Source organism: Bolinopsis microptera, chromosome 11 (assembly GCF_026151205.1).
Source record: "Bolinopsis microptera isolate Bmic1 chromosome 11, MBARI_Bmic_1.0, whole genome shotgun sequence".
NCBI lineage: Eukaryota > Metazoa > Ctenophora > Tentaculata > Lobata > Bolinopsidae > Bolinopsis > Bolinopsis microptera.
Window position 1 is genome coordinate 7,614,492 of NC_087082.1, and position 60,948 is coordinate 7,675,439.

The following is a 60,948-nucleotide window of genomic DNA, read 5'->3' on the forward strand; positions in this document are numbered from 1 at the left end:
CTCCTTATATGGGCATCACTTGCCAACTTTGTGGTGTATTCCCGCAATCTTCTTGCTTCTATCATCTAGCTCTAACATTCTTAAGCCTTCCAGAGAATTTATCTTTCCGAAATAGCACATTCCTCTCTTGTAGTAGCAAGGTATCCCAACCTTATAATCAACTACTACTACTAGGTACCTACTAGTACTAGCTAGAAGTAGCAGGCACAGAAGGACACTTTTAAAAACTAGTGCTTCACTCGTCCTGACGTCAGGAATGAGATGGTTTAACTTTTTCCGAAGCCAGTGTGTCAGCCCTATTGCTTGATCACCGTGCCATCTCCTTATATGGGCATCACGTGTTCCTTTAAACAGTGGGGTAAAGCTTATCTGTTTTATTATATAATTTGACATGTTGAAAAACTATCTCCCTGCCACTACCAGGCACTAAACTTGTCCGATGTGAACAGTCAGCTACCACTGTCAGGTAGTCAGCCCTATATCCACACCAATGACGAGCAACTAGCCTACCTCCTATAACAAACTAGTAGTACTGCTAAGTACTACTTACTATCAAGACAGTTCCCAAAAAACCATACGGTGCATGATAACTTCATCAAATCTCTGAAATTATACAGCTTCCTTCCTTGATATCGCTGTAAAACATCCCTGCTAGTCTCTGTTAGATCTGCTACACTACTACTACACTGATGAAGAGGAGGTTTCTTCTGTTAGACCCTGGACAGGGAGAAGACTTAGAACAACACTCCTTTCTAGCTGCCATTAAACTTGTTAAACATGGTATTTTTAGCGTCCCTACAAGATTTTCTGACCAATTTAAAACTTCCGGGCTAAAAAACCTTCACCTTGACAGAAAGGACATAAGTTATGATGAAGGATCGAGTTCACATATGCCAGTCTCCAGTGAGGGTTGCTGTGTGAAGTTAGTGAAGCCCTATTCTCACACAGTGACCTCCCCTTATCTTATCAGAGAGAGAGGAGGAGATAGAGGGTAGTATCAGCTAGTTGACATATCTTGTCAGGACACATTACCTCTTATACCACCTAGCTGACGGCCTCTCCTGGCATGTTGTTTATTTGTGAGTTAGCTTTTAGTTGTAGCCTGTAGAATAGTAGGGTTAGTGATCAGTATCAGCTAGTATAGCAGCTAATATAATGTAGTATAGTAGCTATAGAGCTCTAGTAGCTGCTTCAAGATGTAGTATATTAGCTATAGTAGCTGCTTCAAGATGTAGTATATTAGCTATAGTAGCTGCTACAATATGTACTATAGCAGCTGCTAGCTACTATCTACATTCTGATACGTTTGGACCGTGTAACACTGCTTTCCAAGAGCACTCGAAGGAGCCCGGTCTTTTGTGCTGGTCTCCTTCTTAATTCCTTAATCATTCTGTTTACCCATGCTTACCCTCTCTTTACAAACTCCTCTTTCTCTCCTTCTCTCTGTTTACATTGTTCGCTCATACACCAGGCAGCGGAGATATTTCCAATATGTTTAGAACGGTTGGTACCTGCACTTGTGTCGCAGTTCGTTTGGCGCCCAAGTAATTACGGCTAGTTTTCTCTCTTTCTGCGTTGCTCGCTATTCTCATTATCGCACGGTAATTGGATAATTAACCTGTCCGGACAATTTCGCAACTACTTATGTGAGCTCTATCATATAATGTCCTAATGAGTCATTAGTGACACAACACTGAAAACTCTTGTCTCACTATACAACTCCGCATAGAACGTGTTGTTGTTTTGACGCTCTCTTACTCTACTTGTTGTGGAGTGTTTCCAGCACTGTTGTAAGAATCAAATTGTTGTGAGGCTGACAACTATTCCCGCTATGTAGCAGTGTAGATGTGAGGTAATTGTAACAGCTTTTCCGTGTTAACCATTAGCCCACAGTAATGTTCGCTCTGTGGAATGGATTTATTTTTATAGTGTGTGTGTGTGTGTTTTTTTGGTGATAAGCGTTAGTGTACGATGTAAATACAGTGTGTGTACGTTTCAGTGTAATCCGCTGTGTGTGTTTTGATTAAACTATAAGGGTACTGCACCCTCTGTGTTTAGGTTAAACTATGTCCCTCTGTTTAGGTTAAACTAGGGTACTGAGTTCCTCTCTGTTTAGGTTAAACTAGGGTACTGAGTTCCTCTCTGTTTAGGTTAAACTAGGGTACTAAGTCCCTCTCTGTTTAGGTTAAACTAGGTTACTGAGTCCCTCTAGCTCTATGAGTTGGGTGCTGCTACCTCTGTTACTCCCTCTGGCGAGTACCCAACTCAAGTCATTGTCCTCCTTCTTCTTTTGGCGACTTTCCCTAATTTTCGGTCCTCTTGTTTGTTATTATCGCGTTGAAAGCTTCTGTATACGGCTTTGTCAGTGTTGTTGTAAGTTTTGACCAAGTTGATGTTACCTTTTATGGTGTACAGGGTTCTAATTCCTCCGTAATACTCCGCAAACCTCCGGCAGTGGAATTTGTGTTCCCACGAGAGGAGACCTCGGCGTATCCCTCCGTTCTAGTAGCTGGGAACCCACAAATTCCACTGATTCTAACAAGTCATTCAAGAGCTGAGCTGGCCAATAGAATCCATTGTTCAGCTGGAACAGCTCACAGTGTGGGAGGTTTAGTGTGTCTCGCTAATACTAGCATCACAGTTGACAGCCCGGAGACACGTTCAGCTCCATTCCTGGCAGGGCTCAATATAACGAGCAAAACAACAAGGTTACTCCTCATGGTTCCTACTTTCTGAGTCGCTGATTGAATAGAGAAATTGAATGAGAGGTAAACACTAGTGGGTGGATGTAAGACCATGGTTTACAGGTCCCAGTTCCCATACCGGATGTAGGGCCGGTACTGGGCCGGATGTAGGGCCGACAAAGACCTGCCTGTTCCTGGAGAGGACCTGGTAGCGCGTGTCAATTATTAAAATACTCTAAACCTGCTACACAGTGACTTTAACACCTTCATGCTAATTTCACCGGTAACTACACATTACCGGTAACTGGTACGTGTTTTTCAAACCGGCAAACATTTCTACATTTTATAATGGGGAAACCTTTGGAATGTAGAAAAGAACTGTGTTCTCCTCGTCCTGCCTAATCTCTAGTCTATATATTACATAGTCATACTACCTACTATATGTATTAGTCAGGAGTCAGGACAGCATGTAGTCACCACAAACCACTCTCTCACAACTCCCCATCATGTAAATCACTCGGTTTATAAATCCTGTTAACGTTGGCGGGTACAATCAGTTACCATGACAATGCCAGTTTGAACTGCCCGTCTCTGATCTCTCCCCCGGTATTCAAATTCCTGAATAACACAGGGGGTTATGGCTCCATCTAGTTACCGCTCTATTTGTGGAGCTGAGGTAACTCTATACTCCACCAGCACACCAGGGGGTGCCGCTTTACAATGTTTTAGTCACCTTTATAACACCGCGCCCCCCTTCTTCCATTCTCCGGCTTGTTGTTCTCTGTGCATTCCCGTGATGGCGCCTTGCCAACAAATGATCTAAACTCGGAGAACGCAGCATCTGCTGGCTCCGTGAACGTTTCCAATAGGTTTAATGTACTTTGCACCGATTAAAGGTTTAGTTTTCAGTTTTTGTTTTTGATGTTGATTGTTGGCTAACGATGCGTCAGACTAGGGATTGGTATTTTGGAATTCGAACAAAGCGGGAACTGCATATAATGTTAGAATGTTTATTGGTGGTAATGAAATATCAATATCCACGTACCTTGTTCAATATTCCCGGATAGAATGTTCTTTCCCTAACTTCCTTGTTCAGCAGGAAGTAAGGGAAAGTGGGACAATCTAAATTGGTATTAGCCTGGTCGGGTACTCTATAACGGATCCCTGATAACTAATCTGATAACATGGTATTATGTGAAGCAGGGCTGTACCTGTAAGTGGGTACTACAGGTTACATGTACCAGTAGTACCTGGTGAACTCCTCACTACTTTCTGGCACGCTCTCCCGGCTCCACAGCCGCCGTCTCCCGCTATAATTGCTCGGTAATAGGCTAATTGATCGGTAATTGGTTAATTACCTGATCGACGCGAGGTGTAATCGTAGACATTCCGACAAATCAAAACAATGCAAAAACATTCTTTGGATCATGCCGTGCAGCAGAGACAGCCCCTGTAGCAGCCTAATAACTGTGGAGGTTTAGTGAGATTGCATTGCTGCCAGGGATCTGCTGATCTGGGTTAGGGCTATTTTTAGGTTTCAGCCACGGCGAGCAGTGCATTTTTGTTTACGAGTTTTTGGAGGATTTCCATTCCCGGACTAGTTGTTATATTTTTGTAATGACCGTTAGCTCCATCTGAGACTAGTGGATAGTGGCAGAGCACTCTGGACGTAAACGTATCAATATGTTAGTTGTTATGACCATGTTTCCGAGTGGGAACAGGTTAGGTTCCTCAAGTCAGGTACCTCAAGGCAGGTACCTCTAGTTTTACTTTCGTGACCTAACGAGTTTTAGATACCTGGTTTTACTTTCAGGCTGATAACTAGATGCCCAGGTGATGTGGTGACTTAAGGGCTTTGTACGTCACTTATCGAGTTTCATGTTCTAACATGCCCGTCCAGAAATAGGGTCCAAACTGTTTTTAAGTCTACCATATCATTCAGTACCAGCTTACGTAGTTCTTATTTTGCTTCGCATTTCTACTATTGTTAAGTCACGAAATTCCTCTCGCGATTGCTTCAGATCAAGTGATGATGACTAATAACTTATGTATAGTGTGTAGTGATCTTATGCTATGGTGACAGTGATGCTAGTGGATCAGGAGGGGTTCTCTCTTCGTGAATGCTATTATCCCTATTATTCAGTTAGATGTAAACTCATCCGTTCTGGTGATTGTTTACCTTGACTCGTTACTCTTTCCTCATTCTATTGTCCAGTTGTGAAGCTTGTTTAACGTCGCTTTCAACCGTCATACTTTACATTATTGTCTTGTTTAACATTCTTGCTGTCCTTATTCGGAATATTTCTAGATGTGCATTGTGCACGACCCAATTTATTAGGAATTAAACATTACGTGATACACCAAAGATAGTAAAAGCAATGAAAAAAAAGTAAAATGTACAGTTTTTGTTACGACAAATACTGACCCTGGTACATGCGCAGAAGAGCTTGACTCTCTCTCAGCAATTATTAGGCCACCGTATCACGTGACTGCACCACCAACCAGGAGACAAGCTGCCCGTTTCCATAGTAACGATTGGGTGCGCGTGTCATTGGCATGGTAACCGGAAAGGCGTTGTATGTTTACCAGGTCTTGCGTTGTTGTATTTAAGACGGTTGATTGCCGGCCAATCAGCTTGGTTGTCAGCTAATTTCCACCAATCAGTGAGCAGAATAGATGTCACGTGATACTCGATCAGGAGGATGTGAGCGATCTTTCAGCTGATGTTTTGACAGTGCAGTGTTACTGTAGTCGGGCTGGTTGCTCCCTCACCACAGTGCGCTGTGCAGCGTTATAACTCCCCACTCTATAGATGCACTGTTTTACTCGCCTGTAATCTGGATTTGTCTACCTTCCTTCAGCGATCTTATACGATCAGTAGATGGTTTGGTCAACTAGAGTATACTTTAGCGCTGCCATTTCCAAACTTCGACTTGAAATTATTTGCTGATACAGATTTAAACCACCCCACTATAATTGAGCTCACTAGTCTCACCAGTCTCACTAGATCTATATTAAACATGCACCTAACCTGTCCTCACTGCTTTTAACAACCCCAGCCAGCTCCACCCTTCGTGTCAAATCGCACGTGCAATACCTGACTTCCGGGCTTTTGCCATGGTGAGCACGTGAACTATCACGTGAGAAACCGTAGTGTTGTCATGGGATTGACAGGTATAAGTTGTATCGGTTTGATAAGAAACTAGGTGTGATCTCACCGCTGGTAGCACAACAGCTAGGGGTAAGGTTTCAAGCTTTTAATTTTCACTTCACAGATTATAATACAACAACTTTATGGCTATAAGTATGTTATATCACACATATTATGTAGCTGGTAGCTGGCTTCACCTTATATACCCCTCCGTGTGTATTGTCCAATTTACAACTAAAATCCAACACATAGCTACCTGTATTGTGACCCGCAGAAATGTGTATATTATAGCGACTGAAAGGCAATGTATACCGGAGGTGGTCTATAAATAACCGCCGAATAAACCACCACTACTCTGCTAAACACACTACTTAGCTAAACATGTTTGTATTCTCATTAAATCATGTGACCAATGACCTGGTCAGAGTAAATGTGATCAATGACACTTCCCACCTGGTCGCGTGACTATATGTCACACTACCTTCACTATTCAGCTCATTGTTTGTTTTGGAGGAGGCTGAGCGGACATAAATTGACGATGAGAGGCTACGATTACCGTGATGATCATATGTGTGTTTTGTAATACTGTTATAGGCGCCAGTATGTTATTGTTAATGTTGTGATTGATAAGGAATACGGATTACGGTATGTGATTGTTAATGTTGTGATTGATACGGTATGTGATTGTTGGACGTTGGTGTTGTGTTTGATGAGGTATGTGACTATTGGTGTTGTGATTGTTACACACGCCCCCAGTGGGGGGGGGGGGGGGTGGGGATGGTCCGTATGTAATGTTTATAGTAGTGTAATGTTTATTGTGAGTATACTATTCTATTATCGCATATCTTCCCTCTTGGACCTGCATAATAGCCAGAGCTTATAGAAGTTACTTATTCAGTCCCATTATTATGTGTACTGTATATTGTGGCTAATTACCCAAACCTGGGGTTTAGCAGGCCCCAGTAGATACAGGTCCTTCTAGCTCGATATATCTAATTACCTTCCACTTCTCATGGTGATCACCTTATTTGCACTCGTATAATTGTTATTTAGTTCTGAGGAAGGGTTTTGTGAGCTGTATTATCACTATCAGCTAGCTACAGGTAATAACGTGGCTACAGTTAATAAAGTGGCCACTTCTTTGTTTGTTACTTGGCTAACCCGCAACTTATGAAACTTCTCCCTTTCGCGGTTTGAGGAGAACGTGTCAAAACTTGACAGTAGAGCTATTGAGTGAGAGCCAACTGCCAACAAATAAATAATGAAGTAGTGATGAAGACAATACAACTGCTCCCTCTTTTCTCTTCTCCTACTCTGAACGGTAATTACTCTTCTGGGAGGAGGGGGGTACAAGTGCTATTTTCAGGCCTCAAACTCCTGGTTTGTAGATTAATTTGCTTTAGTACGTAGCACCAGCCTTCTTCCCAGTACATTATACACCTCGCACCTTCCACTAGCTTATAACATTTTTATTGTACACATTCTAGCGTGCACTTTAGAGTTCCTTTAGAGTTCCTGCTGCGAGGTTTAGAGTTTCTTTAGAGTTCCTGCTGAGATGCGAGGTTAAGAGTTCCTGCTGAGATGTGAAGTTTAGAGTTCCTGTTGAGATATGAGAAGTGAGAGTTTTATACCCAGTTATAGTCATTCGATAATAGCACTAAATATGTTTGGTATTGTTCTAATTTCTACACGGTCACTGAGATTTAAACAAGTTTCATGTTTCTCTCTAAAGGACCCCCTCTAAATAATCTTTAGTTTCATCTTAAGGACCCCCCTTAAGGACAATTTGAATATACTTAACTCAGTTCTAAAGAATAGTAAAGGTCCCTCAGTCTCTCACTCTGACTCCTTCATAATGTCGCATTTCTAATTTATTTGGTTTTCTTTTGTAGAATTATTAGATCATGTGCAGGCTGTTGATTGTTCTATTTTAAAGTGTATTTTAACGTCGAGGCAGTTAAGTCGCTAAACTCACCTAATATTTTGAGTCTAACTACAAAGTCTGCCACATTTCTGTTGACGTGAGTTTTAATCACCATCCGTCTATAAACTGCCACTTCATCCTCGCTTTCGCCTCACTTCCCTCGCTTTCGCCTAACTTCACATATTCCACGTTGGATAAAGTTTAGTTGAAGTGGTTGTCAAATTGTCCGGGTAGTCTTCCTGCAACATTACCACTGTCTAGATATGTGATATGTTTTATGAAGGAGCAATATGTGACAAGTTTAAAAGAGGGTGACGCAGTGAAACTTTGTTACGGTTTTATCACTATGTTACCATAGCAAAGTGTCAACTCTTAACTCAACTCATCAATGCTGTTTTAATTTAACATATTGTCTGCCACTTTGTGAAATGTCTGCCGCATGAAGGGTTCTATGTTGGATCTGTGATAAATAGTGCATTGAAACCTTGGGAAAATTTTTCATATCAATTCTAAACCTTATAATCGTAATATTTTAGACTCTATGAAATAGCAACCTAAAAATAGAGGCCTCAATAAACTCTATTTCAGTTTACTTGCTAATGATTTGACGTGTCTCGTGACTTGTAAATCGTCTAGCGTGTTAGCTGTAAGCTCTTAAAAAGGAAAATATCGCGCCCCGCGATACCTTTATAAGTTTATACTTTACAGTTTCGATACACACTTGTCAGGTTTCTGTGCTTTGTCATCCTAAGGCTGCAGTTTTAACATAATATTGTAACTTTGTAGCTGCTGAGGGAATTGCTAACGGGAATTCTATGTAGGGCTTTTTTCACCTGTCATTTCCACTGCAGCCAATTTAGGAACCCGTAGTTATTATCCGACTGGTTATTTCTCCAGTTACCGTCATTACTGAGCTTTATATTTTACTTTCTCGCAGGGGGCTTGATAGGGTTACACAGTGTGGTACATGTGGAGAACATGTGGAGACTGATTAAAATTACCCATGTTTTCGATTAGAGAGGGGGTCACAACAAATCGGGTGTATTACTGTAAGTAGAGCTGGTGGTAACCCTCATTTCCAGACCACATGTGGATAATATCGGGGTGATTTTCACTTGGTCCCGACTCCACGTGCAGGTTGCCAGGGTAACGGGGGAGAGGGGGTGCACGTGCACGCTGATACGAGTCATTGCGTGTACGGCTGTGTACATTAACCAATTAGGTGGAGGAGAGTCCCCTAATTGCAGCTGAGTAATGCATCATGCACATCGCCCCCGCCTATACTCCCCACTACGTGTGGGGCCTCATTCTCATCTGCTCACGTGATCGGATTCCTCATTTTCCAACAATCATTTTGGCGCGAAGTTGCAAGTACACGGGGCGAAGTTAATGGTTGTCTCGATTATATCTGACTAGGATTCCAGGGTAACATCTGTCGCAACATGTTAGCGTGTGTTCTTTGTCAGCTTTGTGTACAAATTAAACTGCAGCAGCTAGGTAGATAGTTCTTGGGGGATGGGATGTTTTTGTATGATAGACTATTTTCCCTGATAATCTCACACAACCCTGTCATAGTGATGGTTGTCATAGTGATGGTGTACTGTGATAAGATTGTGTGTGATGTACTAGGAGCTGTCCTTATTTGTATGTTGTTGCTCCAGTTCCGGCTTTCTTCCCAGAGTCACATTGACTATCAGAGTCACGTGTGATTCGTCACACATTTTGACGTTACTTATCGCATTATATGACGCATTGTTTGTGGGATTTGTCACACCTTTTGCCGTTATATTTGTCGCACTCTAACGTAGTGGGCGGCACTTTATAAACTACAAAACTACAAAGTAACTTGCTACTGTACTGCTACTATTTGGCAGTGTTGAGACGTTTCCTGCACCCGCTGAAGGTTGTGCATGTTCATGGTGCGAGACATGAATTGCTTTTTAAACTTCATACACTCAGTCTGTTGGATATGACGTGTTTTTCTCGGGGTTCTATTCAGAGACTTACTTTTAACTAACTTTACTAGGCTGCTTTGTTTTACTTTTATACCCTGGCTGCATTGTCGTTATAAGGTTAAGTAAAGCGAGGCTCTTAGACGTGTTAAGGACTCGCGACAATACCGTTACGATTGCTTGCTGCTGACTAATAACCATTAAATAACCATTTATCAGCTCACTACCCTATCTATCGACCTGCCCGTATCTCTAACTGTCAACACCACGTTTACCAGAGACGTTTTTGTTATCGCCACTTTTTCTGTGGGCGAGAACCTTTATTAGTATATTTAGTATAAGCTATTGTCTGTCAGGAGAGAGGGAACCCCCTCTCCTCTCCTCTCCTCTCCTCTCCTCCTCTCCTCTCCTCTCCTCTCCTCTCCTCTCCTCTCCTCTCCTCTCCTCTCCTCTCCTCTCCTCTCCTCTCCTCTCCTCTCCTCTCCTCTCCTCTCCTCTCCTCTCCTCTCCTCTCCTCCTCTTCTCCTTTCTTTAAGAGAGACCACCCTAATAATGGGGAAATAGTTGATATTGCCAGCTCAGCTATATAAAATATACTGTCCTAGTTAATATAATATGAGAATATAAGAATAATGACTCGCTGCTATTTACCAACGGACCCAGCGGTCGCTAGTAGTTTAATTGCACATTAATTGAGCCAAATTAAGCTACAATAATTCCTTGATTGAGCTACAATAGCTTGCAGACCCTACTTTTGTTTGGTATATTTTCTTTACGCACATTATTCTTATTTTGGAATTCTATTGATCATGTTGGTCGTATTTCATCTTGTTTTAGTGCAAGCTCTAGATCAGACCTAAGCTCTGAATTTTACCTAAATTGTTGGTTTATTTCTGCGATCACTTTTCTTTGCTTTCTGACTACAACTACAAGCCGCTCCAAAAGTCACTTGTTTGGTTGTCTAAACTTGTGTTCTCTCCATCTCACGTAGTTTCGCGGCCCTCCTGCTTCATGAGGCAACATTCAGCACGCCTCTAATCGATTTCAAATTACTTAACACTCTTTCCAATTTGTTTGCCTGATAGGATCCTTTTGCTGTTCGGATTAAATTCTTTCTTGATCTTAAGTTCTCGCGGTAGAAATTATTTGCTCAGTGTCCAATATTGATAGATATAGAAGTATTCGGTTTATTGTAGACGACCTCCTCATCATATTTGAACACGGCTCCACATGTCCAATATTTGGTAGTCCACATGGCTGTCCACTGAGTAGCCCTACTGTAGAAGTAGTTACCATGGTGTCGAGACACTGAGCCCCAGGCAGCACGTGGAACCTGACAGCCCTTCCGACTACACCACAGTTGACCGCGTGGCAAACACCCTTCTAGTTACCCTGACACATGTTACCATGGTCTTACCATGGTGTTACCACAGCAACAAGTTATCCATTTCTCTAGTGACAGATCTGTTAAACGCCGTTTCAACGCTATCCCACTATACGTGTTACCATGGTGTTACCATAGCAACGCTATCCCACTACTTTCAGAGCCCTGTCCCACTTCTTCCATCGCCGCCCTGTCATCAGGGGGTTTATAACATTGGTCCAGGATTTAACAGAGGTCTACATGTCAGGTTTATAACTGACCGGGTCTAACTGCTCCTCTTATTCATCCAAAAAGGAGGGTTTCAGCTTTTAAACAGCCACCTTGTCACTCTGTTAATTCTTAATACCATTTAGTAAGGTTTTGTGGCCTCAAAACGCGGTCTCTGGCTCACTTTCGCTGCTCGGCTTCTTTATCACCAGCTATTGGCCGAGTTTGTGGGCTTGATTTTAGTTCTATAACGAGGTTTATAGAAGCTTTATCACCACTTTTTGGCCAGTTTGTGGGCTTGATTTGTGTTCTATAACCAGGTTTCTGGTTAGATTAGGAATAACTAAAAGTTGGCTCAATAGTTAGTGGCGAGGGATGTGATTTTAAAGCTAACAATATGCTCACATAGGCTGGTAATGGTCGTGTTATAGGGTGTTAGGTACCCGCTCACATGCCACCCCCTGATACCCCGACCGGAGAGGGGTTCTCAGGTTAGAGAGGGTCTTCGTCTGGAGCTCAATCTCCCCCACAGCCCACTTTCTTTGTCTAACATCACTTCAGACTGCCCAATCATTACTACCTTGTATCACGTGACTGTTTGATCTTTGTCACCTGACTGTTTGATCTGGTTTTAGAGGCTCTTTTAGAGGTTTTCTCCCGCATGTTCTGAACTAGGTGCAGCTAAGAAAGATCTGTTTCTGTCATTGTCCGGGTTTGTTCTAGCGGGACTATTATCTCAGCTGCAACTGAATGTAAAGTAGCTCAAATTGTAGCTCGGCAGCAGGCTAATTAGTAATTAGTTACACAGGTAGACAGTAAGGTGGAGCCCCTCTCTCTTCATACACCCCTCTCTTACTGTGTGCTCCTTCATAAATAACCTTATTGTATGGAGAGACATTCCTAACATCGCTGATCGCCTCGTTATGAATATTTCAAATACTTGTCCATTGTGCCGGGAGTGTATGGGAACTGTTCGTGTTTAATAGGACTCTATTCTTGTTCTTGACTTCCTATTGGTTCCGTACCACCGTGTGGTGATAAAGGGCTTTAATAGGACTCATTAACTGAACACCCCTGTGGGCAGCCAGCCTGTGGAGCTCCATTATTAGCCGTACTCCTTATTAGCCTGTCATAATAAGTGTTCCTCGCGAGTACGGTGGAGGCGTCATCAGCAGACATAGCTGCTCGTTCCGTCACCTTTTGACATGGTCCCACGTGGGGCATCTACAAACTGTAATTTGACTAATCAGGAGATCCGGTACTTGCTGATAGTCCCCTTTATTTGCCCCCTTTTCTCAATTAATTAGGTGGAATTTTAATGACCAGATTAAGAGAACCCTAGTGGGGGACTTGACGGCTCAGACTTACGAGAATATAATTTTACTTGTAAGCGACTTGTAAGCGACTTGTAAGCGACTTGTAAGCGTATTGATGACACCATGCCAGATTGAGTGCGACTAGTCTATGTTTATATGTTTTGTGAGATGTATTGCCTGATATCAATCCTTTTGTTGGGCTGTCCTCCCCAGCCTATCCGTGCAGTGTGCTCACCCTGCTCACTGCGGGTACTGTGGTGTATTCTCCTTTTTGTTCTATCTGTTGGTTGTCCGGTTATTAATCTATTTAATTGTTCAATGGCTGTGTCATTGGTGGATATCTATACTTTTGTTTGCACATGCTCACTTTATAAAGGAGTACAGCATTATCACTTGAAGCCTTTTCTTTTTACACGTTTAGCTAGTGAGCTGACTGCAGCTCACAGAAATACACGCGGCTCTGTTTTCTCTTGATGAACCAGCTGATGATTCAACTCAGATTGTGACTTATCAGAGGTCAGCATGACTTTGGTTTATTGGTTACATGACTTAAGATATGTGCAGACGAGAAAGAACATCCTTGTCCGCCCCGGTCACCATTTCCCCAACATTCCAGCATGTGACTTGCTCACATTCTTTTGCCAATATCAGTCATGAAACGGGACCGAATTCTGCCTAGTCCGGGTGAATTCCGCCTTAGTTCTAAAAATAGTGCGGGTGATCCCGCGGTTATATTGTCATCTTCCCTCGTCTCTTCTAAACTCTCCTCTTGAGTAGAGTGACGAGGAAGAGCCAGCTCCTGCTGAGCTGGAGAAATATCTCCCTGCTACTGTGTACTGTGTAGTGTTTCTAACGTCGCAACATAGCTACCGTTATATTGCGCTATTTTAAAGTTAATATACTTATAGTGGCTGGTACTACCTGTACTATCATAGGAGGTATACCATCATGGGACTACTTCAGGGAGTGTTGTTCTGAGGTCATGGTCCTCTGACTTCATGTCACGTGACTCCACCTCCCTCCATATACATATTGTCTCTACTTTTACAGACTTTACAGCTCCGATATATGCACATTGTACCTGCAACATGCACCACCCACTCTACCTCCTCCCATTTTTACAGTGCGATATTTTTAATAGGCGCTCACTTTTGTTCCTTAGTAAAATTATTATTTTTGTGTGAGTTGCAGTTTTACTAGCATATTGTAACGTAATGTATAGTGTATACGCTATACATTTCCTATACATGTAGTTGTGTACTCTACTATCCTTTGAGAGCAGTGTACTCACCCTATAACTCCACAAAGGATCACATAACGTGTAGTTTGTAAAGGGCCGCTCAGTTACTATAAAGCTCTTCAACCTCTCAAAGCATGTATCATAGTAGTGTAGTAGTGTCTGTAAGACCACTAGTTTGTTCCGATATATTTAACTGTGGCTTCTAGAGCTGATCGGTATCACTTGTGGACCAAGTGGAGCGTTAATAATGGACAAATGGGCGTATATCCGGGCAAGGAGTGGGCATTTCTCGCCCTGTACCAGTTTACAGGAGAAAGAACCTTCTACCACGTCACCAGGGATATTACATTTTCACGGTTTTATGAATTTATGCGACCTCGAGCGTTGAGTTTCACGCTTATTAATCTTATTTTCCACATAAGTTTCTGAAAACTTATCTTTTTCTCTCTTCTAGAAACTCCATCCATGTGTTACAGCCCAAGATAGTGTGTTCTAGTTCCCATCTCATAATATGGTGGTTCGTTCATATTATTGACAATTTTTCGTTCTTATACACACTTCAAACCTTTCAATCGTATCCTTATATTCATCTAACTAAAATGTTTAGAAATAGATATATTTGGGTAGCAGGCACATGGCGGATACCGTGTGACTCAATACAACGTCACGTGGTGTGACGTCACGTGGTATGTGGTGTGACGTCATCAAGCCACCACTCTCCCTGCACCCTGTGTACGTGAGCATGTGGCTGCTGTAATTATTGCTGATTAGCCTAATTTACATCCCCTAAATGTCGGCCGTGTTCCGTCTCATTAAGCAGAATAGTGGGGATTTGTAGCCACGCCTTCACCCTCATGTTCTGGTAACATTGTATTTTAGTCATGTGACCTTGTGGTTTATTGTTCTGTCTAGGAGCCTCCTCCCTCTTCTGGGATCCTGTGGTTCAGGTTCTGGTCCTGTCTCTCATGATTGAGGTTCTAGTAGTGTCTGGAGGTTGTCAAGAGAGCTGACATTTGATCCGTCGGGGGCGGCTACATGCGGACCGGCTACATGCTCCCTCTCTGTGTGTTGCCATGACAACACGCAGCTGTCTGTCAGACAACACCCATCTAGATGTGCTGTTTCCTAGTTCCCTGTTACTAGAGTAGCGGTAGTTCTTAGTTCCCTGTGTTTAACTTTAGTCCTTTTTCTCCTGTCCTGTGTGTTTAACGGCTACAGACGGCAGGTCGACACTACAAACTCTCTAGTCACAGGGGTTTAACAGTGTCCGACGTCAAGTCGCCCTTCTTAAGTCATCATTCTCCTCCTCTTCTCTCCAGCTCACTCTGTCTTCTCTCTAGCTTGTAGCTCGCTCTGTGATGCTCGCTCTGTGATGCTCGCTCTGTGATGCTCGCTCTGTGATGCTCGCTCTGTGATGCTCGACAGTTTTCTGGGCGAGCAAACACCTCCCTGCTATTATAGTACTTCTCACTCTCCTTATTAAGCTGTCGTATTGTGCATGTTGGCGGCCCTGTACAATATAGGTACAATATACGTTTAGTAACTGCTATTATAGCTGTGTAAGTATCTTTGTGGCCACCTACTTTTGTTTTTTTTCGGGTACTTAAAGTTTGTCAAGCGGTTAAGTGGCACATATCTGAATTTTTCCCTTGGCGAATGTTCGCTCAGTGCCAATATTTCAGGAGCACCCTGAATTCGCACTCTCTTTATCTCTCTCTCTCTGGGACTCACGACCGGCCCACCAGCTGTCACATCCAATGCGTGTGTCCAGCGAATTATCACCGATCAAAACACAAGCGGCAGCCTATTATTCGAAGCATAATATTTCCCGCTCTATACTGAAGCTCTAGACCTTCGTCCAAAAATCCAGCTCAATCCGCATTAACTGACGAAGTTGTGTTTAGCAGTCTTTCAAGTGCCCTGGAGATGTCCCCAAGGTCCCTCTCTGTAATCCATACAATCTTCTGTCCTCTGAATCTACCCACAATCTACCCACTCTACAACTAGCCCAGCTTCTTCCACTCTTTGTTGATCGTTGGTAAAGGGACACTACCAATAATAGCTCTCATAAAATGATCACTGTGAAACAACTCTCTCTCCTCCCTGCCACCCTTCTATCCTCCCTGCCACCTCCTCTCTCCTCTGGAATGCACTGCATCTCACTGCGGTATGTTAAACATGCTGGATTCCCTCCTAATAATAATACCCCTTGTCACCAGATTGTTCAGAGTTTTGTCACCACTCTCCCTCGTTTTCTCTGCCCGGCTACCCGGATATAGTGCTCAGCTTTGCAGTGTGGTTTTATAACGTGTTAACAAGTTGACAGGGCTTTCTCTCTCCGAGAAGCTCCAACTGCGCGGCTCTCTCTTCGAACTGCCCGGCACCTTGTTAAGGACAAATGTTAATGTGTTCAGCGCTGCAGTATTTCCGGATCTTAGCTTTACCTGCTTCATTGTTAGATCACAGTGTTTATTTCTGAAGCGCTTTGCCCTGTTCATTATAGCTTTGATCCTGGTATGTAAGTATTTGCCATGTTAACGGCCGTTGTTAATCTCAAAGGTGAAACCTTGTTGTAATCCCGCTCTGCAATTAGTTGTGATTTATTGAGAAGCCGACCTCTTTCTTTGTATTCTCATTTTGTATTTTTAGTTTACCCGAATATATGTTAGAGTTCAATTTAATTTGCCGCCCAATTCCTACAATTTGTTGCTTTTATTGACCGAATTTCTGTTAACGTTCCTTTTCGTGAAAAGAAAGTGAGATTTGCGAAGAGAGCACAAAACTATGTTCACGTTGCACCATCTCGACTGCAACATATGTTTTCTGCTAATGACTTTATACCGATAACCATTAAGCCCCCCTCCTCCCTCTCTCGCTTACATCTGGAGCTTTACATTATATAGCCGCTATTTGTACATGGTGTTTTGTTATGTCTTTAGCTACATGTGTTGTCTAATGTTGTTTGAGTTTGACACACTCTCACAGCCCCGCAGTTCAAACAGTACCGCATGTGGGGTATAAAGGAATGTGGGGAAAGATTGTGATCTCGTTTAGAGGGATAGTGATTAGTGGGGGATCAGCTGAATAGTGAATACAGGCACATACTGGTTAACTGCCGGAATCTCTTGTGTTGGTGAATGGCTTGTTTTGTTATATAGTGTTATAAAGGAGTTTGTGAGGAGTTGAAACGTTTTATTTTAGTGGTACTGTACCAGGTACCTGCTTAATATACTGACAAATAAGCTCTCACTACATGTAAAGAGTATTTGTCTTGTTGGCCTGCAATTAGACATTTGTCAGAGGTATTACCCTCATTTGTCGTTCAATTAGTATATTATTCTCATGGACCGGCACAATTATTTTCATTAACTTATACTTGTTTGGAACACTTTTTGACACTTTGTGAATGTCGGAGTTAATCGCACCGTGCGGGTCATCACTGTTGTGTAGGAACAATGAACAACTTTGTATGCTTCTGCTCCTTTGTTTTTGCAATGTTACCCAGTCAATATATCAAGACAAATTAAAGAGGGCGATGACCCTCTCCCCCGCTGATGATAATGTGGTGATGACGGGGCACAATATGGCTTTAGAGCTGTATCTGTCAACTGTCATTCCTCAAAAAGGGGGTGTTGAAGTGTTCGTATCTCGTGTACAAGGATTATGTTGCAAGGGTAGTGCGAGATATGGGATATCCTGATAACTAACTATCTGGCTATTACTTTGTGAGATAGCAACTCCATAATGTTGTATTTAACTCATTCTACTTGTAATCAGAAGAGAGCAAATAGTATTACGATTAACGGTATTATTATACTCCATGTGGCTGTGTGATCTTGAAACAGTTTTGCAAGTGATTCGGTTACTCTTTTTCTTGCTGGTTTGTTGATTAAGAGTAATACTGCATTAAACTGTATTTAATCATTTAGATAACTAAAACTGGTTCTCCGCGGTAGTGATGTGCCCATTATTTAGTCACTCTCTACTTCCCTCTCTTCTTCCCGCCACTTTCCCCTTCACGTTTCTCAGCCCTTGGAGGTGCATGCACTACAGTCACCATTACCATTGTTGTTACAGCTGACAGTATCCTTTACTTGACATGCTATGTTGCTGTCAGGTGACCTACTACCATATAAGGTAGTCACGTGCCCGGCGCACCACCGTTTCCGCAAGTCGAAACCGCGCGTTTTACTAAGACTTCCCAGATTTGAAAGGTTTTGGTTAAACAGGAGCACTAGGAGTGCAGTATAGGTGTTGTATAGGTGTTGTAGCAGTACTGTAGTGTAGAGGTAGGGGTGAAGTGTGAGGGGAAGTGAGAAGAGGTGTTGTACGAGTGTGACAGGTCCCTTGTCTCTCAGGGCACTTGTACCGGCTCACTCTTACTGCCAATCCCTCCCAGTTAAATAGTGGTCCCATGTAGGCTGCTAACCGTCCAATCAGAAGATCTTAATCTACCAGATTGACCAATCAGAAGACAGGAAATCAGAAGACGTTTTCAGATCTCCTTCTTCTTCTCTCATCCACTATTAAGGACTGCCAGATCTCTGACATGGTCAATTTGTTTATGTCTCCCCCTGGGTTTACTGAGGTTCATAGGGCCCTCCTTTATTCAGTTTATCTATAAAATCTGTATTAGGAGGAGTCAAATTGATTTACTCTCGTATCAGTAATATTATACTGGGTAGCTTTTACTTTCGTCTCATGTGAATCATCCTACATAGTTCGCTAACTCACTTGAGTCTTTATTACTTTATTATATTACTACTTTATTTTATTACTAATTTATTATAACACTACTTTTTAAAATTTCAATTTTACTGCTTTATTCCTATTTATTACTTATTTCCGCTGTTTCAGTTGTAAGTGTAATCTCACTGTACTGCAGCTCCTGATTTTAGAATAGCTCTCAGTGTTGCAAATTGCTCTTTCTCGTACACTTCATAATGTAGTGTGAATTGTGTAAGTGCGAAGAAGAGCTCAATGATCTAGCTGTACATAACATCCCCTATCGAAACACAGTATAATTCGTACTAGTAGCACTATACTAGTAGTAGTAGTAGTAGTAGTAGTAGTAGTAGTAGTAGTATAGTGGTGAAGTGTAAGTGTAGTGAACTAGTGTTGTAATCAATAGTGGCGAGGTGTAATTCCTTTTATCTCCCTCAGACTTTACGGCAATCTAGCTTGCTTTATATGTAACTCCGTGCAGGTCATTGTTATTATTTATTATTATTCTTATTTCTGATATTTTTCTTTCCTTCCAGAATATTCTGTTCTTTTTTTCAATTTATAGTAAATGTGGTTATTATATTTTAGTCTCCAGATATAATGTGTGATATTGGCTGTGCAGTTTTGTACACATAAATAGAGCAGTGAGTGTATAATTTGGTGTACAATGTACACATTCTCCTCATGTTTTATAATTGTAAAATGAGGTCAATTGTGCGCTGTTGCGGCGTGGTCAACGAGCTTGTCATTCCTGCTCATACTTATCATCCACTGCCACTGAGTTACCATTTACCATGGTAACATTCTCCATCAGAGTTTCATGATTAAGGTTGTTAGCTGCTGTCCTGTATTCTCATTGTTTGTGCACGTTTAACAGTGTAACTAGACGAAGGTCCTCCAGTCAGGACATCTAATCACCTAATTAACTAATTACTCCCCTTTTTGTCTCTTGACTTGTATATACTTTGTTCCCTGTAAGTGTGGCTCTTATTGGACCCCCCCCCCCCTTATTGGACCCCCAAGCCTCCCCGACTCCTGCTCTCCCCCCGCCAGTCTCCCATGTCCTATCCTTATTATACAATTATAAACTACTTATGCAATTTTGTGGCAATTACCGGAGATTGAACGCTCCATTTTAAAGGGGACTAGTAACATGATATCATATAGTGCAGCTAACTCTCTCGTTATATAAGTCGTTAATAAGCTAATAAGAATGTTTTCAAACCATTAAACTAACCCTGCACGACCGTCCGCCTGCATTAATCTGTACGTTTAATTACCTTTAATTACCTTTAATTACTTTATCATATTGTATTATTATATGTTTTGATCTTTTGTTTCCTAAATTATCTTCTAAATAATATCTCTGCTGGTTTACCATATGTAGTAGTTTAAACCTTCCCCGCCGGGTCACACGGCAGGTACCCGGGAAGTATTGCTGTGTGGCGGTGAGGTGGTGGTAGTCAGTAACACTTTTAACATATGTTTAATACATCCTATATATGTGTGTCTAGTTCACGTGTTCAGTTCGGAGTTCTAACTGCCATGGTAACTGAGCCTTGTTATTTACATGTTATTTCCTACTTTTTGTGCTACTTACAACTTTATTCCTCTAGTTTAATTGTATGACTACCTCCATAGTATCAGTTCACTTCAATAAATGGTAGACATAACACTGTATTATATTCTCTCATGACGTTGATTCACAATGTTTGTACAGGCTTTGGCACGGCCTAGAACCAGTCCACCAACTAATTTATTAAATTTCATTAGATTGGTGAGAACGGTTGTGACTGTAAGTCACGTGACAGTTTGTAGCTGACACTTTGTCTCGTGTTATTTACCTGTTATTTACCTGCTATTTACCTGTTATTTACCTGTTGTCTCAAATTTCCCTGTTGATTGGCATACCATCCCTATCAACTGTCACTTTCAAAAGGTGACGGGCAGCGCTTAAACTCTATTTACTTATTTATTATTTATTATTTTGTTGTTAATAGTTTGTTGTTAACATTTTCTTGTTAATATGCACGTGTTTGCTGACAACACGTTTAAATGTTTTAACTTATTTCGTTAATAATAACAATAATAAGCCTGATAATTCCCAGAATATTGGCCATCTGTAATCTGTTCCACCTGAGGTTGATAATCTGAGCTTTCAACATCAATGGTGTTAAGATAAGACTGAAATTTAAAACGGACCCAATATTTAAAGTGCTGATGGTTAGATTTCGATCCATTAACGACTCCAGCAACTCCAATTATGCATCTATCTGAATGGTTTCCGAGTTAACTATCAGTTGCTACCATGTTATTAGTTATTTCGTTATTGTTACATTTAACCTCATTAATTGTTGTTATCCCCAAACTAACCCTCCCACCCTCTCTAGCTTGTTGAGATAATGTCTGGTTTAAGTAGCATGACAATGGGAACAATGCTGAGGGACCGGTGTGGATCTACCAGCTCTGCTGAGAGCTCCTCCCTCTCCTCCCAACCCAGCAGTCCACCTGATTGCGGTGCTATGGAGGATCCAAGAAGGTTAGTTCTAAACATTTAATGTATTCTTCTTAACACGTTTTCCTCATTTACTATTGCAATATTATGAACTTTATTTCGTTCGTCTAGAAATCTAATAATTCCGTATTTCCGTTAAGCTAACACGTCTCACTCTCAGATTGAGACAGTCCAACTCCTCTCGGTACAAGACAGAACTATGCCGCGCGTTCGAAGAGTACGGCACGTGCAAGTACGGAGAGAAGTGCCAGTTCGCGCACGGCATGGCCGAGCTCCGTTCTCTCTGCAGACATCCCAAGTACAAGACAGAACTCTGCCGGACTTTCCACACTGAGGGTTTCTGTCCGTACGGTAAGAGATGCCACTTTGTCCACACCCCTAAAGAAGAGTTAGGACAAAACGCAACCGAGATGAAGCTCTCACCCCTAGAACCGTACGCGATGCAAGGTTCAGAGTCTGTCTTCCTTCCTGAAAACTTCTCCCCTATATCCCACCTTCCCTCTCCCCCTGCCCCCCGTATTGACTACTACGACCCCCTCAAGCGGTCCAACCAGCTCATGTTCCAGCAGCAGGACTATATGGCCCAGCAGATGCCCTACCGTAACCTTGGTAACGAGCTAAAGAGATGGTCTAGTCAGCAAGCTACCCCCAACTACAACAGAAGAACTGCAGCAGCCCAGATCCCTCCCCCTGTCTCCGACTGGCAGACAGCTCAAGCTCTAAGGAACGTGTTGAACTTGACGAAAAATAGCCGACTCCCCGTCTTCAGCGGTCTAGGGACGGCCTAAAGTTGAAATGAAGGTGCCGCCTCTCTCGGCACATGTGCTCCTGTGTTGTCATGACAATGCGGTTTGGTTGGTGTTTATTCTTCGGTTTTAAAGGTAATTCCTCTAATTTATTCATAAACTACCTCCGTCAGGTAATTTGGATTTTGTTTTGTTTTGATTGCATTACTCTTATATATGGTTTTTTTCAAACAGACAATTAATTTAATTTAATTTAAATCTCTTTTATCTTTAACAAAGGCAATAGTACTGACTTTTGTGGTGAAAGTTTCCCGTGCCTATTACCGACAATTTAATTTATTTGAACCCTGCTCCTTATCCAGATTCCCTGTTTTGAATCAGATTTTCTCGACGCGGATTTGAGAACAACAATTTGAAATTGACCTTTTCCAAGACCGATATAACCCCAAAGTTCGAACTTTTAGCCACAAATGCCAGTTCCAATTGCCTTGTTTGGATATAATGTAAATACGATCGGTATAATGTTTTTGTAAATTATTAAATCTTACAGCAACTTTCCATGCTCCTTGTTTTTATGCTAAGTTATTCCGCTTTGCACGTGCATGCACGGATTTCTGCACGCGAGTGAGACTGTAACCATGGCAATGGCCATGGTAACAACTTCACTACGGGGAAAAGTCCGCGCCAGTTAAACGTGTAAATTATCTCAAAATTTGTATATTGTGCCAACCCTGCAACATTTATTTTTAACATATAATCACAATTACTCACCCTTAATATCCGACCAAAGGTAGCGAGCCATGATTGCAATGTTTTAGAATTGTTACATTTTTGTAGAGTGTGTAATTGTATTGTTCTGTAACCTGGGTAACCTTGGTAACCTTGTTCTGTAACCTTGGGAACATCGTACTTGTTACTGAGACACTTTGTATATATTCTTAGATTTGTGGGTAGATTTACACTTTGTAACAACGGGCCATTGAAAATGACGGCTATTGTCGGTTTTCTGGCGATATGCGTAGTTTTCAGTGACCAATAACTAAACAGCAGTATTACTTTTGACTTGTTTGACCAGTCCCTTTAAGTTTTCCCTTACTCGTAAATGGATAATCAATGCGAATAATAATGAATATGTGCATGTGGAATATTTATCAAGTTTGTTTGGTATGCAGCAGCTGTCCCAGGGCAATAGCTTAATGAAGATAGCAGGTGCATTATATCTCAAAGATATCGGATTGTTCTTATCATTTTGTATTTGTATTTAGCCGCAAACTCCCTTTTAATTTAGTTGCCAAAAGTGACGGGTATTAGAAGGATTTGCGGCGAAAGATAAAGAATAGGTTATTATAAATATGATGGCATGTCGAGTTTTATACCAAGTATTACTAGCTTTGTTATTAAATATCATTATTATTATCATTACTATTATTGTAATTTTTCAAGGGCAGAACAAATTTTGATTTACGAGAAATTGGGCAGAGAAATTTAGTTGTTCTTTCTTAACTTATTTTTTGTCTCTATCTAATGATAATCCTAACACCCATGTTTAGTAGTGGTTTTTAGTCTCTAAATAATAAGTTCCCTCCTATATTATAGATTGGCCTGTAAGATGTGGAAAATTTAGATTGTTAATAGCAATTAATTCGTCGATCAATGAACTGATAATTCTTTGTGGCATGCCCTTATAAGGGTATCACGTGATAATTCTTTGGCGTGTGTTGTGTAATTATGCTCTGAAATAAGCTCTCAATGATTTTAATATCAATGTACATATGCTTAATGCTTATATTTAAATTATTAGATATCTCAATAGTATGGAAAACATGCAAGTTTGGGAACGTTGCCTTGGCAACAACCCCGTGGTTCAGTGTTTTTTTTTTCAATTTTTATAGTGAAATTCTTTGGATAATTGGAAATAAGACGTGTTTTATTAAGATCACTGGAGATGTTATTGGGGTTGTCACGTTAGAATGTGGTTGTCAGGGTAACGCTGTAATGGTTGTCATGGCAATATTAGACATTGTTTTCGTCTAGTACTCTTCATCGCTCTGAATTTTCTGAGCATTTCTTGCGACAAAATATTGCTTTCACCGGCCCGAACATGACTTAGCTCGGTCATCGCTCGATTCTAAAAATAGCTCAATGTTTACAATGTAGCACTGTGCTGGCCCAGTGAAATGTCCGGTTAGCTGTCACGTGACTAACTTCTTGCCACGTGACACTATCCGGTATTTCCTGATCCAAGAGAGTACGACTAAACGAGATGCTTGGCAACGCACGTGACATCTCGTCGCGCTCTCTCATTGGCTGCCGGGAAATCACGTGACGGCGCAGCTCGTCCTCGTTGGTTACCTTGGTAACGCACGTGGCACAAGCTCAATATAAATTGATCAGGAAGATTATTGGAGTGCAGTGCACATAAACCCTGGGCATTGTATACGTGGTGTTTCCTGCCTGCCTGCAAACTGAACCAGCACACACAGAGCGCGGCGGATGCATCCTGTCGTCACATGACAACCAAATAAATCACATGACAACCAAATATACCACGTGACAACCCAATAACACCGTGAACTTAGTGATGTACTTCTCCTAAAATGTAGATCAGGTTTGAGAGGTTTGTGTTTTATACTACGGTGATCTGTGTAATCCCGGTTGGAATATGTTTCTGCGCCTGCTGGCTTATGCTTACTACCACGTGTATTAAAGCGGAACTAAGGGTGAAACCCACATGCTTACTAGTGTATTGGCCAGCAGTGCTGTGTAGCATATATCTGGGCTCGTGATTTTCTTTTTCTACTTGAGTTTTGCGGGGCATTACTCCTGAATCTTGTAGGTGTTTTTAAACTAAACAATTACAATTACAACTTCCCAATTTGTGTATCACTGTCATGTCAAGTGATTGTGGGCCGTTGAAGTTTTTTGGGTGGAAAAACCATCACTTCAAATCGGTATTGAATATATAGATAATATGGTTTTTAAGTTGGAACATATTGGAATGCTACCTGCAGACCGGATAAATGAATACCGTTGTTAAGAAGAGAGATGATGAAGAAGAGTGTGTTAGAAAGATGATTTTGTAGATACCAACCACGTACATTCTGCCACTATTGCTCTCCACTACTGGCCTTTAAAGTTTAGTGGGACATGAATACAACTGTCATCGTAATAATTGTCTGTTTTTCTAAAAATATTAACAACTCGACATTTCATCGAGTTGGTATTGGAGGAGGCAAATTGCCTAAACTCTGCCACTTAAACCATCGGAATTTTTATAGTTGTTATTTATTTTCCAAATTGGCTCCTGCTTGGGCTAAGTAGAAGGATAAATACGAGATTGACGTAAAACAAGCAAAACCCTCCCTTATTGAGAGCAATAGCGGCAGTATTGGTAAAGTAGACTACGATAGCAGTGTACTGTTTGTAATGGTAGTGTGACATGCCCATATATGGGTGTCCCGTGATGGTAGTGTGTCTGTGTATTTCCATCACCCGACCAGTGATCCTATCCCAGATCTAGTTATCTTGAGTTTTAGCTGTCCTTCTGCAACAACTTAGCCGAGAAGTACTCTTAAAATTCAAGATTAATGCGGCTTATAAACTGTCAACATCCCGTTTATTTGAGGATATTACTGAATATCAACAAAATCATTGAAATGGTTGACGACAAGTCATTTAAATATGGCTATTATCCCAAAATTAACAATCAAAATCATTTAAAACTGTGTCTGGAATATCTTGACAGAGCACAGTTATCGCATCAAGTGATAGGTACTCTAGGTACCGTTACCATGGTAACATAGGTACTCTAGGTACCGTTACCATAGGTACACTGGTCGGGTGACAAATAGGTTACAACTTAGAAGATAGGAGGGTGTCTATATAAAACTTTACTCTAGTTTCTGTGGTAAAGGGGGATCCCTCGAGCCAGTAGAATGATTGGTCTATAAATAGAACATGTTACATTTGTGATTAAGTTAAAGAGTATTTTAATATTTGATGTTTAATAACCGAGTTTTAATTCGTCTCGAAGGAATGTTAGGTATTAAAATGGGAGCAAGGTGCTCAGGAAAAAAGTTAAACGAAGAATTTTTATAAAAATAGCTTCTCTAATCTAACAAAATAAAACATTCAATTAATGGTAAATATTTGTCCATAATTCCTATAAATTCCTATTCCTGTAAAAATGCTGCTGTGAATAATTAAACATGCAAACCTAAACATCTAATTACATACGTGCTACATACAAGATTACATACACTGTATATTGACATTCGATCAATCACCACATAACAAATCATAGAATTAATCAGATTTAGAAAAATTATAAAGATTTTCGTGTCTGTAGCTAGAATTGATATCACCGGTAAAAATAGATCATATTGAAAAATAGGTAAGGTCACGGAAATGCAATAGCTGAAATATTATATAAATTAAAGGCGCTATAAATACCATCTCTAAAACTATATATTAAAAATTAGAATTACATTTCAACAGGTCACTCTTCTATAATGGCTGTAATAAAAAACTACTACTATTAAACGTGATACTGCCACGCTGTGGACGTGACAAAGGATTGGCTGGTAATCTTGTTTTGACAAGTGACAGACACTTTCGCTTTCGGTTACCAGCCTCTGCTAATAATAATACGCTAATCACTGTCATGAGCAGTGGTCGACCGGGGCCCCGGGCAAAATCACAACCCCCGGCCAAAATTTGGAAAATCGCCGGGGGTAAACCCCGGCCCGGGCAATAAATTTAACCCCGGCCCCGGCCAAAAACCATGCATTTGCCGGGGGCACAGCCGGGGATTTCATGAATGATTTTGGCACATTTTTGAAAAAAATCAAACACAATTTAATGGTAATTATGAGATTTCAAAGTTGAAAAATTTACTGTCTACGTTGAGTACGTTTAAATATAGAAAATACAACATACGGCTTAAATTAGACTACGGCTAGTAACATAAAAACCGTGGTTCTTCCTCAGTATGATCAGACTTTTCAATTAATCGTCTCCGAGAAATTTGCGATAAAACATACAGGGTGAGTTGAAAATAGTGTGTGGAAAGTAAAAATCGATCATTTTTTTTATGAAGGAGCAAATTTTTAAAGGTGAATTGCTATCAGTTCATTAACTTTACATATTTCATTATTGCCTCTCATTTGATTCTAACTCATAATTTGGTTGATTTATGGCAGTTTTCCAAAAAATCTTAAATTTGTCCTAATGGGGTTCTCAAATCGTGTGCCCTGAAAATCGAGTCTAAAAATCTATATTCTCCTACATTTTTTAAGCAATCACCCTGAAACTTTCAGGATATGTTCTAGGGATCATTTAAAAGAGATGAGCCAGACAAAATTTTGAGATAGGCTTTTTAAAAAATTTTATTCGATTTTGAAAATCGTGGACCTCAAAAAATCATCAAAAAACGTGGTCCAAGATTTTCAAAATCGAATAAAATTTTTTTAAAAGGCCTATGTCAAAATTCTGTCTGGCTCATCTCTTCTAAATGATCCTTAGAACATATACTGAAAGTTTCAGGGTGATTGCTCAAAAAATGTAGGAGAAAATAGATTTTTAGACTCGATTTTCAGGGCACGCGATCAAAAATCGCTCGCGCAATACAATTACCACACACGCGCTGACCTTTGACCGGCAATAATTTCGGCTAGGAACGATATTTTTCCACGGCATCAAAAGCATCTGATAGATATTACTCCCCTCTATCAGAAACAACTAACTAAAATGTCGATTTTGAGAAAATTTCCATGAAGACCCCCCTGCCCCCATAATACAGTCAAGTCGGCTATAGACAATTCTCTTACACGTTATCAATATGTCCTAGCTAATAAAGGACGATGGGTTGAGCAAATTATTAATTATTAAGTATTTTAATTGTATTATTATAAAAAGTATATATTTTCATTACCTAAATATGCAAAAATTAAGTGGAAATTTCATTTGTCAAAAAAATTAGAGCCATTTACTTTCCACACACTATTTTCAACTCACCCTGTACGTAGAAACTAGAAAGTAAAAATACTGCACTGCAGCTAAAACTACGGCTCAACGTAAACTATAACAGAGCCTAACATTTATGGTAAATTTTTGTGAACCGAGCCATATTTGGATGACGGATGTGGGATTACTTTCAAATCCCGAGGTCCAGATAAAGTAGCAGCTGAGGGTTATCCTCAGTTCCGAGTTGAGTCAAAAAATTTTAATTCAATTTAGCGCGCTTTAGTAGATATAATTATATATAATTATTAACAAAACCCACAAAAAACTGTTCAAATCTGTGAAATTAAACATGGCGAAAGGCCTTCCTAAAATACGGAATCACAACGTGTCAACTCTTCTGATATTCAAACAGTAATACATAATTCAAGTGTAATTAAAAAGTTTCAACGAAGTAATACGTTTCTTTACAATAATTTTGCTGTTACAATCCCGGTTTCCTTATTTGCGCCTGTTTTGAAGGACAACCTTAGAGCAGTTCCTACCTGGAGCCCCAAGTACACCGCCACCTGAAGTACAGACATTATTAGACTGATATTTAGAACTAAATTGTTACATTAATAACTGATTACTGAACAAACAAATTGAAACCTCAAAATCTCGCTGAATAAGATATTAGCTCGGGTGCTTGGAGTTATCATACACAAAGAGAGAACCCCACCTGGATGAGTGCTCGCACCGCAGAGGTAGAGACCGTTTACTGGTGTAGTGTAGGCTGGGGTCAGGTAGGTGGGTCTCTGGGTGAACAGCTGGTCTAGCCCCATAGAGCCCTGGTATATGTTACCTGCAGGAGTGTAGTTAGAATCATGGCAATTTTTGGGGTTTGAATTGTTGAAGTTGGACATGTAACAACTTGTTACAAATTCAAGGATCATTTGTTGATTTGTTGGCGGCAGCGAGATGCATGCTCGGCTCCTTGATCTTGCGCTGACATGTTCTCTAGCTGATTCTCATGGCATGCTATGGATTGTTGCACTTCACAAATAATTGATCTGGTGCCGTCAAAAGGCAAAATTTCCGAGGCCCTTGAAGTTTCGGATCAAAGTAGCCAATATGTCAACTGTGAACACCAGAACACAAGTTACACACAAAAGTTGCATGCAATTTGAGTTTAAGCATAAAAATTCAAATGTATAGCTCTGCTTTGGCCGCACACGAACTCCTGCATTTCTGTTACCATGTTACCGGGCGATGTCACTATGCTAGCCCTCTTGCCTAATGCCTAAGAGCTACCTAGGAGCTGCCTATACTAGTGTCTAGTTAGTATTTAGTTAGTGTCTAGTTAGTATTTAGTTACCTCCGGTTAGTCCGAATATGCGCTCCAGATCAGGAGGGGCCAAAGCGTCGTACCCCACCACACTGTCTGAGAAACCGGGCGCGTACTCGTCTACTTGTGAGAACACTGAGGGGGTTAAAGGGCGGTTATTAGCTCTATAGCCATACTAGGAGGATTACTGGGTTACAGGGTGGTTTCAATCCTAGTCTCTTAACAACAATTCGGATGTATCCGATTTTTATAGATTTTGTAGTAATAACAATTAGACGAGTAGAAGGCGCAGGTTTTTACCTTTCTTTACGAAGTTGTCTTTCCTCTCTTCGGTCCATTCTCCTTCAGCAGGAGAGAAGGGGACGTATTGGATGAAGAAGCTGGCAACGTGGTGCCCCTCAGGGGCCAGAGTTGGGTCTACTGAGGACGGTATCGTCATCTCCAGAATAGGTCTGTTGAGGGATATAAATCAGTGGTTTTTAGTTGTGGGTGATAAAAGTGTTATTGTTGGCTCTTTTAACCGGTCACTAGGTTACTAACCGGTCACTAGGTAACTAACCGGTCACTAGGTTACTAACCGGTCACTAGGTAACTAACCGGTCACTAGGTAACTAACCGGTCACTAGGTAACTAACCGGTCACTAGGTAACTAACCGGTCACTGGGTAACTAACCGGTCACTAGGTAACCAACCGGTCACTAGGTAACCAACCGGTCACTAGGTAACCAACCGGTCACTAGGTAACTTACCGGTCACTAGGTAAGCCCTGGCAAGCGTCAGAGAAGGCCCTATCCACCATGCCAGTAGTTTCTGAGTTGAGATGTATAGTTCCCTGATGTTGAGGACCGGCCGTCTCACCAGGGCCGTTAGCGTGGCCTCTAAATGTGGGGATCTTGTCCATCGCAACTGAGCGGGGTTATTGTTGTATTAGAGTTATATATTTAACCTTTTAATCTTCAAATACTGCGAGTTTCTCTGCGGTTACTGACTGGTAGCCCCATAGTATGACTCGATTACAAATTTGTCAGATTTCGTCTGCATAAAGGAAGTGAAGCCGTAAAATGAAATACTTCGCATACTATTACAATTGTCTTACAATGTCTCACCATTAAGTTTGAAGACTGGTGAGGTGTAATCAATGGTCTTGATATGGGACATGTATTCCTTTGGAAGGAGGCTCGAGTCGAGAATATCCTGGAACGTCACCTGGAAGATATTTTTCTTAAGTTCTACTGAATCTCAACATGAGGACAAGCACAAGTTGTGAGACGCTAAAATAACCCACAATAGTTCTGTTACCCACAATAGTTCTGTTACTGAATTACGGCAACATACGGCGTTTAAAATATGTGGTTAATCTATATTTTAAAACAAGAATCCTACCTTTGGTGTCGCGTTTGAAAGAACGATGTTACTCTCAATAACTGTACCATCGTGCAGAGTAACACCACACACTTTGTTATCGTTAACATTTATCTGTTCAACTCCCTGTCAACAGAATCAATTTTAAGACCTTAAACGTCTACAAAATGTCAAATACGCTGGCAATGTGTGGCGTATGGATAGAATAAGCTGATGGAATTAAGTGCGCGTAACGCGCAGATTGTTGTTGCAAGTACAAAACGGGACTTTTTCATTATGAAATTGTCACCGCGCTCGCGTGCATATAAGAATATCGAGTGGTACCGATTTTCAGAATCAAGGTATCAAGGAAATCTATTATTAGTGTAATTTAATTATTAAGTGTGCACAATTTCTCGTTACAATTAACTAACTGCATCAGTCTTGATGGTAGCGCCTGCCTCCAGAGCTGATCTAGCGATAGCATTAGACACATTACCCATGCCGCCCTCCACGTAGCCCCACGCTCCCTCCCTCTCCCCAATACCTCCCATCACGTGATGTAGCAGCACGTACGAGCTGCCCAGGGTCGAGGGTCCGTGCCATGCACCTGGTCAGGGGGAGGGTTTTAAATATTACATCGGGGGGACGATATGGTTAATGTTTAGTTATTTACTGTTTCATTATCTGTTGTAGAGTAAAACCGTAACAATATGATGACTTACCTATAACTGAGTCGGTAGCGAGGGTGGCCCGCAAAGGTTCACTTTCAAACCACCTGTCCAGTATTTTAGTGGCTGGTGAAGTCAACAGGTCTAAAAACTCGTGCAGATCCGGTAGCAGCCCCCTTGCTGAAACACAAGGTTATATCATGTTAACGTCTTGCTGAAACACAAGGTTATATCATGTTAACATCTTGCTGAAACACAAGGTATATCATGTTAACATCTTGCTGAAACACAAGGTATATCATGTTAACGTCTTGCTGAAACACAAGGCTATATCATGTTAACATCTTGCTGAAACACAAGGTATATCATGTTAACGTCTTGCTGAAACACAAGGTTATATCATGTTAACTTCTTGCTGAAACACAAGGTTATATCATGTTAACATTTTGCTGAAACACAAGGTATATCATGACTCAGTGGCGTAACGAAAATGCGCTGCCCTGTTGGCGACCCTCCCCTTTTGGCGCCCCTCCCTGCAATTGAACAAATTAGGTGATTTTGGAGGATACGCCGGTAAAATCTCTAAAAAAAGTGCGTTTCTAGAGCAGAACGTGCAGTTTTGCTAGTACCTCAGTTAAGTTTTTCAAAATTGTCCCACATTCAAACGACGATTTTGCGCCCCCCTAAGATTGCACCCCCCCCCCCCCCCCCCCCCCCCCCCCCCCCCCCCCCCCCGCACGGCGGGGTCAGCGGGGCCCTTCGTTACACCACTGTATCATGTTAACATCTTGCTGAAACACAAGGATATATCATGTTAACTTGGCATTTCTAATCATTAAAGCGGCGGGTTTTAATTAATTTCACCAAAGAAATACGATTTTGAAGGGAAGTTTCACCATAACACGATTGGAACATTTATCCGAGTTTTCACAATATTTTGGGTTGTCATTGTGCATATCATTATATTTAAAGGAAACTCGAGATGTCACATGTCTTCTTGATAAGAACTAAGATTGTGTTAAAAGTAACCGGATACTCGGCTAGTGTTTAGATAAGCGCACTTAGTTGTATGCTCATTTCTCATAGCCGGAATATTGTTCTCTTTTTTAGCATAACCTTTTTTCTCTTTTAAATTATCAACCTATCAACTATTCACGCATTTTGGTATGTTATAAATCTAAAATTGGTGCATGGATAAGTAGAAATTGATAGGCATTTGTCTTACGATCGGTAAAAATCATCATCATTAACTGCGATAGTGAAGTCCCGGCTGTAGGCACGGGTTACACTAGTAATTATAAATCATCTGTGTATTTCACAAGTGACAAGTCACAGGCTATATTTTTCTTTGTTAACAAATGTCTCGCTTAAGATTGCCTACTATTTTTCTAGGATTGCTGTAACAATGATGCGCAATAATATAACTCTGAAGACATGATACCATGAAACATTCCTTAACTCACACCAAAACAGTGGAACGTTTGACATTAATCCTGTTTTAACTATTAAGGCTGTTTTGTTGCATTACTGTAGTGATTTCTACCCCACCCACTAGGTGCAGACACTTACTCCCCTTACTTAATAATAATATTAATCAGTTTTATAATGTGATAACTTTTCTTAGCGATATAGTAAAAGAGCAGATAATTGGAATGAGTGATCAAATACTGACGGATGCGGAATTATTACCACAACAATTCGCTACCTTACTTTTAAAAATAAATAAAACCATCAATCACAAAACTGCTGAACTAATCCGCTCTTTAGATAACCTTGCGAAGAATATGTCAGGAGGAGACATACTAGAGGATGCGGCTAACTTTTATCTAAAAAGAATGGAAGAGCTTGTACCTGGCTTGAGATCATCCGAAGATGAAATTGTGGAATCATTGTCAACTATTGAGCAAATTATATATTCTATTTGCATCTCGGGAATGCATGATCATGAGTTACGTGAAATGGAACCTGTAGAAGCACTTATGGAACTGTCTACAATGTTTGGCAAAAAACAATTTGATTTAGAGAAGTTCTCTTGGACCCAGAGCCTAAAGAAGAAACTGAGACATCCTTTAGCTATCAGAACACAGCTGGCATTAAATCATGTGCAATTTCAAAACATAAAGCTTACAGCAGAAAGAGCTACAACCTGTGCGACACTTATGATTCCTAAAATACTAAGTGACGATGAGCAGCGTTACTTTTCGGAACAACGCTTCAGAGCGGAACAAGCTAAACAAGGAGGAGATTATTTCTATGAAGTCCTATGTCCTCAGCCGCGTGATCGGTATGTTGATGACTTTAAAAAAGCGCTGGAGAATCTGGAGAAAATGTGTCTAGAGTACATGAAACTAAAATAGATCAACAGTGGAATTGTAGTGCAGTACGAACTGTCACATATGTTGTCAAACAAAATCACTCACTGTTTTCATTTTTATCAAATTTAGTGAACAAAAAGTCTAATTTATAACATTATCAAACTAAACCCTAGGATTGGAATTATACCAAACTGTTCAGCATAAAATTAGAGCCCCTCAGTCTCCAGACATTTGTTGATAATTTCAAACAAAATGAATCTGTATTGCGTGGCACATATTATCATGTTAACATTTTGCTGAAACACAAGGTATATATCATGTTAACATCTAACTGAAACACAAGGCTATATCATGTTAACATTTTGCTGGATTTTTCTATATTTTAGACGGCCCCAACGTTAATGTGGCTCTTGCTATGTGTTGGTTGAGCCGAATTAATTATTATATAATCAAGTTTATTCTTCTTGTTTAGTCAGTTGTCATTCGGCCACACATTAAGCAACTTATATTGCAGTACCATTTATCAATTAGTATATCAAAATATGTCATTGTAATTTTGTATGGCTGAAATGTAACGCTTGATTTATATGTATAATAATTAATTGAATTTTCAAATTTTAAGAGGTTTGGAGTCAGTTTACAGCTTCACTTACCAGACAACATTCTGAGATAACTTAGTTTAGACTCTCCGGGCGGTATAATATCCAGTAATTTCTCCATGTGTCTCGCTGAAATCATATCTTTTATCTTATGAACTTTATCAGTTTATCTGTCACTTAACTCTGGGCCGAGTTTTCACGTGACAGTGTGTAATAACTTCACCCACAAATTTTGCACCACATATTTAGCATATTTAACATATTTAGCTAACATTCTTACCATATTTAGACAACCAGTCCTCGTAGGGGTGGAAGTTCTGAAAAAGTTACATTTTATTATTTTAAGCTAATCAAGGAAGTAATAACTGAAAAATTATCTCAAGTATCAAGTTTTCACTAAGCTCTAATAAAGGATTTGTAATATAACACAGTCAGAAATCTAATTTTCGATCCTTCTTTACAGTGGAGTGTGGACAATTTATTTTTATAAAATGCTGGTGTTGAAAAACTCTTCGGAGAACCTCTTTAGACCATTTCATCAGCGGTTAACCACAATTTTGAGTAAACAGCAAAGAATTATTCTTAGAAAGTCCTGATTGATATTTTGGAGAAGATAAAAGAGACAGCCCACCCTGCCTACGATTTTGTAACTTTTTACCTACGATTTTGTTACTTCTTGTAACTTTTTCATTTAAATAATGTTACGAAATTAACAACACCGAGGTAAGGAGGATCCACTAATTTTAGAGTTTGTAGAGTAGTAAAGAGTTTGAAATTAAATTGTGTCTTCCAATTTTAAATACTTTTCCTAAGATGTGTAAATTAGAAGACAGTTCATTCATCCCCGTATCATAAATCGTACAAAGAATTAGTCAGTAGATTGAAAAAAGAAAGGTTTGATTCTAAGTAAATAATTAGCAAACAAAAGCAATTAACAAATACTTTATAGTCTATAAGTCTACATCAGCAGTGAATGATTTATCAATATCAAGTTTTAAAAACAAATAAACGGCATAATTTTGCATCTCCAGCGCTTTTAGACTTTCATAGAAGGTCAAGTTACATCTCTCAACCATTTATCAATATGATCCACATTTAGCTACAATAACAGAACCAACACACAAACAACTGCAACAAGAAGACTAATTAAGAATATATATAATTGATATTAATTATACCACATTATCACATCTCTGTCCAATCGAGGGGTGTGGTGAGGAGTCTGGTGAGTGTTGTGGCGAGTGTTCAGCACCTGAGATGATACTCTAGAGTGGTGAGTGTTATCATTGAGTAGCTCCTCACTCTGACCCTCACTCACTCTGCTCTCCAACACAGTGCTGTACCCCAACACACCCTTTACCCTCAGTGCTAACCTCAACAGTGCGTTATACCAAAACACCCAGAACCCTTTAAAGTTGAGCCCGTACACAATGCACTGCACGGCGGGGGTAAGGTAGCTGATAGAGTTAGCTATCTCCCCGTTAATGTGAGTCTCTATACTCAGTATCTTACAGCACGTGTGTATCACACCTGATATGTGCAGACAGAAGAACACAAAAGCCAGCAGGAGAGTGATGGACGCAGCTTTAACACACGCTGCAAAGGTCTTGACTTTAACCAAGCTAGGTTCATCAAACACAGAGTTCTGTCTTCTGAAGGTGGTGTTGACCCACTGTATAGTGAGTCGCTCTACTGAGCTTAGCTTTCTACCCTCATCTAATAGTAGGTGGTATATTGAGATACTGTTAACTACCACTATAATGAGAATAGCACTCACCACCTGGAGTAGAATTGTTAATAGTCTCCAGATCCGTCTGTTTACAGGGTCTGGGAATGTTATCTCCCATAATTTCTGGTCAATACACGTGGGCGCGTCTCCCTGGATGTGTCGCAACACTATCGGGAACAACGACTGAACAGCAAAGAAAAGACAAGCAGCTATGAGGATTCTATTGATAGGAACTTTAACACGAGTACCAGGACTCTTAATACGGCGGATGAGGCGCAGTCTGACTACTGATATCATGCAGATAAGAAAGTAAGATATCCGGATCCACATATCCCCGGAGAACTCTAATATCTCACACAGCACGTGATGAGAGGGGGTGTACACCTCGAACTGGGAGATACCATCCATAGTGAAGGGGAGCAGGATTACAGCTATTATCATATCCGTCACTACTATCCAGATGTGGAGTGTTTTCATGGACTTGTTGATGGGGACACGACCAAATGTGAAGTAGATCAGCACTAGGAAGTTGGCAGGGAGCCCAATAAAGACGGTTATACTGGAGCAGAGCAGGAACATCTCCATTATCTAATCAGAGCACAGTATTCACACCACGTGACACAAACTAACCAATCATCTTCATTAACCTGGTGGGTCGAGTTAGATTGTAAGTTGAAATCTAATATTGAGCATTTTGAAAGCGAAAATACTCGAAATTGAATAAAAATAATTTAAACTTATTCTTAACTGGTACGCTGTTCCTCGATGGAAAGTGCTAACAAAATAATTGATAAAGCAAATTCATAGAGGCTGTAACAAATAAAGTTAATTTAACAAAGTCACTACTATTCTAGCTTTATCGCCTTAAATTATTAACTTAATGTTTATGCAGGGTTTTCAGAGGAACTAATAGTCAGTGACTTATACGAAAGCTGACAAATACACACAGTAGATATGATAAAGGGTCCAGCACTACTACAATTCACCTGATTATTGAACCGCAGTAATACTGACGCCTAACAATATTAGCACAATAAAGAGAGAGATTTAGTAGATAAAAGAGGACACAAGACCACTTTGCACTTATTCAACATTATCTCACTTTAGCAGGAAAACATAGCTATCGGTTTATAATACTTGTCACATTAGTTGTTCACAAAGGCTGCTAACCGTGCATTATTTTTACTGGCCTAGTCACTGTGGACTTTTATCAGATCATTGTAGATTATTACATTAAATTTGTGGGGTCCTATAATCTATATCTCCTGCTATGCTCAAACAATGTTTCTAAAAGCTACTCCACATTAACACAGTCTATACAAATATTTTACACGTCATAATATACCTTATTACTAAGTATTAAGTGTCAGTTTCTGCCAGGTTATATAGCACACCAGTATATATAGATTAGAAAAGTAGTAAATCAGTAGCCAACGAACTGACCACACTAAAACAACTAACCAGCACCAAGACCTATAACTTAAGTCCCATATTTAATATTTATTATCATATAATATATAATGTTTATATATAGTATATGATGTAGTTACTGAGATGAACAAAGAAATAAACAGGTGTTTTTGAAATGGACTATAGAATAAAGCATTACAATTGAGTTAGCATATACTCGACGAGTATTACATGGTTACTGAGTACTACTTAAACAACACTCGCTTGTGCCATCACATTGGTTATAAGATCAGTTATAAGATATAATGTAAGTATTAAATAATATGTTAATATCAGAGAAACTCTCCCTGTACGTAGGGGCGACTAGTACTTAACACTATTAATGATAGTCTGCCATTGACATGATGAGATTCTGGCTTTCCAGGAATCTCCATTACTCATGAGCACTGAGCAGACGATATTATCATATTTTAAATATTAATGACGGGAGTAATTAATAATGTTAATAACAATGATGCGAATAAGATGGTTTTATCAATATTATCATATACAGGTTTGTATAATGATCAGGAATCAATATTAATATTGAAATAAGAGGGATTGGACTATTCATATTCTAATCTCGCTTCAATATTTGAATATTAATTCATCAGGGCACTGGTAGAGCTGTACTGTAAATACAAAGGACCTTCTGATGTTATTATCATTAAAACTTCAGTTTACATAAAGTGTCGCTTATCAAGTTCCAATTAGTGGTAATGAACGGGGGTCAACTGTAGCGTCCAAACCACGCGCACGTGCTCTTTTCTAAAGAGCAAATAAAACGTATTTGATTTGTCAAGATTTGTCTTGGGTCAGTAATTATGAAAGTAACTGTACATAAGCTCGCAAGTCGCAATAACAATAGAAAGTGTCAATAATATTTCAAGTTTCAAGAAAAACAGATACATAGCTGAAGGTGGTCTGTGGTAAACAGCTATCTAGTGCTTTAGGAGTAATAAGAGTAAGTAACAGATTGGATAAGTAAATGTAACAAATATTAAAAGTCTAGCAGGAACCCGTCTAACCCTATAGTGGTGTTAGAGTGTTAGACGGGTTCAAGAGACTAAAATAATTATTATCTATTCAATTCGCGTTTTTGACACCACTTGGGGGTCCAAATTTTGGGCACTTCTTATTCCTTGGCCAATTTTTTATTATTTTATGCTGATTTAAAGGCCATTTAAGCATTTGAACCAGTCAACAAAGTTTTAGTTTTATATCACTTCAGGTGTTCTTTCTTCTGCCCGCAGCAAACTTAACAGGAAACTTCCGGTAAGAAATTCGGTAAGAAATTTGCGTCGACAATATCTACTGGGATGTGTCTAAACCAGCCTCTTCTAATAAATGATTTAGTCTCAAGCCAAGACATATTTAGTCTGACATAGCCCATTTGGACATATTCCTATCTTTAATAAATCTATAATATGTCTACCAGACATCAATTGCATCAGCGATAATATTGTTCATATGTTAGTAAGTACGTAAAATGAGGTGATTGAAGCGAATAAGTCACAATTCGTTACAATTGTAAACGAATACCATGTCAAGTTGGCTGAGTTTATTAATTGGGGAATTATATCAGACTGGAGAATATTAGATAAGTTAAATAACGGCAAATAGGTACAGTGCTGACTGGCTATTAGCCGACTGTTACCGTAACAGCCCTCTAACAGCCGGCTAATAGCTGGCTAATAGCCGGCTAATAGCTATAACAAAACCATTTTACCCACTGGAAAGTGATACGCATGGAGTTTGACAGAAGTCAATAATCAATATATTATACTTATGGAACTATTTCCAAACAAGGTTTCCGGCTCCAGATCGTGGAGAGGAGAACCTTGTTGTAAGCAATTTGTCATTTTACACAAAACTCGGCTTGTTTTCTAATTCAATTTCCATTCATTTCTACATTCTTTACACCCAGCAAATTTTGTTTAAAAGTTGAGCGCCGACCACAGATCAAGAAAATATTATAAAATTCATAATATGTATTTTAAAAACAGTATCATTTCTTCAACGAAATTATTAAAACAGACCAGATAGAATATAACTTGCGTGTACGGTGGATCATAAGCTAATAAGCAGTAATAAGTATAAAACTACTCTACTATATTATATATAAGTATAAAACTACGCTACTATTATATTGTTTAGTATTTACTTTTCACAAAACATGAGGGGACCGTTTTAACCACATTTCTTAATATAAGTAAATAGTTAATTACCACTAGTCTAGTAGTCTCCCTGGTATGTGAGAAATGTGACTGGTATGTAACAACTAACACGAGAGTCCGTTAGCAATATGGTTAGTAGTTATCATTGCTGATTGCTGACCATCATAAATACATGAATGAGCATGAGCATGCATATACATTATACATGAGTCTACGAACCTTATTGCGAGACCAATCGACACATTTCAAAATGAGAAATTATCAAGAATCAAGTTTGCAAGAATGCGACTGAATAGGTAAGCTTATAAGGGTACACATTGTGCTAAATATGAATATGAGATAAGTTAAGAGAGGCTAAATTTGAAATCAGTGTCGTCAGGACCTAATCGTCCATTGTCTTATCAGGTATCACGTGATCAACAAATCAATGTGTCTGAAGATGAGATATCTTCATCGGTGATCTAAGTTATAATGATTGTTATTCTCGTAGTTAGGCGCCGGAAGAAGACCCTAGCAACGAGAAAAGGGACTCCAACTCAGAAACTAATAAACTTTATCAAACATTTCACAGACTACATAGTACATACTTCTATATAATAAAATACTCTATAGCATAACCACTTAGTAATAGTTTAAGAGTGAAAAATATTCGGATACTGCGTTAGAGAAGGCGTTGTCTACTTCTCTTACCGCTTAGTTGAGAATTCTAATGTTGCTGTCTTTATTTGAGGAGATGGTACAGAACGATTTCAAGAGTATAACAGTGTAATAATGATATAAACATAACTGAGTGCAGAGTACTGACAGTCTACAATTTGTGTTGCTGTGGTTTAATAATTTACAAGCATCAGTAGGTAATGGTATTAGCTACTACTGTCTACTACTACTACTAAATTAGGATGTAGATAAGAAAATTAGCAGATAAAAAGGAAAATGACGAGATAGTGAAAGTCTATAAACTAGCAATCCTGTTGAAGATCAACTCTTAAACTTCTTAAAATCTTATACTATTGTTGCTCACGAGCAATGAACAATGTATGGTGTTCTGCTTTGTGTAATATAATAAACAAAGTAGCATTATAAAATATGTCACCGCTACAAATAATGTTAAACCATTGATAAGATTTAATTATAAGTTTTTAATATCTAATGGATTTATACAATGTATTAGAGTCTTTACTCTCTATTATTCCTTTCACTTGTGCTCCACTTTGTGTCGAGTACACGATATAGCTCAACAAGGTAATGATATAGATTAACTACTAGGTATAACACCGTATCATTACACTTACTTAAACTCCTAAACTATCTTATTGGTAATTATAATTATTGCTAATTGCAGTTCCACCAATGATTACAAGAACTAGAAGAGCTTAAAAAGCACCAAAGCAAAATAAACCAGAACATTAAGTGTCAACTCGTGGCATACCCGGAAAATATATCATCAGGTGACACTGTGATATTAAACAGGTTTCTGACAGGTTTTAGAAGGACTAATGCTCTATAGTTGCTAAACAATGTCTTAACTTAGGACTGTCTATTCTACCACATAATCCACAGCATATTATGAAGATACTGTCTGTTCTCTTATACTACAATACCTAATGACTATAAATATCTCATGAGCTGTAATCCTGTAATCCTTACCACTTTACTGACACTGTCTCGTGTTTAACTCTTTTGCGAACCACGACACCTCTCACTCTTCAATCAAAAGGAAGTATTTTCTTCTTTGTGTGGCAAAATTGCTTCAGAACCGTGTATTAATGCTTGTAAGCAAGGATTACTCATAAAGGATAAGTGGAAGTTCTCACCTGGATAACACCAACCTTGATAGTACTTCACAGCAACTAGCAAGGTACCTGATACTTAACTACTCCAACCTTGATAGTACTTCACAGCAACTAGCAAGGTACCTGATACTTAACTACTCCAACCTTGATAGTACTTCACAGCAACTAGCAAGGTACCTGATACTTAACTACTCCAACCTTGATAGTACTTCACAGCAACTAGCAAGGTACCTGATACTTAACTACTCCAGAGGGAAACAATTTCAATTCCAGAAAATAGAAGCTAAACCCTAAACGGTCGGATAGCAACTAACAAATAATATAAGCGGAAAGTTGTGTAGTAAAAATATTTTCAGGTACCATACGATTTAAATAAAACAAAGTAAGGCATTAACCACTAACCAGGTGTAGCCAGTCCACACCCTAGTTGCATAATACGAAGGACTTGTTTTAATTTTAAATGAAAAGCTCGAATAGAAAAATAGTAAAGACGTACTAAGCTCCCACTCACTAATGAGCAATAGAGACGTACTAAGCTCCCACTCACTAATGAGTAATAGAGACGTACTAAGCTCCCACTCACTAATGAGTAATAGAGACGTACTAAGCTCCCACTCACTAATGAGTAATAGAGACGTACTAAGTTCTCCCTAACTAATAGAGTAATAGAGACGTACTAAGCTCCCACTCACTAATGAGTAATAGAGACGTACTAAGCTCCCACTCACTACTGAGTAATAGAGACGTACTAAGTTCTCCCTTACTAATGAGTAATAGAGACGTACTAAGTTCTCCCTTACTAATAGAGTAATAGAGACGTACTAAGCTCCCACTCACTAATGAGTAATAGAGACGTACTAAGTTCTCCCTTACTAATAGAGTAATAGAGGCTTGGTAAAGCTGAATACTAAAGTAGCGACTAGTGGTCGGCTAAAGTAAGGCGTCTTGTAAGCTTTCAACAAGTGTTTGTAGTCCCAAGTAGGCGTCTAACTAACCAACCAGAAGCTCTAAATCAGACCAACTGTCCAATCCCAAGGCGGTATTTTCAAAAATTTTCTACCGCTTTCAATCCTACTAAGATTTGACAGCAAGATGAGGTGAAGAAGGTTTTTTTCACTCAACAAAGTTAAAGTTGTTCCGCGAATCATTTGGGATCAAACAGATGTTATGCAGTAAGATAGTTAGTAAATTGGTTTGAGTTGCTAGAATTAAGAATATGCGCGTCTATTTTGGGATATCCGGCACACTTTTACAAATAACCAAAAATACCGGAAAAACCTAAAGTCTCCAATACCACGGTATTATTGGTATATTGAATATGTAATATGAGGGGGATTTCAATACGGCAAGTTGTCGACATGAGAATCATCTGTATCCTGATCCCTGGTATCTAGGTTTAGAGTGTCAAATATTTCATCACACAATCAACTACAACAATGAGAATTTTAGAATTCAGAGCTGAAACAATTTTGCCGGTAACTAACAAGTTAGTCATAACATTACACAATCTCCATGACCTCACATCATCTTTTTACTTTTTCCGAACCTCCTCAACACACCAGCGATCTGCCCAGCACCACCTTTTATTTATTTGACAATAAACTAAAGAGCATGTCAATGGGGCGAGATCGGTCTCATTTCATAGTCACACGGGATCTATGGTAGTCAATCTTCGGAGGGGCGCCCCCACTCAACTGCCATTGCTCTTGCAATGGTACCAGATGTATCTCTGCATTACCGGGATAGTGGCGCAAACATCTGGGCCTCAGTAGGACTCTTTGGTATTATTGAGTCGCTTGCTCTTTCGAGTCAAGTCAGTAGGTGCTGCACCAAAAAAAAAAGGAAAAAAAAAGAAACTTAACGGCACATGAAGAATGTCAGATGAACACAGTCGAATAAAGATAAAACTATTGGATAACATGGACTCCAAATAAAGACCGTTATGGTTGCCTTGTTAATTTGTGTTGTACAGGCTCCCAAAACTAAGATCAAAACGGAGATTTGGCAAACTTCCAGATCAGTCTGTTGAATAAGTACTGTGGAACACCGGAAGGAAATTAACCCCATAACTTACAAACTGGTTTAGTGACGTCATATAACCCACGTGACGTCATATAACCCACTTGACGTCATATAACCCACTTGACGTCATATAACCCACGTGACGTCATATAACCCACGTGACGTCATACAACCCACGTGACGTCATAACCAGCAGACATGTCATTTAAACGACTTTCGTCCAGGAACTTTAAAGAAGACAGTAAAATTAGTCTGAGTGCCGGCCGATGAGAGTACCACACATGGATACGACAATATATGATAATATGGTAATTAGCTAACTTACGGTTATGGCTGCTAATTTGCGACAATTGGTTGAGAAGTTGAATAATTCCCTGTCTTGTGGGGTGGACGCTGCAGACTCTTAATGAAGACTCTAAACTAACACTAGCACCCCAACTTAACAGTCACTATAGAAGTGGCTCACTGCCTCCAACAAGACACCAGCAGAAACCCCCACCCCCTCCCCTCGTAGCACCAGAGAAGGTAGTGATTATAGCACCATAGGGTTTATCAGCACTCACCAGACATCACGTACAGATTGCTAAATGAATGACCAGCAGATGTTGATCTGAGACCACAAAGAGACATAAGAGAACTGTGAAGGAGGAAAGCTGATCAGGTTAGGGCTGCTCCGTTGGTAGTTGTGTCATTATGTTATCATTAGAAGTATCGAGGCTAAGGGTTTGTCATCTTAATCGACCTCGTACTATGAGACCCCGAACTAAAACCCCCATTTCTGGGAAATATAAATTGTCCGTTACAACAGTAGTAAAATACTTTAGTAAGAAAAAGTGCCCAGTTGTTCTCAAGCGCGTGACTGGAAAGTTATAAAATAGTTCAGAGAAAATAATAAGCGTTTATACGGTTATTAGCCTTTGTACTTTTGTAGTTGCGAGGCGACACACTTCATGTGGTAGCGAAACTTACGCAACCAAGTTCTAGTTATTTGACGTAGATAAAGTGCTACAGAGAAGACAAGTTAAGCTAGAAACGTAAAGGTAGGTAAGTACTAAGTGCCTTTAGGGAGACTTTGGACTCCCTAGTTTTCTTAAGGATAAGGATAATAGTTGAGTGTGTCCCATATCCTAGCACTCTGCCTAATTGTCCGGTATACAGCTTACAGGGTAGTTATTCATATTATATTTATGTACATTATTACTCTTTATTACTCAGGTCCACCCTGTATACTCTGATCTCTATCCTGGAGCTATGTGGCAAGCTTGCTCAATGCTCACCAAACCAAAACTAAAAGTACTAAGAGTGAACATGGACCACACTTTACACTTTGTAACAGTTTCACACTGGAACCAGCCCAGAGTTAAACTAGTGTACCTCTGACATTGTTATATGGCTCCAAGCAGACGCGTGTTAATAAATCTTTACATCACGTTTCATACTGATTCGTTAATTACTTCTTTGTTGTATTTAATTTAGAGGAATGAATGTGACAAAGGACATTTGTTTCTAAAACATTTTACGGCCAATCCAGTTTTTCTCATGGCCAAGCTCAGTACGTATATCGATTCATAACGATACTGGAAACTTCTGGGGTAATCTTTATTTATCATTAAATATAGTCTTCTGTAAAGACTACGATCACCTTAGGATTGCAGGTTGCATTCATATGTTTTACACCATGTCGAGGGGGAAAATGTGCAGGAGACCACCTACTCCACGATAACATCTAATACTACTACTGCTACTAATAAATCAGGCTAACAAGACTTCATAGTGGAATACTATTGTAATTCATAGCATGGCGACTAACCTACAACTATTGATTGGGTATCTGTTAAAGGACCGAAAGACTTGCAAAGCTGCCGACCAAAGAGAGCCGTTAAAGCTAAATACTACAACCAAATGATATACCGTAATAGTCAGCTGTATGATATATTATATTGCTACTGATAAGAATGCTAACAATAAGAGAGCACGTAATATCAGTCCCTAATACCACAGTCCCTAATACTTGTATAATACAGGTAAGTAGTTACCTCCTCCTATTGTAGTATTGTGCTGTATCCGACACAAATACTCCACTAATATAACAAAGGTCTGATATAAGTTTAGGGGAGAGTTTACTAGATATCTACTTAAAGTACCAGGCAGGGAGAGGGGGGGGGGGGGGTAGTATTATATTAAGGAGATTGGGGCGGGGGTAGTGTGCTTGTGTAGCTAACAGCTTGTGTCTTGTGATGGTAGATGTTATCATCAACTTATACAAATTTGCTACGACAAAATATTATAAAAACTGATAGTCGAGTGTACACTAGACGGAGCTGGTTACTTGATGAGGTGACATAAATTGTAGCTACAAACCTCAAATAACTTAAATAACTATTAAATAATAATTCGAATAACTCCTAGTATAAGTAAATAAATAATTCATAGCTTTATCATACAACAAACATTTGTCATCAAAAAGCTCTATTTACTAAAATAGTGGTGGATACTACTTCTGAATCTGTTTAACGGAATCGTCAAACAGTTGATACACAACAAAACAAATAAAAACAAAAAGTGAGGTGTTTAAAGACAGTTAAAATATTAAACTCGTCTAGCTGAGATGATAAAGGTAGGTAACTGCAGAAACATAACAGAACCTCCTTTTTCCATGTGGTGACTAAACTCTTCCACGGAACACAGCACTATCTCAGGTAACAACCAATCAGAGAGCAGTATTAAGATCACAAGACTCATATTAGAGATATGGGGACTCAGAGATCAGTGTTCACTGTTCAGGTAACCGCACGAGTAAGGAACTACAAATTACATCTCTATCAATATAAGCTAATACAGCAATCAGAAGAGTGACAAATTGAAAACAATAACAACATCGAGAAGGAGGAGAATCTCAGAGAATATCTACATAATATATGAGACAAAAGAAAAGGCCATCTTAGGACGCGAGTTAGGACTCTGAATGGAAACACAAGCAATTGATTAATAAGCAAGACAATATTAATTAATTTAACGGCTTAGTGGCTCAGTTGGTTAATCCGCCTGGTATTGCTTGAGGTACCAGGTTCGATTCCCGACTCTGTCACTAGCCGTGGGGTGAGCGTCGTCGACGCTCAGCTAAGGATCCTGAGTGGTCTATGCAGCCCCCCCGGTCCACTCAGCCAAATACTCGAGAAATCGGGTGTGAGGGTTAAATGAGGAGCTGCCCATTGCAGCAAAGTCTCGGGCGAAGAAAGTATGGTACACACTACCTTAACCGTCACTGGCCTAATGTATAATTGAATCCTTCGGCTTCCTGTAATTGGCTGGTTACACACTTGTGTAACAATGTGGCTGTTGGAATGTCCGAAGTAAAATAAGTGTTGAGATAAAAAAAAAAAAAATTACTATGCTCGATCAGGTGCAACAATACCTTTACCGTTAAGATATGAGTTGCCAGATACTAGATATCAGTTGAATCAGACAATTCAACAATTCCCACTAATTTGAAGCCAATTTATAAAATAAGAAGCTCTGAAATACACCGCCCAACACAAAGCTTCTTCAAACTCTGCTATAGAGCTAGAAGACCAGAAAATACAGTAATTACTCTAGTTTCTGGTCTAGTACGGACAATACAAATAAGAACAGAGCTGTTCAGTGGGCGCATCTCGTGACTAAACATTAAAGGGTGCCAGTTAGTTTTTAGACCCTTTAACCAGCTCCACTGTATTTACTACAAGTTACTGTCCAGACGAAATCACAAAAGGGGACTAACTCCCCAAAAAGCTGACTCGGTGCTGCTATTGTTCGGCACACGTGCTGTTTGGTACGTCACGTAACAAATCCACGTTAATTGTCGTAAACTGTCGTATAAACTGTCGTAAACTATCGTAAACTGTCGTATAAACTGTTGTAAACTGTCGTAAACTGTCGTAAACTGTCGTAAACTGTCGTAAACTGACGTAAACTGTCTCCACTTCTAATGATTTCAAGTCGGGCCATAATTTATTTAATGTGAAAATGCGGAGAGACAGGAGTCTACAGTCTGAATAATTTGGGGGGAAGCAGCGGAGATAGATAATGATATCTCTCACCTCCATTAATCTTAAAGGATCATACGCTTCAGTACACAATAGTGGTGGACAATACTAGTAGCTTCTGGAGTACCATCCGCCATTAATTACATTTAAATCCCTCCATGTTAAATAATTAACAAAATTATTATCAGCGAATCAACATACGTTTTTCAAGCTCAGTCGCAAGCCTGGGACCACTACTAGCATAGTCACAACATCTACAAAGCTGCCATATAGCCTGACTGACAATTTTCTCGACTAACTGACAATGTTTCTTCTTTTTCCCCATTTAGAATACAAAGATTAGTACATTTTAGCTTATGATTAATATTATATTTTAACCTATAGTTTACCTAGATTTTAATTTTACAATGAAAACGGAACAAATAACCTCACAAAGCACAAGGTTCCCCCTCCTAATACAGTCCCCCCTCCATCACTGTACACTATACAGCCCCCCTCCATAAATATACACTATACAGCCCCCATCACTATACATTATACAGCCCCCTCCATAAATATACACTATACAGCCCCCCCCATCACTATACACTATACAGCCCCCCATCACTATACACTATACAGCCCCCTTCCCTCCTAATACAGTTCCCCCCCCCCCCCCCCCTACAGGACCCGCGTCCCGCATACGAACAGACTGTGACAAGTACAACTGTCACAACACCCTAAACACACTGTAACATAGTAAAACACATGCGTCCTTTAAAGGAAACTAAAGTAAAGTATAAAGCATATTAATAAATAAATAGTTAAAAGTTACTACTATTCATACTGTTCAGGCATATGCGGTGGAGTTTAATTAGAGTTAATATTATTATGTCTTTGTACAGCTTCCAACAAAGGTGAATTATTTTTTCGTGAGCTAGAAGTTCTATAATAAGCTCTATAATAGCCATAAGTAAATGAACCAGGCAAAATTTACATAAAGAATGTGTCAAAATTCCTATTATATTGTTCTCGTTAGATATTATCAAGACACGAAATAATTTTACAAATGTCAGTTTGTAACAGCGGAAGATAAATCTTAACCGGAAATTCTTATTGCGATGTGAAAAATGAGGAGCTAGAAAAAACTACTGCGAGTGACAGATACTATATAAGCGATGATCGGTTTTCAAGGAATATTCGCTACGACATCTAAAAATTCATTTCAACATCTTCTCAATGTTTTTATGGAAAAAATGACCATACCAGTAGTAAAATAACTGCAAATAACCGAGTATAATACCCCAGGTGAAGGAGGGTGGGGTCAACTAGCTGGAGATAGCAGCAGATCCTAGTTCAGCAGCACTAGCAGATCCTATTTCTGTTGTTCAGGACAATGTTAATACTCCTCTCTCTCTGTTATAGTGACGACTACCAGTACGTGGTATTGGTTATTCCTCCTTCTTGCTAAACACCTAACAAATCACCACACCGTTACTAGATAGTAGGTCTTTTAAAACTGGTGATAAAATAGAGCACATTGAGGGAGTCACACACATGATACAGTTTATGCTGGACAGATACTAAAATATTGTAACGATAATAAAGTTCCTAACATATTTCACAGCAGGCTTGTCCGCCGCCGCCGAACGCCGCCGCCGCCGGGTGATTTTGCCACGCCGAACGCCGCCGATACACCCCGGCGTACATCGGCGTACGGCGTGCATTTTCTGACTTCAAAATAATTCTGTCTTCATTTGAAGATATCAGTGTTACTGATAGCGATTAGCGGCTAGGGGTAACACACACATGATACACACCTTTAGCTAACTACCTACTCATAAGTTTGACTGAAGAAGAAATTTTACAGATTTTTTAAAGATTTTGGGCCGATAGGCAAAAAACTTTCCCAATACTCTCAAACATAGTAAGAATAGTGCATTGTATACCTGCCAGTAGTGCGGAAATTGAAAGAACCTGGTCGGCTGCAGGTTTAATTCGTTTTAGTCAGCGATCTAGGATGAATGTTAAAAATTTCAAATATACACTGTTTTGTTCTACTTCTAAAAACTATGATTTTGTTTCCAAAAAAAAAGATTGAGAGATCTATTGATTTCAGCAATAATTTATTGTTTATGTATTTTACCTTAAATAAAATAATTGTATCAATTTGTCTCAACTTTTATTTGATAGCAGATAATAACATAACAATATACCAACATCATTTGTTGAAGTTAAGTCTAAATTACCCAAATTAAGTACATGATCATATTCATATTTCATAGACCTCAATTTAGTTGGCCTTGATTTCACGGCTCACGCCGGCGTACGCCGCCGCCGCCAGTGTAATTTTAGTGAAACGCCGCCGCCGATCCATTTAGCCACGGCGGACAAGCCTGTTTCACAGAAACAGTAGCGTGACTAAAACACCGTTATTAAGTACATACCAGTAGCATCATTATAATATAGTTATTACATGATTAGCTTGAGATACTTCTCAAATGGTCCGTTCGAGTAATGTCAGCGGTGGAGACGGTGGTGACGCCAACTCCAACATATTTAACCCGAAGAAGAAATCATTTGTATCAACAACCATTGCATTAATGATCAGCTTCGCCACGTTTAACATCCGTGGGCTCGGTGTTCAGCAAGATGATAGCCTACATAGTAAACGTGAGTTACTAGGATTAGACTGTGAAAAGTACAATGTCGACATCTGCGCTCTGCAGGAAACTAAAGTCACCGAATCAGACAGCCTTGTTTTGCGCAACGGTTTTAACTTGTTTCTGTTCGAGCAGTTGGACAGTCGCCATGGAGGCTTGGGTTTTATAATCAGTCCTCGCATGATGAACTATGTGGTTTGCTGGAAGTACATCAGTGACCGGGTATGCTATGTCGATATTTGCATCCCCTCACGTAGCGGTACACCCCTACGTTGCAGGGTGATCAATGCCTACTGTCCACATCAGGGGCTAGTCCGTAAAAATCCAGTTGTTTTGGATAACTTTTATGGGCAGCTAAGAGAGGCCAAAAATGTACCCTCTAATGTGGAGTTGCAATTTCTGGGTGACTTTAATTCAAAATTGGGTAAATTATCCCCTTCTGATATTGAACAGGGTTTTGGTAGATACATGGGGAAATACGGAATGGGAGTAAGGAACGAAAATGGTTCTAGATTACTGGATTTTATCTCAGAAAATAATCTGTCTGCTGTGAACACTAGTTTTATACAACCTAGCAGACGTGTTACATCATTTACTGGTTGGCGGAAGGATTGGTCGGCTGGTCGGTACAGTAAGAAGACACTGCCTGTATACTCTCAAATAGATTACATACTATGCCGAAATAGATCTAAGTGTCTTTTGACTCAATCAAGAACTTATGCTGGTACTAAAACATTTTCAGATCATAGACTTGTCATTGCTCGCATCAATTTCAGCAACATTCATCTTTGTTTCAAACCTAAACAACGTCGTGTTCCTTCTTATAATATATCAGAACTTGTAAGCAACAAAGATATGCAACATAAATATCACTTGGCCCTTGAAGGCAAGTTCTCAAATTTTGTGACCAGCAACGACCCAAATGCCGACCTTCAAAATCTTATGTCTCATATTCGTGATGCTGCCAATGTTTCCATCAACCCAAAACCTAAAGCTCGCTTGAAACATCACAGCAGTGATGACACTCTCAAAGAGCTTGTTGAAAAGCGTCACGATCTCCGACAGCTACTTAACAATAATCAATCTCTTGATCGAACTACATTGAGGTCAGGTGAAGGTAAATGGAGTTCTTTCAGCTGAGTTTTTAAGTCTCCTTGGAGCTTTCCAAGGTGACTGTCTATCCGGCTGTCTGTTCACCCTTGTCTTGGCTGGTGCTTTGAATGAACTTAGATGGACTATAACAATCAGTTTAGATAAGCCGATCCCCCCGATTACTATTGCTGGCCTTCCACTTGACACTGAATATGCTGATGATGTTGACTTCAATGATGAAGAGGAAGACAACTTGAGAGCTATTTTGCCCCAGGCAACAGCTATACTCGAGAAATGGAACCTCTTTGTCAATGAAGACAAAACGGACTTCACTCATGTTTATTTAGCTAGTACGGGTGAAGTCGACAGTGATGGAAAATTAGTGTCGGGGAATGAAGCATGGAGGAAAAGTATCACTCTAGGGTCCGTCTTGTGTAGCAAAGCTGATATTCAGCGTCGCATAAACCTGGGATATGCTGCCTTTAACAATTACAAGAAGGCCTGGAGTGATAAACTGCCCCTAAACAAACGTCTAATACTGTATAATGCTTTAGTCGTATCGGTTCTTATGTACAACTCATCCTGTTGGGCCGTCCCCAAAATATTCCTTGAAAAACTAGATGTTGTTCACCGCAGACATCTTCGCACTATTTTGAACATAAGGTACCCAGGAGTCATCTCCAACAAAAACTTGTATAAACGCTGCAATGCTGAACCATTGTCAGAAAAAGTGGCCCGTAGTCGGTGGAGAATGTTAGGACATGTTTTGCGGGGTCCTATTGACGGACCAGCGTTTTCTTCCCTCATTTTTGCCATCAATACACTGGACTTACCAGGGAGAAGAGGAAGACCCCAAAGCAATCTATTCTCACTGATTGTGCATGATTTATGTAAAAGAAATCTTTATTTGAATAATATCTTTGACCTGCATTATCTCCGTAATTTGAGTTATGACAAGAGATATTGGCGGAATTTGCAATGAAGTTTTAATTTTTAGTTTTTGTTTTAGGGAAAGATTAGACTTGGGCGTTGTTTTTTTAACTATCCCTTGTTTAGAACTTTGATTTAATATGATTTAATAATACTTCTCAAACATTTCTATTCACTTCTTAAACATTTCTATTCACTTCTCAAACTTTTCTATCCATTATGTTGTGTTATCTGGTCTTGCTGATCGTTTTAAATATCCGTTTATTAGATAAGCTGGTTTAATACTTACTACTACTATTAGATAAGCTAGTCACCAAGCAGATAAATAGTCGTTACTGGAGACATTTCTTTAAAGACTAGCGACAGTAAACACAGTTTATATCACCCCAATCACGTGACTGATATTAACCAATCAGAGAACAGTATTCTCCCGAATAAGTCGCCACTAGAGTATATTTTCCCAATTAACCACCAATCATGGCTTCCTCCTATTTGGCAGATTGCTGCTGGCACCGGAATGTGAGATCCCGGGGCAGGAATGTTAACTATGCACACTTCAGAGGGTTTTGTCCCTTTTTGGATCACGAGCTCAGTTTGCAGGCGGATAGTTAAGAAGCGCTTTGTTTGGGTTTTTATGTTTACCAAATAACTTTCAATTTCTGTTTGTTGAGAGGGGAGACTGAGGGGAGACTGTTAAATATTCTATTTGTGTAGTTGGTATTTGATGATTAACTTAGCCCCGTATCATTAGAGTCTCTTTAGAAACAATAAAAGTATTATTTATACTGGTGCAGCGTTGGAAGCCGTATATAAGGACCGTATGTTCCAGACTCCAGTCAACCATCATACCATAACAATGTATTACCGTTCATAGGTTCAATACCGTATTTAATCATATTCCATATAGCCTGAGGACGCCAGGCTTTAGTGTTCATTAGCATGCCGATATGGCGGATTGACGTTTTGGAGAATTGAAATTTTGGGATAAAGTGAGGGACATCATTCTTTAAGGTAATGTGTAGTGGGAAATAATGTAAACTAAGCCGTCAGGGCCGGTTTATCCTCCACAACACCCCCAATATCCCCCTAATTAGCTAATTAAGTCTTAATAACACAGCTTTAAACAAGATAACAAATAAATCTTCACTATAAAATCAATGTAAATTCACAACTCAGATTAGGTAAAATCAGTAGTAATGACCAAGCATCAGCTCAAATTTAGAATAGTATTAGAAGAACTGAAGTGCTAAAGACCCATTAAGTAATTATCACAGCAAATCTGTGATAATTAAAAAGCAATTATTAAATCAGGAGAAATCGTAGATTCTAAAGACTTTCAGTATTTTCAACACTTGATAGTAAGTAGAACAAACTAACTATGACACACAATATCGGAGTATCCACAGAGACTATGGGGGGGGATGACTACAACACACACACACAGGATTATTTATAGAGCTATAGCGACCAGAGATTATCTAACCACTGTAAATTAACAGTGCAGGAATATTACTAGTAATAAGAATAATATGGATACTGTAGGCTATATTATAATAACATGTTATTAGTTATTTTCCCGAGCAAGAGGATTAGACTAGACGAGTATGGGATTAAATTCCTTTGTTATGAAAATACCGCCCCACCCTCAGCTAGTAGTTACTATGGAAATACGAATTGTTATATTTGCAGTAACATTAGTTTAGTATTATATACTACTGAACTAATGTTATATACTACTGAAGCACAAGATCAGGTCTCTACTCTCTAATGTTTTACTTTGTCACATCAATACTTACAACCTTCCTTAAAAGTTAAGCAACAAAGGACTCAGCCCTAGAAACCTTTGCAACATGGTTTAACTGCGAACTGTTTGTAACTACTATATTTCAGTGACTACTCTACTGTAACAAATTAGTAATTACTGTAACTAATTACTGTAACTAATTACTGTAACTAATTACTGTAACTAATTACTGTAACTAATTACTGTAAATAATTACTGTAAGTAATTACTGTAACTAATTACTGTAACTAATTACTGTAAGTAATTACTGTAAGTAATTACTGTAACTAATTACTGTAACTAATTACTGATTAGTGTAAGTAATTACTGTAACTAATTACTTTAAGTAATTAATAACAACTGTAACTAATTACTGTAACTAATTACAGTTACTGATTACTGTACTGATTACTGTAACTAATTACTGTAATTAATCACTGTAACTAATTACGGTAACTAATTACTGTAAGTAATTACTGTAACTAATTACTGTAAGTAATTACTGTAACTAATTACTGTAACTAATTACTGTAACTAATTACTGTAACTAATTACTGTAACTAATTACTGATTAGTGTAAGTAATTACTGTAACTAATTACTTTAAGTAATTAATAACAACTGTAACTAATTACTGTAACTAATTACAGTTACTGATTACTGTACTGATTACTGTAACTAATTACTGTAACTAATTAGTAATCACCGTAACTACTCCCGCATAAACAAATATCTCAGCTCAGTCTGAACTTACTCTATACAATTACTACATATATTTAATATTTTGTTTATCTGAATGTAATTATTATATATTTAGTTTTCTAGTTAGATTTCGTATGAGGTGGTTACTACTTTACAGGAAACACGCTTATATAACTGAAAGCTGAGTTATATTATTAGTGAATAGTGTATAATATAATGTTAGTTAGTACCCAGCTTTACCAAGATAAACAAACAATTTTAGTTTTAAGATCCGAATAAGCTTAATTTGCAAATAGTTGTGTGAAGGGTGCTGAATACCTGTAATATTAATATCTTAATCACTCGCTCAATTTATAAAGTGTAGCGTTTGAGCTACATTAGTAATACTAGTAGTACTAGTACACCCTGCTAATACCCATGTCAAGAGTTATGAAAATCGCTAAAAGGCAGAAACTGACAGAAAACGACTGGCATCCATGTTGACAAATCACGTACAAGCAGCTCAACTAGACAAACACAAGGAAATATCTTGTGACCTCAGACAAATTCAAGCAGAGCATGAGCTTGTAGTGGCTAACGACATCCTATTGATGTTAAATACTCAATACTGACCTCCTGTACTGGCGATTATAAAATGTCACATACTAGAGATTGTAAATTAGCGGTAATGACAACATGCTCGTAGTGGTTACCATGTGAGTACGGGTAAAGAAGACAATACTAGGACTAACTACTGTAATATTAATAAACACAATTAAAACCATTATCTACCGACTCCTACTGTGTGCGTCTTAAGAATAGACCAAACACAAGAACTTAAAGATTACTTATGTCTTAAGATGAAGAGATCCATTACATGGTTAACAAGAGGCTGCGTTTCTTTTGCGGCGGCCGATCAACAGCGTTTCTTACTTTTTTTTTTCATTTTCATTTCTCAGTTCTATATGCAAGTTCTAATTAGCGATCTTTCGTCCTGCTTAGTCCTGGAAGTCACGTAAAATAACTTTGCGAATGTTACCATCGCAACGTCAGGAACAACGTGTGCAACATGTACAATGATATTCGTACCATGATATTCGTACGGGCGGACGGACACGAATTCGGTTGATACCCTGGTATATTATAAAATAATCTCAATTTAAAAAACGATGGAAGGGGGACTACTGGATAGCATATTGTAGTAAATGTAGAGGTAATATAGAGGTAATATAGAGGTAATATAGAGGTAATATAGAGGTAATATAGAGGTAATATAGAGGTAATATAGAGGTAATATAGAGGTAATATAGAGGTAATAAAGAGGGGGGTATATTACTCCACCCTTCTATAACCCACGTATATTCTGTTTAAGAGTTTAAGCAAACAAACTTTGAGACTGTTCAAGTTTAAAGTGATGGTTATGATTTGGTTTTAGCAATTATTTTACTTAAATTCATGCTTGATAGGTAGACAACATCATTTTAAACACGTACGCAAAGTTACACTCCCAGATTTACTCCCTGATCCTCGCAATTCCATTTAGAGTATCACTCTGTTACGTCACGACAAGTTCTACAGAGGCTCGAGTGCGGGTCGGTCCATTGTTTTATTAGTGTTTAGCCCCATAAAATGAGAGTTAATCACGCATATTTCCGCATTATAATGGTTGATATGCATGAGTTAACTATTGTTATGGGGGGGAGCTCATGTTTTTTGTCCGTTCGGTACCCTATATTTTCAAAACGGACAAAAAATAGAGCGGACAAAAACGGACAAAAACGGACAAAAAATAACAAAATTGAAATAACATTTAGATGCTTCCTCCTCCTCCTCCTCCTCCTCCTCCTCCTCCTCCTCCTCCTCCTCCTCCTCCTCCTCCTCCTCCTCCTCCTCCTCCTCCTCCTCCTCCTCCTCCTCCTCCTCCTCCTCCTCCTCCTCCTCCTCCTCCTCCTCCTCCTCCTCCTCCTCCTCCTCCTCCTCCTCCTCCTCCTCCTCCTCCTCCTCCTCCTCCTCCTCCTCCTCCTCCTCCTCCTCCTCCTCCTCCTCCTCCTCCTCCTCCTCCTCCTCCTCCTCCTCCTCCTCCTCCTCCTCCTCCTCCTCCTCCTCCTCCTCCTCCTCCTCCTCCTCCTCCTCCTCCTCCTCCTCCTCCTCCTCCTCCTCCTCCTCCTCCTCCTCCTCCTCCTCCTCCTCCTCCTCCTCCTCCTCCTCCTCCTCCTCCTCCTCCTCCTCCTCCTCCTCCTCCTCCTCCTCCTCCTCCTCCTCCTCCTCCTCCTCCTCCTCCTCCTCCTCCTCCTCCTCCTCCTCCTCCTCCTCCTCCTCCTCCTCCTCCTCCTCCTCCTCCTCCTCCTCCTCCTCCTCCTCCTCCTCCTCCTCCTCCTCCTCCTCCTCCTCCTCCTCCTCCTCCTCCTGGGTCCTCCTCCTGGGTCCTCCTCCTGGGTCCTCCTCATCCTTCTCCTCTTCAGTCCTTCTCCTCCTCCTCCTCCTCAGTCTTCCTACTCCTCCTCCTCCCGCTCAATCCTCCTCCTCAGTCATCCTCCTCAGCCATCCTCCTCAGCCCTCCTTAGTCCTCCTCCTCCTCCCACTCCTTCTCAGTCCTCCTCTTCATCTTCCTCCTTAGTCCTCCTCCTCCTCAGTCCTCATCCTCCTCCTCACTCCTCAGTCCTCCTCATCTTCCCGTTTTTTGGTACGGCATGTAGGATTAGAAATTCCCTCCCAGGTCTTTGTGAGGAGTCTCCCACCTTGTGACTACAACCTCCAACAACGCAGGATGATAGCATAATGTCAGAAAGGCACCATTATCGACAAAACTTTTAGCTATAAAAGAAGAGTGATCAACATAATTAATTAGCAAATGTTTTTAATTTAGAAAAATTGCAGGGCAAACCAAAAACGGGTCAAGAAACGTTAAAAATCAATTGTGTAGGAAGTAGGAACAACAAATTGTTGCAAGGATTACAGCCTGCTCTAATGCTGCCCCGCGGTATGGGACCTTGCGGTGACGTATCAGCTGAATGTTTGAGAGGGCGTAATTCGATTTCTGACGAGTTTCAAGTTTTAAAAGTGCCTGGATGTTGATTGGCATACTCTACTCCTTCATGTACGTGGTCAATTAAGCCATTTAGCGGAAGTGAATTTTTAAATCATAACCATCACTTTAAGAAGTTATTAAATACAGTAGAACCTCTCTATACCGTACTTATACCAACTATACTATTTACTAGGGTTATTAGTAATTAGAGACAGTCAGACCAGACCAATATACGATACAGGTTGAAACGAAGAAAGTTTAGCAACTTAAAGTTAAACGATAAATAATGTGATAAATCAGATGTTCTAAGGATTATAGAACATATTTTAGCAGAAAGATGACCACGGAATTGGGAACAGTAACTTTCCAGAATTACTGCTGATATAAACCTAACTATAAATAATAATAAAGACACTGAAAAGTAAAACAACAATGGGAACCGAAACGAGGATCTGGCCCTTTGTTGAGAGGAGCGGTAACGAATCCAATCTAACGTAGACATTATGACTATAATATAAATGAGTATTGAGATTTCTATATAATAGAAATTCGGCAAATTTCTATTATCTATAACAGTAGCCAGGTGCACAACGGAATACGAGCATTTCAATCACACATTTGACTGTGAGACAAGAATAGAATTAATGGTGGTTTATACAATATCTACTCTATATATAATATACTGTGTAGAACTCAACAGTTGGCAGGTGATATAATAAGAACCTGGAATATTTCTATATTTCTCAACAAATTACTCAGGAATACGGGACGAACTTATGGCTGTAATTATTTATTCTATTTACTGAATGGTAGGTAGACGTTAGAGCACCTGCTATTTTTTAATAAATCTAGTAAATTTTGCATTTGAAAGTTCAGTTTGAGAACTTAACGGTAAAATGGCTGTTTGAGAGTAATTAAATACGGTCATTATGGGGCAGAATCAACCCGGCCCTTTGAGGCGAACGTAGAAACAGCGGTAAAAATAATAACATTTGGTTGGTATAAATCCCATTTAAAACACAATCTGCGGGATAATTTAGGTTTCGGAACTTTCGTATTACACATCCGGGTGATACGACTGATTAAATACTACATCAAACTAATTCAAGGAAAGAGAAATGCCTTCAATTCACAGAAAGAGATTACAAAACTTGTTGAGCTACTATTATTCAATTACCTATATTTTTCAATTAGATAATTACTCTCAGCTATTCCATGGATTGGGTGACAATTCGTTAAACTCCAGATATCTTATATGGTTATCACGTGGGCATCACGTGGTACAGTTGGTTTTATTTTTTCTTCGCGCAGTTTTAATTTCTACTGTGGAATGTAGCAAGATAGAACATTTCAACGAAATGTCGTGTTTTCTTGTTATTCGGGACTATGTGTTGATTATTCAGATCGTCTCCAAATAACTTGAAATTACAGTTCATTCCAGCTTCCAACATTCCAAGACTTAGACAGAGGACTCTCACAAATACGAGTAGAAAGATCCCGGAGGGGCACCATTAGTCCTGGCAGGTTGCATATTTTTTAATTTTAATATTTTTTAATTAAAAAAAAAGACTTCGACGTATATTTATAAAATATTTCTTACTTGAACATACATTTTACTATATATAGTAAAATGTATGTTCAAGTAAGAAATATTTTCCTGTTATATATAACAGGAAATAATTGAAAACATTTATATATTAAAATCAATCATTCCTCAAACCTGAGCATCACTTTTAGAGAACTGAGCGATCTGATCTTTAGTGAATACCGGATCAGATGACATGATCAGTGATCTGTCAGAGTCTATCAGCGGAGTGAAGGAGCCGTGCTCTCTGTAATACCACTTCAGACCATGTTTCTGGTGAAATGAGTGACGTTTTAAAAAGCCCCCTTTGTAATAAATGTGTGAAATTTGAGCTCTTCATCTCAAATTCCATATGTTGGTGGGTTGAATTGAATTAAGGTTATGAAATTTTTTCACTGCTTCAATTTTCCTGCAGCAGTACATCTGTACTCAGATTATCAAACATTATCAAACAATATTATCGTACCACAAGTTCAAGGTCTCTGATGATATCCGGTCTGAGAAGTGCCAGAACGTAAGAACAACGGGAAAACTTGTAACCTGGAGTGAGAAATAAAGTAAATGAGAGGAAGTTATTGATTATATAAGACTAAAAAGAAAACATTTTTCTTTTACTTTTAAAGCAATTCATTCTACATCTTCGAAATCTTGAGATTTTAATAATAACATAAATGGTAGAGTTAATTGGAGCAAGGACTAGAAATTTACAGATACACACTCACTTAGAATAATACTAATTGGTATTTGGCAAAGGGTTCGAATAAATTAGAGCTACCACAAATCAAAATTACCATGTCATCAACTATGAACAACACCATGTTACTCATTATTTAAGCTAAAAATATATGATTTGATCAATTAATTTTGTCTACTAATTATCTACTAATTATCTACAGTAATAATTATCTACTAATTATCAACTAATTATCTTCTAATTATCTACTTATTATCTAATAATTATCTACTAATTTACCTGGAACAATCTCCTCTGTAACAGCAGCTCCACCAACTAAATGGCGCTTTTCAAGGACCACTGTGTCCAGACCACTCTTTTGAAGGTACGTTGCCTAAAACAAACACTCAGTGTTGAAAAGTTGTAAGACCAAACACAACTCACTATACACAAGAGTTAAGTTGATTTTAAGTACAGTAATAACTTGTGGGAAAATTGAAATTTATAGATATACAATGCACGTACTGCAATAAGTCCATTGTGACCACCACCTACAACTATTGCATCAAACTTCTTCCTTGTAAGAACTCTCTGTGTTATCCGCTGTAGGTTAGCTGCCATTGGCTGGACAATTTAAAAAGTAGTAGAAGTAGTAGTTTAACAATGAATAAATAATGAATCATTAATACAATTTGAGAAACTCAACTAAAGTAGTAGCAAAGTTTTGCTCTAGAAACACACTCTGTGAATTTCCCAGGCGTATCAACTAAAATATCCAATTTTATCTTTCTACTTTAAGAAAAGAGGGGGGCCAGAGGGCCAACATGCATCATTACACCACTGGGTTTGATACTTTTTTAGGCTTACCTCTAGGCTCATTAACCATCTGTGAGTTTTCTTACTGTTAGTTATACAAGGGTTATTAACAGGGATATGTTTATTAATTTTGAGTTTTCTAGCTTGCATGTTGAATCAAATGACTAAGTAAAATCAGATACTTCATGAGAAGTGGTGTGCTATGAAAGGTCAGTATTCAGTACAGTAAGGAAATTATTCAGGTTAACATTACTGAAATCATAGTACTGTACATATTTTTCATTTTTGGCCAAACTTAAAATTCGATGTCAGTGAATTCGAATGTTGGAGAAGGGGATCCCCGATTCTATTTGTAATACAACCTGAAATAACACAATTGCTAGGGTCATTTGTGAGGATGTTCATGTTGTCAAATGTCAATAAAAAATGATTCGAAATTTAAAATTTTGGCTCTCATGTGTAGGTA

General features: G+C 39.3%; 2 protein-coding genes across 2 annotated transcripts; one reads left to right on the plus strand and one right to left on the minus strand.

Moving 5' to 3' along the window:
* The first annotated feature begins 20,977 nt into the window (after positions 1-20,977).
* LOC134823056 (mRNA decay activator protein ZFP36L2-like) lies at positions 20,978-25,870 on the plus strand. The gene is made up of 2 exons (XM_063834406.1): positions 20,978-21,122; positions 21,259-25,870. The coding sequence occupies exons 1-2, from the start codon at positions 20,986-20,988 to the stop codon at positions 21,884-21,886; spliced, it is 765 nt and encodes a 254-aa protein (XP_063690476.1). The 5' UTR covers positions 20,978-20,985; the 3' UTR covers positions 21,887-25,870.
* Positions 25,871-28,073: 2,203 nt separating this feature from the next.
* On the minus strand, positions 28,074-60,286 carry LOC134823150 (pyridine nucleotide-disulfide oxidoreductase domain-containing protein 2-like). The gene is made up of 15 exons (XM_063834498.1): positions 60,192-60,286; positions 59,967-60,060; positions 59,460-59,533; positions 59,129-59,266; positions 34,339-34,375; positions 34,113-34,187; positions 31,199-31,324; positions 30,908-31,083; positions 30,516-30,620; positions 30,239-30,338; positions 29,882-30,038; positions 29,433-29,584; positions 29,163-29,267; positions 28,527-28,649; positions 28,074-28,374 (listed from the first exon to the last, which is right to left on the minus strand). Exons 4-15 carry the CDS (start codon positions 59,189-59,191, stop codon positions 28,307-28,309), a joined length of 1,287 nt encoding a protein of 428 aa, XP_063690568.1. The 5' UTR covers positions 59,192-59,266; positions 59,460-59,533; positions 59,967-60,060; positions 60,192-60,286; the 3' UTR covers positions 28,074-28,306.
* Between the last annotated feature and the right edge of the window lie 662 nt (positions 60,287-60,948).

What these genes read in the sequence shown, in the direction of transcription:
- LOC134823056 (XM_063834406.1), top strand. Translation starts at nt 20,986, where the DNA reads ATGTCTGGTTTAAGTAGCATGACAATGGGAACAATGCTGAGGGACCGG. An exon ending in GCTATGGAGGATCCAAGAAG is followed by an intron (nt 21,123 to 21,258) that starts GTTAGTTCTAAA and finishes TCTCACTCTCAG; the next exon opens with ATTGAGACAGTCCAACTCCT.
- LOC134823150 (XM_063834498.1), bottom strand. Translation starts at nt 59,191, where the DNA reads ATGTCATCTGATCCGGTATTCACTAAAGATCAGATCGCTCAGTTCTCT. An exon ending in TCTCTAAAAGTGATGCTCAG is followed by an intron (nt 34,376 to 59,128) that starts GTTTGAGGAATG and finishes TAACTTTTTCAG; the next exon opens with AACTTCCACCCCTACGAGGA. An exon ending in GGACTGGTTGTCTAAATATG is followed by an intron (nt 34,188 to 34,338) that starts GTAAGAATGTTA and finishes ATATGATTTCAG; the next exon opens with CGAGACACATGGAGAAATTA.